This window comes from Triturus cristatus, chromosome 4_2, assembly GCF_964204655.1.
Source record: "Triturus cristatus chromosome 4_2, aTriCri1.1, whole genome shotgun sequence".
NCBI lineage: Eukaryota > Metazoa > Chordata > Amphibia > Caudata > Salamandridae > Triturus > Triturus cristatus.
Window position 1 is genome coordinate 3,894,424 of NC_140586.1, and position 69,583 is coordinate 3,964,006.

A 69,583-nucleotide genomic window follows, 5' to 3' on the forward strand; every position below is an offset into this window, starting at 1 on the left:
ATTAGGCCAGAGTAAGAGTTAAGACAGTAGCTATGAGGCCAGAGTAAGAGTTAAGACAGTAGCTATGAGGCCAGAATAAGAGTTAAGACAGTAGCTATGAGGCCAGAGTAAGAGTCCAAGACCTTAACCATTAGGCCAGAGTAAGAGTTAAGACAGTAGCTATGAGGCCAGAGTAAGAGTTAAGACAGTAGCTATTAGGCCAGAGTAAGAGTTAAGACAGTAGCTATTAGGCCAGAGTAAGAGTCCAAGACCTTAACCATTAGGCCAGAGTAAGAGTTAAGACAGTAGCTATGAGGCCAGAGTAAGAGTTAAGACAGTAGCTATTAGGCCAGAGTAAGAGTTAAGACAGTAGCTATTAGGCCAGAGTAAGAGTCCAAGACCTTAACCATTAGGTCAGAGTACAGAGTAAGAGTTAAGACAGTAGCTATGAGGCCAGTGTAAGAGTTAAGACAGTAGCTATGAGGCCAGAGTAAGAGTCCAAGACCTTAACCATTAGGCCAGAGTGAGAGTTAAGACAGTAGCTATGAGGCCAGAGTAAGAGTTAAGACAGTAGCTATCAGGCCACAGTAAGAGTTAAGACAGTAGCTATGAGGCCAGAGTAAGAGTTAAGACAGTAGCTACGAGGCCAGAGTAAGAGTTAAGACAGTAGCTATGAGGCCAGAGTAAGAGTCCAAGACCTTAACCATTAGGTCAGAGTAAGAGTTAAGACAGTAGCTATGAGGCCAGAGTAAGAGTTAAGACAGTAGCTATTAGGCCACAATAAGAGTTAAGACAGTAGCTATGAGGCCAGAGTAAGAGTCCAAGACCTTAACCATTAGGCCAGAGTAAGAGTTAAGACAGTAGCTATTAGGCCAGAGTAAGAGTCCAAGACCTTAACTATTAGGCCAGAGTAAGAGTTAAGACAGTAGCTATGAGGCCAGAGTAAGAATTAAGACAGTAGCTATGAGGCCAGAGTAAGAATTAAGACAGTAGCTATGAGGCCAGAGTAAGAGTTAAGACAGTAGCTATTAGGCCAGAGTAAGAGTTAAGACAGTAGCTATTAGGCCAGAGTAAGAGTTAAGACAGTAGCTATTAGGCCAGAGTAAGAGTCCAAGACCTTAACCATTAGGCCAGAGTAAGAGTTAAGACAGTAGCTATGAGGCCAGAGTAAGAGTTAAGACAGTAGCTATTAGGCCAGAGTAAGAGTTAAGACAGTAGCTATTAGGCCAGAGTAAGAGTCCAAGACCTTAACCATTAGGTCAGAGTACAGAGTAAGAGTTAAGACAGTAGCTATGAGGCCAGTGTAAGAGTTAAGACAGTAGCTATGAGGCCAGAGTAAGAGTCCAAGACCTTAACCATTAGGCCAGAGTGAGAGTTAAGACAGTAGCTATGAGGCCAGAGTAAGAGTTAAGACAGTAGCTATGAGGCCACAGTAAGAGTTAAGACAGTAGCTATGAGGCCAGAGTAAGAGTTAAGACAGTAGCTACGAGGCCAGAGTAAGAGTTAAGACAGTAGCTATTAGGCCAGAGTAAGAGTTAAGACAGTAGCTATGAGGCCAGAGTAAGAGTTAAGAGAGTAGCTATGAGGCCAGAGTAGGAGTTAAGATAGTAGCTATGAGGCCAGAGTAAGAGTCCAAGACCTTAACCATTAGGCCAGAGTAAGAGTTAAGACAGTAGCTATGAGGCCAGAGTAAGAGTTAAGACAGTAGCTATTAGGCCAGAGTAAGAGTTAAGACCGTAGCTATTAGGCCAGAGGAAGAGTCCAAGACCTTAACCATTAGGCCAGAGTAAGATTTAAGACAGTAGCTATGAGGCCAGAGTAAGAGTCCAAGACCTTAACCATTAGGCCAGAGTAAGAGTTAAGACAGTAGCTATGAGGCCAGAGTAAGAGTTAAGACAGTAGCTATTAGGCCAGAGTAAGAGTTAAGACAGCAGCTATTAGGCCAGAGTAAGAGTTAAGACAGTAGCTATGAGGCCAGAGTAAGAGTTAAGACAGTAGCTATTAGGCCAGAGTAAGAGTTAAGACAGTAGCTATGAGGCCAGAGTAAGAGGTAAGACAGTAGCTATAAGGCCGAGTAAGAGTTAAGACAGTAGCTATGAGGCCAGAGTAAGAGTTAAGACAGTAGCTATGAGTCCAGAGTAAGAGTCCAAGACCTTAACCATTAGGCCAGAGTGAGAGTTAAGACATTAGCTATGAGGCCAGAGTAAGAGTTAAGACAGTAGCTATTAGGCCAGAGTAAGAGTTAAGACAGTAGCTATTAGGCCAGAGTAAGAGTCCAAGACCTTAACCATTAGGCCAGAGTAAGAGTTAAGACAGTAGCTATGAGGCCAGAGTAAGAGTTAATACAGTAGCTATGAGGCCAGAGTAAGAGTTAAGACAGTAGCTATTAGGCCAGAGTAAGAGTTAAGACAGTAGCTATGAGGCCAGAATAAGAGTTAAGACAGTAGCTATGAGGCCAGAGTAAGAGTCCAAGACCTTAACCATTAGGCCAGAGTAAGATTTAAGACAGTAGCTATGAGGCCAGAGTAAGAGTCCAAGACCTTAACCATTAGGCCAGAGTAAGAGTTAAGACAGTAGCTATGAGGCCAGAGTAAGAGTTAATACAGTAGCTATTAGGCCAGAGTAAGAGTTAAGACAGCAGCTATTAGTCCAGAGTAAGAGTTAAGACAGTAGCTATGAGGCCAGAGTAAGAGTTAAGACAGTAGCTATTAGGCCAGAGTAAGAGTTAAGACAGTAGCTATGAGGCCAGAGTAAGAGGTAAGACAGTAGCTATAAGGCCGAGTAAGAGTTAAGACAGTAGCTATGAGGCCAGAGTAAGAGTTAATACAGTAGCTATGAGGCCAGAGTAAGAGTCCAAGACCTTAACCATTAGGCCAGAGTAAGAGTTAAGACAGTAGCTATGAGGCCTGAGTAAGAGTAAAGACAGAAGCTATTAGGCCAGAGTAAGAGTTAAGACAGTAGCTATGAGGCCAGAGTAAGAGTTAAGACAGTAGCTATTAGGCCAGAGTAAGAGTTAAGACAGCAGCTATTAGGCCAGAGTAAGAGTTAAGACAGTAGCTATGAGGCCAGAGTAAGAGTTAAGACAGTAGCTATTAGGCCAGAGTAAGAGTTAAGACAGTAGCTATGAGGCCAGAGTAAGAGGTAAGACAGTAGCTATAAGGCCGAGTAAGAGTTAAGACAGTAGCTATGAGGCCAGAGTAAGAGTTAAGACAGAAGCTATGAGGCCAGAGTAAGAGTCCAAGACCTTAACCATTAGGCCAGAGTGAGAGTTAAGACAGTAGCTATGAGGCCAGAGTAAGAGTTAAGACAGTAGCTATTAGGCCAGAGTAAGAGTTAAGACAGTAGCTATTAGGCCAGAGTAAGAGTCCAAGACCTTAACCATTAGGCCAGAGTAAGAGTTAAGACAGTAGCTATGAGGCCACAGTAAGAGTTAAGACAGTAGCTTTGAGGCCAGAGTAAAAGTTAAGACAGTAGCTATTAGGCCAGAGTAAGAGTTAAGACAGTAGCTACTAGGCCAGAGTAAGAGTTAAGACAGTAGCTATGAGGCCAGAGTAAGAGTTAAGACAGTAGCTATGAGGCCAGAGTAAGAGTCCAAGACCTTAACCATTAGGCCAGAGTAAGAGTTAAGACAGTAGCTATTAGGCCAGAGTAAGAGTTAAGACAGTAGCTATTAGGCCAGAGTAAGAGTTAAGGCAGTAGCTATGAGGCCAGAGTAAGAGTCCAAGACCTTAACCATTAGGCCAGAGTAAGAGTTAAGACAGTAGCTATGAGGCCAGAGTAAGAGTCCAAGACCTTAACCATTAGGCCAGAGTAAGAGTTAAGACAGTAGCTATGAGGCCAGAGTAAGAGTTAAGACAGTAGCTATTAGGCCAGAATAAGAGTTAAGACAGTAGCTATGAGGCCAGAGTAAGAGTCCAAGACCTTAACCATTAGGCCAGAGTAAGAGTTAAGACAGTAGCTATTAGGCCAGAGTAAGAGTCCAAGACCTTAACTATTAGGCCAGAGTAAGAGTTAAGACAGTAGCTATGAGGCCAGAGTAAGAATTAAGACAGTAGCTATGAGGCCAGAGTAAGAGTTAAGACAGTAGCTATTAGGCCAGAGTAAGAGTTAAGACAGTAGCTATTAGGCCAGAGTAAGAGTTAAGACAGTAGCCATTAGGCCAGAGTAAGAGTCCAAGTCCTTAACCATTAGGCCAGAGTAAGAGTTAAGACAGTAGCTATGAGGCCAGAGTAAGAGTTAAGACGGTAGCTATGAGGCCAGAGTAAGAGTTAAGACAGTAGCTATTAGGCCAGAGTAAGAGTTAAGACAGTAGCTATTAGGCCAGAGTAAGAGTCCAAGACCTTAACCATTAGGCCAGAGTAAGAGTTAAGACAGTAGCTATGAGGCCAGTGTAAGAGTTAAGACAGTAGCTATGAGGCCAGAGTAAGAGTCCAAGACCTTAACCATTAGGCCAGATTGAGAGTTAAGACAGTAGCTATGAGGCCAGAGTAAGAGTTAAGACAGTAGCTATTAGGCCATAGTAAGAGTTAAGTCAGTAGCTATTAGGCCAGAGTAAGAGTCCAAGACCTTAACCATTAGGCCAGAGTAAGAGTTAAGACAGTAGCTATGAGGCCAGAGTAAGAGTTAAGACAGTAGCTATGAGGCCAGAGTAAAAGTCCAAGACCTTAACCATTAGGTCAGAGTAAGAGTTAGGACAGTAGCTATAAGGCCAGAGTAAGAGTTAAGACAGTAGCTATGAGGCCACAGTAAGAGTTAAGACAGTAGCTATGAGGCCAGAGTAATAGTTAAGACAGTAGCTATTAGGCCAGAGTAAGAGTTAAGACAGTAGCTATGAGGCCAGAGTAAGAGTCCAAGACCTTAACCATTAGGCCAGAGTAAGAGTTAAGACAGTAGCTATGAGGCCAGAGTAAGAGTTAAGACAGTAGCTATGAGGCCAGAGTAGGAGTCCAAGACCTTAACCATTAGGCCAGAGTAAGAGTTAAGACAGTAGCTATGAGGCCAGAGTAAGAGTCCAAGACCTTAACTATTAGGCCAGAGTAAGAGGTAAGACAGTAGCTATGAGGCCAGAGTAAGAGTCCAAGACCTTAACCATTAGGCCAGAGTAAGAGTTAAGACAGTAGCTATGAGGCCAGAGTAAGAGTTAAGACAGTAGCCATTAGGCCAGAATAAGAGTTAAGACAGTAGCTATGAGGCCAGAGTAAGAGTCCAATATCTTAACCATTAGGCCAGAGTAAGAGTTAAGACAGTAGCTATTAGGCCAGAGTAAGAGTCCAAGACCTTAACTATTAGGCCAGAGTAAGAGTTAAGACAGTAGCTATGAGGCCAGAGTAAGAATTAAGACAGTAGCTATGAGGCCAGAGTAAGAGTTAAGACAGTAGCTATTAGGCCAGAGTAAGAGTTAAGACAGTAGCTATTAGGCCAGAGTAAGAGTTAAGACAGTAGCCATTAGGCCAGAGTAAGAGTCCAAGTCCTTAACCATTAGGCCAGAGTAAGAGTTAAGACAGTAGCTATGAGGCCAGAGTAAGAGTTAAGACGGTAGCTATGAGGCCAGAGTAAGAGTTAAGACAGTAGCTATTAGGCCAGAGTAAGAGTTAAGACAGTAGCTATTAGGCCAGAGTAAGAGTCCAAGACCTTAACCATTAGGCCAGAGTAAGAGTTAAGACAGTAGCTATGAGGCCAGTGTAAGAGTTAAGACAGTAGCTATGAGGCCAGAGTAAGAGTCCAAGACCTTAACCATTAGGCCAGATTGAGAGTTAAGACAGTAGCTATGAGGCCAGAGTAAGAGTTAAGACAGTAGCTATTAGGCCAGAGTAAGAGTTAAGTCAGTAGCTATTAGGCCAGAGTAAGAGTCCAAGACCTTAACCATTAGGCCAGAGTAAGAGTTAAGACAGTAGCTATGAGGCCAGAGTAAGAGTTAAGACAGTAGCTATGAGGCCAGAGTAAAAGTCCAAGACCTTAACCATTAGGTCAGAGTAAGAGTTAAGACAGTAGCTATAAGGCCAGAGTAAGAGTTAAGACAGTAGCTATGAGGCCACAGTAAGAGTTAAGACAGTAGCTATGAGGCCAGAGTAATAGTTAAGACAGTAGCTATTAGGCCAGAGTAAGAGTTAAGACAGTAGCTATGAGGCCAGAGTAAGAGTCCAAGACCTTAACCATTAGGCCAGAGTAAGAGTTAAGACAGTAGCTATGAGGCCAGAGTAAGAGTTAAGACAGTAGCTATGAGGCCAGAGTAAGAGTCCAAGACCTTAACCATTAGGCCAGAGTAAGAGTTAAGACAGTAGCTATGAGGCCAGAGTAAGAGTCCAAGACCTTAACTATTAGGCCAGAGTAAGAGGTAAGACAGTAGCTATGAGGCCAGAGTAAGAGTCCAAGACCTTAACCATTAGGCCAGAGTAAGAGTTAAGACAGTAGCTATGAGGCCAGAGTAAGAGTTAAGACAGTAGCCATTAGGCCAGAATAAGAGTTAAGACAGTAGCTATGAGGCCAGAGTAAGAGTCCAATATCTTAACCATTAGGCCAGAGTAAGAGTTAAGACAGTAGCTATTAGGCCAGAGTAAGAGTCCAAGACCTTAACTATTAGGCCAGAGTAAGAGTTAAGACAGTAGATATGAGGCCAGAGTAAGAATTAAGACTGTAGCTACGAGGCCAGAGTAAGAATTAAGACAGTAGCTATGAGGCCAGAGTAAGAGTTAAGACAGTAGCTATTAGGCCAGAGTAAGAGTTAAGACAGCAGCTATTAGGCCAGAGTAAGAGTTAAGACAGTAGCTATGAGGCCAGAGTAGGAGTTAAGTCAGTAGCTATTAGGCCAGAGTAAGAGTTAAGACAGTAGCTATGAGGCCAGAGTAAGAGGTAAGACAGTAGCTATAAGGCCGAGTAAGAGTTAAGACAGTAGCTATGAGGCCAGAGTAAGAGTTAAGACAGTAGCTATGAGGCCAGAGTAAGAGTCCAAGACCTTAACCATTACGCCAGAGTGAGAGTTAAGACAGTAGCTATGAGGCCAGAGTAAGAGTTAAGACAGTAGCTATTAGGCCAGAGTAAGAGTTAAGACAGTAGCTATTAGGCCAGAGTAAGAGTCCAATACCTTAACCATTAGGCCAGAGTAAGAGTTAAGACAGTATCTATGAGGCCAGAGTAAGAGTTAAGACAGTAGCTATGAGGCCAGAGTAAGAGTTAAGACAGTAGCTATTAGGCCAGAGTAAGAGTTAAGACAGTAGCTATTAGGCCAGAGTAAGAGTTAAGACAGTAGCTATTAGGCCAGAGTAAGAGTCCAAGACCTTAACCATTAGGCCAGAGTAAGAGTTAAGACAGTAGCTATGAGGCCAGAGTAAGAGTTAAGACAGTAGCTATTAGGCCAGAGTAAGAGTTAAGACAGTAGCTATTAGGCCAGAGTAAGAGTCCAAGACCTTAACCATTAGGCCAGAGTAAGAGTTAAGACAGTAGCTATGAGGCCAGTGTAAGAGTTAAGACAGTAGCTATGAGGCCAGAGTAAGAGTCCAAGACCTTAAACATTAGGCCAGATTGAGAGTTAAGACAGTAGCTATGAGGCCAGAGTAAGAGTTAAGACAGTAGCTATTAGGCCAGAGTAAGAGTTAAGTCAGTAGCTATTAGGCCAGAGTAAGAGTCCAAGACCTTAACCATTAGGCCAGAGTAAGAGTTAAGACAGTAGCTATGAGGCCAGAGTAAGAGTTAAGACAGTAGCTATGAGGCCAGAGTAAAAGTCCAAGACCTTAACCATTAGGTCAGAGTAAGAGTTAAGACAGTAGCTATAAGGCCAGAGTAAGAGTTAAGACAGTAGCTATGAGGCCACAGTAAGAGTTAAGACAGTAGCTATGAGGCCAGAGTAATAGTTAAGACAGTAGCTATTAGGCCAGAGTAAGAGTTAAGACAGTAGCTATGAGGCCAGAGTAAGAGTCCAAGACCTTAACCATTAGGCCAGAGTAAGAGTTAAGACAGTAGCTATGAGGCCAGAGTAAGAGTTAAGACAGTAGCTATGAGGCCAGAGTAAGAGTCCAAGACCTTAACCATTAGGCCAGAGTAAGAGTTAAGACAGTAGCTATGAGGCCAGAGTAAGAGTTAAGACAGTAGCTATTAGGCCAGAGTAAGAGTTAAGACAGCAGCTATTAGGCCAGAGTAAGAGTTAAGACAGTAGCTATGAGGCCAGAGTAAGAGTTAAGTCAGTAGCTATTAGGCCAGAGTAAGAGTTAAGACAGTAGCTATGAGGCCAGAGTAAGAGGTAAGACAGTAGCTATAAGGCCGAGTAAGAGTTAAGACAGTAGCTATGAGGCCAGAGTAAGAGTTAAGACAGTAGCTATGAGGCCAGAGTAAGAGTCCAAGACCTTAACCATTAGGCCAGAGTGAGAGTTAAGACAGTAGCTATGAGGCCAGAGTAAGAGTTAAGACAGTAGCTATTAGGCCAGAGTAAGAGTTAAGACAGTAGCTATTAGGCCAGAGTAAGAGTCCAATACCTTAACCATTAGGCCAGAGTAAGAGTTAAGACAGTATCTATGAGGCCAGAGTAAGAGTTAAGACAGTAGCTATGAGGCCAGAGTAAGAGTTAAGACAGTAGCTATTAGGCCAGAGTAAGAGTTAAGACAGTAGCTATGAGGCCAGAGTAAGAGTTAAGACAGTAGCTATGAGGCCAGAATAAGAGTTAAGACAGTAGCTATGAGGCCAGAGTAAGAGTCCAAGACCTTAACCATTAGGCCAGAGTAAGAGTTAAGACAGTAGCTATGAGGCCAGAGTAAGAGTTAAGACAGTAGCTATTAGGCCAGAGTAAGAGTTAAGACAGTAGCTATTAGGCCAGAGTAAGAGTTAAGACAGTAGCTATTAGGCCAGAGTAAGAGTCCAAGACCTTAACCATTAGGCCAGAGTAAGAGTTAAGACAGTAGCTATGAGGCCAGAGTAAGAGTTAAGACAGTAGCTATTAGGCCAGAGTAAGAGTTAAGACAGTAGCTATTAGGCCAGAGTAAGAGTCCAAGACCTTAACCATTAGGTCAGAGTACAGAGTAAGAGTTAAGACAGTAGCTATGAGGCCAGTGTAAGAGTTAAGACAGTAGCTATGAGGCCAGAGTAAGAGTCCAAGACCTTAACCATTAGGCCAGAGTGAGAGTTAAGACAGTAGCTATGAGGCCAGAGTAAGAGTTAAGACAGTAGCTATCAGGCCACAGTAAGAGTTAAGACAGTAGCTATGAGGCCAGAGTAAGAGTTAAGACAGTAGCTACGAGGCCAGAGTAAGAGTTAAGACAGTAGCTATGAGGCCAGAGTAAGAGTCCAAGACCTTAACCATTAGGTCAGAGTAAGAGTTAAGACAGTAGCTATGAGGCCAGAGTAAGAGTTAAGACAGTAGCTATTAGGCCACAATAAGAGTTAAGACAGTAGCTATGAGGCCAGAGTAAGAGTCCAAGACCTTAACCATTAGGCCAGAGTAAGAGTTAAGACAGTAGCTATTAGGCCAGAGTAAGAGTCCAAGACCTTAACTATTAGGCCAGAGTAAGAGTTAAGACAGTAGCTATGAGGCCAGAGTAAGAATTAAGACAGTAGCTATGAGGCCAGAGTAAGAATTAAGACAGTAGCTATGAGGCCAGTGTAAGAGTTAAGACAGTAGCTATTAGGCCAGAGTAAGAGTTAAGACAGTAGCTATTAGGCCAGAGTAAGAGTTAAGACAGTAGCTATTAGGCCAGAGTAAGAGTCCAAGACCTTAACCATTAGGCCAGAGTAAGAGTTAAGACAGTAGCTATGAGGCCAGAGTAAGAGTTAAGACAGTAGCTATTAGGCCAGAGTAAGAGTTAAGACAGTAGCTATTAGGCCAGAGTAAGAGTCCAAGACCTTAACCATTAGGTCAGAGTACAGAGTAAGAGTTAAGACAGTAGCTATGAGGCCAGTGTAAGAGTTAAGACAGTAGCTATGAGGCCAGAGTAAGAGTCCAAGACCTTAACCATTAGGCCAGAGTGAGAGTTAAGACAGTAGCTATGAGGCCAGAGTAAGAGTTAAGACAGTAGCTATGAGGCCACAGTAAGAGTTAAGACAGTAGCTATGAGGCCAGAGTAAGAGTTAAGACAGTAGCTACGAGGCCAGAGTAAGAGTTAAGACAGTAGCTATTAGGCCAGAGTAAGAGTTAAGACAGTAGCTATGAGGCCAGAGTAAGAGTTAAGAGAGTAGCTATGAGGCCAGAGTAGGAGTTAAGATAGTAGCTATGAGGCCAGAGTAAGAGTCCAAGACCTTAACCATTAGGCCAGAGTAAGAGTTAAGACAGTAGCTATGAGGCCAGAGTAAGAGTTAAGACAGTAGCTATTAGGCCAGAGTAAGAGTTAAGACCGTAGCTATTAGGCCAGAGGAAGAGTCCAAGACCTTAACCATTAGGCCAGAGTAAGATTTAAGACAGTAGCTATGAGGCCAGAGTAAGAGTCCAAGACCTTAACCATTAGGCCAGAGTAAGAGTTAAGACAGTAGCTATGAGGCCAGAGTAAGAGTTAAGACAGTAGCTATTAGGCCAGAGTAAGAGTTAAGACAGCAGCTATTAGGCCAGAGTAAGAGTTAAGACAGTAGCTATGAGGCCAGAGTAAGAGTTAAGACAGTAGCTATTAGGCCAGAGTAAGAGTTAAGACAGTAGCTATGAGGCCAGAGTAAGAGGTAAGACAGTAGCTATAAGGCCGAGTAAGAGTTAAGACAGTAGCTATGAGGCCAGAGTAAGAGTTAAGACAGTAGCTATGAGTCCAGAGTAAGAGTCCAAGACCTTAACCATTAGGCCAGAGTGAGAGTTAAGACATTAGCTATGAGGCCAGAGTAAGAGTTAAGACAGTAGCTATTAGGCCAGAGTAAGAGTTAAGACAGTAGCTATTAGGCCAGAGTAAGAGTCCAAGACCTTAACCATTAGGCCAGAGTAAGAGTTAAGACAGTAGCTATGAGGCCAGAGTAAGAGTTAATACAGTAGCTATGAGGCCAGAGTAAGAGTTAAGACAGTAGCTATTAGGCCAGAGTAAGAGTTAAGACAGTAGCTATGAGGCCAGAATAAGAGTTAAGACAGTAGCTATGAGGCCAGAGTAAGAGTCCAAGACCTTAACCATTAGGCCAGAGTAAGATTTAAGACAGTAGCTATGAGGCCAGAGTAAGAGTCCAAGACCTTAACCATTAGGCCAGAGTAAGAGTTAAGACAGTAGCTATGAGGCCAGAGTAAGAGTTAATACAGTAGCTATTAGGCCAGAGTAAGAGTTAAGACAGCAGCTATTAGTCCAGAGTAAGAGTTAAGACAGTAGCTATGAGGCCAGAGTAAGAGTTAAGACAGTAGCTATTAGGCCAGAGTAAGAGTTAAGACAGTAGCTATGAGGCCAGAGTAAGAGGTAAGACAGTAGCTATAAGGCCGAGTAAGAGTTAAGACAGTAGCTATGAGGCCAGAGTAAGAGTTAATACAGTAGCTATGAGGCCAGAGTAAGAGTCCAAGACCTTAACCATTAGGCCAGAGTAAGAGTTAAGACAGTAGCTATGAGGCCTGAGTAAGAGTAAAGACAGAAGCTATTAGGCCAGAGTAAGAGTTAAGACAGTAGCTATGAGGCCAGAGTAAGAGTTAAGACAGTAGCTATTAGGCCAGAGTAAGAGTTAAGACAGCAGCTATTAGGCCAGAGTAAGAGTTAAGACAGTAGCTATGAGGCCAGAGTAAGAGTTAAGACAGTAGCTATTAGGCCAGAGTAAGAGTTAAGACAGTAGCTATGAGGCCAGAGTAAGAGGTAAGACAGTAGCTATAAGGCCGAGTAAGAGTTAAGACAGTAGCTATGAGGCCAGAGTAAGAGTTAAGACAGAAGCTATGAGGCCAGAGTAAGAGTCCAAGACCTTAACCATTAGGCCAGAGTGAGAGTTAAGACAGTAGCTATGAGGCCAGAGTAAGAGTTAAGACAGTAGCTATTAGGCCAGAGTAAGAGTTAAGACAGTAGCTATTAGGCCAGAGTAAGAGTCCAAGACCTTAACCATTAGGCCAGAGTAAGAGTTAAGACAGTAGCTATGAGGCCACAGTAAGAGTTAAGACAGTAGCTTTGAGGCCAGAGTAAAAGTTAAGACAGTAGCTATTAGGCCAGAGTAAGAGTTAAGACAGTAGCTACTAGGCCAGAGTAAGAGTTAAGACAGTAGCTATGAGGCCAGAGTAAGAGTTAAGACAGTAGCTATGAGGCCAGAGTAAGAGTTAAGACAGTAGCTATGAGGCCAGAGTAAGAGTCCAAGACCTTAACCATTAGGCCAGAGTAAGAGTTAAGACAGTAGCTATTAGGCCAGAGTAAGAGTTAAGACAGTAGCTATTAGGCCAGAGTAAGAGTTAAGGCAGTAGCTATGAGGCCAGAGTAAGAGTCCAAGACCTTAACCATTAGGCCAGAGTAAGAGTTAAGACAGTAGCTATGAGGCCAGAGTAAGAGTCCAAGACCTTAACCATTAGGCCAGAGTAAGAGTTAAGACAGTAGCTATGAGGCCAGAGTAAGAGTTAAGACAGTAGCTATTAGGCCAGAATAAGAGTTAAGACAGTAGCTATGAGGCCAGAGTAAGAGTCCAAGACCTTAACCATTAGGCCAGAGTAAGAGTTAAGACAGTAGCTATTAGGCCAGAGTAAGAGTCCAAGACCTTAACTATTAGGCCAGAGTAAGAGTTAAGACAGTAGCTATGAGGCCAGAGTAAGAATTAAGACAGTAGCTATGAGGCCAGAGTAAGAGTTAAGACAGTAGCTATTAGGCCAGTGTAAGAGTTAAGACAGTAGCTATGAGGCCAGAGTAAGAGTCCAAGACCTTAACCATTAGGCCAGATTGAGAGTTAAGACAGTAGCTATGAGGCCAGAGTAAGAGTTAAGACAGTAGCTATGAGGCCACAGTAAGAGTTAAGACAGTAGCTATGAGGCCAGTGTAAGAGTTAAGACAGTAGCTATGAGGCCAGAGTAAGAGTCCAAGACCTTAACCATTAGGCCAGAGTGAGAGTTAAGACAGTAGCTATGAGGCCAGAGTAAGAGTTAAGACAGTAGCTATGAGGCCACAGTAAGAGTTAAGACAGTAGCTATGAGGCCAGAGTAAGAGTTAAGACAGTAGCTACGAGGCCAGAGTAAGAGTTAAGACAGTAGCTATTAGGCCAGAGTAAGAGTTAAGACAGTAGCTATGAGGCCAGAGTAAGAGTTAAGAGAGTAGCTATGAGGCCAGAGTAGGAGTTAAGATAGTAGCTATGAGGCCAGAGTAAGAGTCCAAGACCTTAACCATTAGGCCAGAGTAAGAGTTAAGACAGTAGCTATGAGGCCAGAGTAAGAGTTAAGACAGTAGCTATTAGGCCAGAGTAAGAGTTAAGACCGTAGCTATTAGGCCAGAGGAAGAGTCCAAGACCTTAACCATTAGGCCAGAGTAAGATTTAAGACAGTAGCTATGAGGCCAGAGTAAGAGTCCAAGACCTTAACCATTAGGCCAGAGTAAGAGTTAAGACAGTAGCTATGAGGCCAGAGTAAGAGTTAAGACAGTAGCTATTAGGCCAGAGTAAGAGTTAAGACAGCAGCTATTAGGCCAGAGTAAGAGTTAAGACAGTAGCTATGAGGCCAGAGTAAGAGTTAAGACAGTAGCTATTAGGCCAGAGTAAGAGTTAAGACAGTAGCTATGAGGCCAGAGTAAGAGGTAAGACAGTAGCTATAAGGCCGAGTAAGAGTTAAGACAGTAGCTATGAGGCCAGAGTAAGAGTTAAGACAGTAGCTATGAGTCCAGAGTAAGAGTCCAAGACCTTAACCATTAGGCCAGAGTGAGAGTTAAGACATTAGCTATGAGGCCAGAGTAAGAGTTAAGACAGTAGCTATTAGGCCAGAGTAAGAGTTAAGACAGTAGCTATTAGGCCAGAGTAAGAGTCCAAGACCTTAACCATTAGGCCAGAGTAAGAGTTAAGACAGTAGCTATGAGGCCAGAGTAAGAGTTAATACAGTAGCTATGAGGCCAGAGTAAGAGTTAAGACAGTAGCTATTAGGCCAGAGTAAGAGTTAAGACAGTAGCTATGAGGCCAGAATAAGAGTTAAGACAGTAGCTATGAGGCCAGAGTAAGAGTCCAAGACCTTAACCATTAGGCCAGAGTAAGATTTAAGACAGTAGCTATGAGGCCAGAGTAAGAGTCCAAGACCTTAACCATTAGGCCAGAGTAAGAGTTAAGACAGTAGCTATGAGGCCAGAGTAAGAGTTAATACAGTAGCTATTAGGCCAGAGTAAGAGTTAAGACAGCAGCTATTAGTCCAGAGTAAGAGTTAAGACAGTAGCTATGAGGCCAGAGTAAGAGTTAAGACAGTAGCTATTAGGCCAGAGTAAGAGTTAAGACAGTAGCTATGAGGCCAGAGTAAGAGGTAAGACAGTAGCTATAAGGCCGAGTAAGAGTTAAGACAGTAGCTATGAGGCCAGAGTAAGAGTTAATACAGTAGCTATGAGGCCAGAGTAAGAGTCCAAGACCTTAACCATTAGGCCAGAGTAAGAGTTAAGACAGTAGCTATGAGGCCTGAGTAAGAGTAAAGACAGAAGCTATTAGGCCAGAGTAAGAGTTAAGACAGTAGCTATGAGGCCAGAGTAAGAGTTAAGACAGTAGCTATTAGGCCAGAGTAAGAGTTAAGACAGCAGCTATTAGGCCAGAGTAAGAGTTAAGACAGTAGCTATGAGGCCAGAGTAAGAGTTAAGACAGTAGCTATTAGGCCAGAGTAAGAGTTAAGACAGTAGCTATGAGGCCAGAGTAAGAGGTAAGACAGTAGCTATAAGGCCGAGTAAGAGTTAAGACAGTAGCTATGAGGCCAGAGTAAGAGTTAAGACAGAAGCTATGAGGCCAGAGTAAGAGTCCAAGACCTTAACCATTAGGCCAGAGTGAGAGTTAAGACAGTAGCTATGAGGCCAGAGTAAGAGTTAAGACAGTAGCTATTAGGCCAGAGTAAGAGTTAAGACAGTAGCTATTAGGCCAGAGTAAGAGTCCAAGACCTTAACCATTAGGCCAGAGTAAGAGTTAAGACAGTAGCTATGAGGCCACAGTAAGAGTTAAGACAGTAGCTTTGAGGCCAGAGTAAAAGTTAAGACAGTAGCTATTAGGCCAGAGTAAGAGTTAAGACAGTAGCTACTAGGCCAGAGTAAGAGTTAAGACAGTAGCTATGAGGCCAGAGTAAGAGTTAAGACAGTAGCTATGAGGCCAGAGTAAGAGTTAAGACAGTAGCTATGAGGCCAGAGTAAGAGTCCAAGACCTTAACCATTAGGCCAGAGTAAGAGTTAAGACAGTAGCTATTAGGCCAGAGTAAGAGTTAAGACAGTAGCTATTAGGCCAGAGTAAGAGTTAAGGCAGTAGCTATGAGGCCAGAGTAAGAGTCCAAGACCTTAACCATTAGGCCAGAGTAAGAGTTAAGACAGTAGCTATGAGGCCAGAGTAAGAGTCCAAGACCTTAACCATTAGGCCAGAGTAAGAGTTAAGACAGTAGCTATGAGGCCAGAGTAAGAGTTAAGACAGTAGCTATTAGGCCAGAATAAGAGTTAAGACAGTAGCTATGAGGCCAGAGTAAGAGTCCAAGACCTTAACCATTAGGCCAGAGTAAGAGTTAAGACAGTAGCTATTAGGCCAGAGTAAGAGTCCAAGACCTTAACTATTAGGCCAGAGTAAGAGTTAAGACAGTAGCTATGAGGCCAGAGTAAGAATTAAGACAGTAGCTATGAGGCCAGAGTAAGAGTTAAGACAGTAGCTATTAGGCCAGAGTAAGAGTTAAGACAGTAGCTATTAGGCCAGAGTAAGAGTTAAGACAGTAGCCATTAGGCCAGAGTAAGAGTCCAAGTCCTTAACCATTAGGCCAGAGTAAGAGTTAAGACAGTAGCTATGAGGCCAGAGTAAGAGTTAAGACGGTAGCTATGAGGCCAGAGTAAGAGTTAAGACAGTAGCTATTAGGCCAGAGTAAGAGTTAAGACAGTAGCTATTAGGCCAGAGTAAGAGTCCAAGACCTTAACCATTAGGCCAGAGTAAGAGTTAAGACAGTAGCTATGAGGCCAGTGTAAGAGTTAAGACAGTAGCTATGAGGCCAGAGTAAGAGTCCAAGACCTTAACCATTAGGCCAGATTGAGAGTTAAGACAGTAGCTATGAGGCCAGAGTAAGAGTTAAGACAGTAGCTATTAGGCCATAGTAAGAGTTAAGTCAGTAGCTATTAGGCCAGAGTAAGAGTCCAAGACCTTAACCATTAGGCCAGAGTAAGAGTTAAGACAGTAGCTATGAGGCCAGTGTAAGAGTTAAGACAGTAGCTATGAGGCCAGAGTAAAAGTCCAAGACCTTAACCATTAGGTCAGAGTAAGAGTTAGGACAGTAGCTATAAGGCCAGAGTAAGAGTTAAGACAGTAGCTATGAGGCCACAGTAAGAGTTAAGACAGTAGCTATGAGGCCAGAGTAATAGTTAAGACAGTAGCTATTAGGCCAGAGTAAGAGTTAAGACAGTAGCTATGAGGCCAGAGTAAGAGTCCAAGACCTTAACCATTAGGCCAGAGTAAGAGTTAAGACAGTAGCTATGAGGCCAGAGTAAGAGTTAAGACAGTAGCTATGAGGCCAGAGTAGGAGTCCAAGACCTTAACCATTAGGCCAGAGTAAGAGTTAAGACAGTAGCTATGAGGCCAGAGTAAGAGTCCAAGACCTTAACTATTAGGCCAGAGTAAGAGGTAAGACAGTAGCTATGAGGCCAGAGTAAGAGTCCAAGACCTTAACCATTAGGCCAGAGTAAGAGTTAAGACAGTAGCTATGAGGCCAGAGTAAGAGTTAAGACAGTAGCCATTAGGCCAGAATAAGAGTTAAGACAGTAGCTATGAGGCCAGAGTAAGAGTCCAATATCTTAACCATTAGGCCAGAGTAAGAGTTAAGACAGTAGCTATTAGGCCAGAGTAAGAGTCCAAGACCTTAACTATTAGGCCAGAGTAAGAGTTAAGACAGTAGCTATGAGGCCAGAGTAAGAATTAAGACAGTAGCTATGAGGCCAGAGTAAGAGTTAAGACAGTAGCTATTAGGCCAGAGTAAGAGTTAAGACAGTAGCTATTAGGCCAGAGTAAGAGTTAAGACAGTAGCCATTAGGCCAGAGTAAGAGTCCAAGTCCTTAACCATTAGGCCAGAGTAAGAGTTAAGACAGTAGCTATGAGGCCAGAGTAAGAGTTAAGACGGTAGCTATGAGGCCAGAGTAAGAGTTAAGACAGTAGCTATTAGGCCAGAGTAAGAGTTAAGACAGTAGCTATTAGGCCAGAGTAAGAGTCCAAGACCTTAACCATTAGGCCAGAGTAAGAGTTAAGACAGTAGCTATGAGGCCAGTGTAAGAGTTAAGACAGTAGCTATGAGGCCAGAGTAAGAGTCCAAGACCTTAACCATTAGGCCAGATTGAGAGTTAAGACAGTAGCTATGAGGCCAGAGTAAGAGTTAAGACAGTAGCTATTAGGCCAGAGTAAGAGTTAAGTCAGTAGCTATTAGGCCAGAGTAAGAGTCCAAGACCTTAACCATTAGGCCAGAGTAAGAGTTAAGACAGTAGCTATGAGGCCAGAGTAAGAGTTAAGACAGTAGCTATGAGGCCAGAGTAAAAGTCCAAGACCTTAACCATTAGGTCAGAGTAAGAGTTAAGACAGTAGCTATAAGGCCAGAGTAAGAGTTAAGACAGTAGCTATGAGGCCACAGTAAGAGTTAAGACAGTAGCTATGAGGCCAGAGTAATAGTTAAGACAGTAGCTATTAGGCCAGAGTAAGAGTTAAGACAGTAGCTATGAGGCCAGAGTAAGAGTCCAAGACCTTAACCATTAGGCCAGAGTAAGAGTTAAGACAGTAGCTATGAGGCCAGAGTAAGAGTTAAGACAGTAGCTATGAGGCCAGAGTAAGAGTCCAAGACCTTAACCATTAGGCCAGAGTAAGAGTTAAGACAGTAGCTATGAGGCCAGAGTAAGAGTCCAAGACCTTAACTATTAGGCCAGAGTAAGAGGTAAGACAGTAGCTATGAGGCCAGAGTAAGAGTCCAAGACCTTAACCATTAGGCCAGAGTAAGAGTTAAGACAGTAGCTATGAGGCCAGAGTAAGAGTTAAGACAGTAGCCATTAGGCCAGAATAAGAGTTAAGACAGTAGCTATGAGGCCAGAGTAAGAGTCCAATATCTTAACCATTAGGCCAGAGTAAGAGTTAAGACAGTAGCTATTAGGCCAGAGTAAGAGTCCAAGACCTTAACTATTAGGCCAGAGTAAGAGTTAAGACAGTAGATATGAGGCCAGAGTAAGAATTAAGACTGTAGCTACGAGGCCAGAGTAAGAATTAAGACAGTAGCTATGAGGCCAGAGTAAGAGTTAAGACAGTAGCTATTAGGCCAGAGTAAGAGTTAAGACAGCAGCTATTAGGCCAGAGTAAGAGTTAAGACAGTAGCTATGAGGCCAGAGTAGGAGTTAAGTCAGTAGCTATTAGGCCAGAGTAAGAGTTAAGACAGTAGCTATGAGGCCAGAGTAAGAGGTAAGACAGTAGCTATAAGGCCGAGTAAGAGTTAAGACAGTAGCTATGAGGCCAGAGTAAGAGTTAAGACAGTAGCTATGAGGCCAGAGTAAGAGTCCAAGACCTTAACCATTAGGCCAGAGTGAGAGTTAAGACAGTAGCTATGAGGCCAGAGTAAGAGTTAAGACAGTAGCTATTAGGCCAGAGTAAGAGTTAAGACAGTAGCTATTAGGCCAGAGTAAGAGTCCAATACCTTAACCATTAGGCCAGAGTAAGAGTTAAGACAGTATCTATGAGGCCAGAGTAAGAGTTAAGACAGTAGCTATGAGGCCAGAGTAAGAGTTAAGACAGTAGCTATTAGGCCAGAGTAAGAGTTAAGACAGTAGCTATGAGGCCAGAGTAAGAGTTAAGACAGTAGCTATGAGGCCAGAGTAAGAGTTAAGACAGTAGCTATGAGGCCGCAGTAAGAGTTAAGACAGTAGCTATGAGGCCAGAGTAAGAGTTAAGACAGTAGCTACGAGGCCAGAGTAAGAGTTAAGACAGTAGCTATTAGGCCAGAGTGAGAGTTAAGACAGTAGCTATGAGGCCAGAGTAAGAGTTAAGAGAGTAGCTATGAGGCCAGAGTAGGAGTTAAGATAGTAGCTATGAGGCCAGAGTAAGAGTCCAAGACCTTAACCATTAGGCCAGAGTAAGAGTTAAGACAGTAGCTATGAGGCCAGAGTAAGAGTTAAGACAGTAGCTATTAGGCCAGAGTAAGAGTTAAGACAGTAGCTATGAGGCCAGAGTAAGAGTCCAAGACCTTAACCATTAGGCCAGAGTAAGAGTTAAGACAGTAGCTATTAGGCCAGAGTAATAGTTAAGACAGTAGCTATGAGGCCAGAGTAAGAGTTAAGACAGTTGCTATTAGGCCAGAGTAAGAGTTAAGACAGTAGCTATTAGGCCAGAGTAAGAGTCCAAGACCTTAACCATTAGGCCAGAGTAAGAGTTAAGACAGTAGCTATGAGGCCAGAGTAAGAGTTAAGACAGTAGCTATGAGGCCAGAGTAAGAGTTAAGACAGTAGCTATGAGGCCAGAGTAAGAGTCCAAGACCTTAACCATTAGGCCAGAGTAAGAGTTAAGACAGTAGCTATGAGGCCAGAGTAAGAGTTAAGACAGTAGCTATTAGGCCAGAGTAAGAGTTAAGACAGTAGCTATTCGGCCAGAGTAAGAGTTAAGACAGTAGCTATTAAGCCAGAGTAAGAGTCCAAGACCTTAACCATTAGGCCAGAGTAAGAGTTAAGACAGTAGCTATGAGGCCAGAGTAAGAGTTAAGACAGTAGCTATGAGGCCAGAGTAAGAGTCCAAGACCTTAACCATTAGGCCAGAGTAAGAGTTAAGACAGTAGCTATGAGGCCAGAGTGAGAGTTAAGACAGTAGCTATGAGGCCACAGTAACAGTTAAGACAGTAGCTATGAGGCCAGAGTAAGAGTTCAGACAGTAGCTATGAGGCCAGAGTAAGAGTTAAGACAGTAGCTATGAGGCCAGGGTAAGAGTTAAGACAGTAGCTATTAGGCCAGAGTAAGAGTTAAGACAGTAGCTAGTAGGCCAGAGTAAGAGTTAAGACAGTAGCTATAAGGCCTGAGTAAGAGTCCAAGACCTTAACCATTAGGCCAGAGTAAGAGTTAAGACAGCAGCTATTAGGCCAGAGTAAGAGTTAAGACAGTAGCTATGAGGCCAGAGTAAGAGTTAAGACAGTAGCTATTAGGCCAGAGTAAGAGTTAAGACAGTAGCTATGAGGCCAGAGTAAGAGTCCAAGACCTTAACCATTCGGCCAGAGTAAGAGTTAAGACAGTAGCTATGAGGCCAGAGTAAGAGTCCAATACCTTAACTATTAGGCCAGAGTAAGAGTTAAGACAGTAGCTATGAGGCCAGAGTAAGATTTAAGACAGTAGCTATTAGGCCAGAATAAGAGTTAAGACAGTAGCTATGAGGCCAGAGTATGAGTCCAAGACCTTAACCATTAGGCCAGAGTAAGAGTTTAGACAGTAGCTATTAGGCCAGAGTAAGAGTCCAAGACCTTAACTATTAGGCCAGAGTAAGAGTTAAGACAGTAGCTATGAGGCCAGAGTAAGAATTAAGACAGTAGCTATGAGGCCAGAGTAAGAATTAAGACAGTAGCTATTAGCCCAGAGTAAGAGTTAAGACAGTAGCTATTAGGCCAGAGTAAGAGTTAAGACAGTAGCTATTAGGCCAGAGTAAGAGTCCAAGACCTTAACCATTAGGCCAGAGTAAGAGTTAAGACAGTAGCTATGAGGCCAGAGTGAGAGTTAAGACAGTAGCTATGAGGCCACAGTAACAGTTAAGACAGTAGCTATGAGGCCAGAGTAAGAGTTAAGACAGTAGCTATGAGGCCAGAGTAAGAGTTAAGACAGTAGCTATGAGGCCAGAGTAAGAGTTAAGACAGTAGCTAGTAGGCCAGAGTAAGAGTTAAGACAGTAGCTATAAGGCCTGAGTAAGAGTCCAAGACCTTAACCATTAGGCCAGAGTAAGAGTTAAGACAGCAGCTATTAGGCCAGAGTAAGAGTTAAGACAGTAGCTATGAGGCCAGAGTAAGAGTTAAGACAGTAGCTATTAGGCCAGAGTAAGAGTTAAGACAGTAGCTATGAGGCCAGAGTAAGAGTCCAAGACCTTAACCATTCGGCCAGAGTAAGAGTTAAGACAGTAGCTATGAGGCCAGAGTAAGAGTCCAATACCTTAACTATTAGGCCAGAGTAAGAGTTAAGACAGTAGCTATGAGGCCAGAGTAAGATTTAAGACAGTAGCTATTAGGCCAGAATAAGAGTTAAGACAGTAGATATGAGGCCAGAGTAAGAGTCCAAGACCTTAACCATTATGCCAGAGTAAGAGTTTAGACAGTAGCTATTAGGCCAGAGTAAGAGTCCAAGACCTTAACTATTAGGCCAGAGTAAGAGTTAAGACAGTAGCTATGAGGCCAGAGTAAGAATTAAGACAGTAGCTATGAGGCCAGAGTAAGAGTTAAGACAGTAGCTATTAGCCCAGAGTAAGAGTTAAGACAGTAGCTATTAGGCCAGAGTAAGAGTTAAGACAGTAGCTATTAGGCCAGAGTAAGAGTTAAGACAGTAGCTATTAGGCCAGAGTAAGAGTTAAGACAGTAGCTATGAGGCCAGAGTAAGAGTTAAGACAGTAGCTATGAGGCCAGAGTAAGAGTTAAGAGAGTAGCTATTAGGCCAGAGTAAGGGTTAATACAGTAGCTATTAGGCCAGAGTAAGAGTTAAGACAGTAGCTATTAGGCCAGAGTAAGAGTCCAAGACCTTAACCATTAGGCCAGAGTAAGAGTTAAGACAGTAGCTATGAGGCCAGTGTAAGAGTTAAGACAGTAGCTATGAGGCCAGAGTAAGAGTCCAAGACCTTAACCATTAGGCCAGAGTAAGAGTTTAGACAGTAGCTATTAGGCCAGAGTAAGAGTCCAAGACCTTAACTATTAGGCCAGAGTAAGAGTTAAGACAGTAGCTATGAGGCCAGAGTAAGAATTAAGACAGTAGCTATGAGGCCAGAGTAAGAGTTAAAACAGTAGCTATTAGCCCAGAGTAAGAGTTAAGACAGAAGCTATTAGGCCAGAGTAAGAGTCCAAGACCTTAACCATTAGGCCAGAGTACGAGTTAAGACAGTAGCTATGAGGCCAGAGTGAGAGTTAAGACAGTAGCTATGAGGCCACAGTAACAGTTAAGACAGTAGCTATGAGGCCAGAGTAAGAGTTAAGACAGTAGCTATTAGGCCAGAGTAAGAGTTAAGACAGTAGCTATGAGGCCAGAGTAAGAGTCCAAGACCTTAACCATTCGGCCAGAGTAAGAGTTAAGACAGTAGCTATGAGGCCAGAGTAAGAGTCCAATACCTTAACTATTAGGCCAGTGTAAGAGTTAAGACAGTAGCTATGAGGCCAGAGTAAGATTTAAGACAGTAGCTATTAGGCCAGAATAAGTGTTAAGACGGTAGCTATGAGGCCAGAGTATGAGTCCAAGACCTTAACCATTAGGCCAGAGTAAGAGTTTAGACAGTAGCTATTAGGCCAGAGTAAGAGTCCAAGACCTTAACTATTAGGCCAGAGTAAGAGTTAAGACAGTAGCTATGAGGCCAGAGTAAGAATTAAGACAGTAGCTATGAGGCCAGAGTAAGAGTTAAGTAAGAGTTAAGACAGTAGCTATTAGCCCAGAGTAAGAGTTAAGACAGTAGCTATTAGGCCAGAGTAAGAGTCCAAGACCTTAACCATTAGGCCAGAGTAAGAGTTAAGACAGTAGCTATGAGGCCAGAGTGAGAGTTAAGACAGTAGCTATGAGGCCACAGTAACAGTTAAGACAGTAGCTATGAGGCCAGAGTAAGAGTTAAGACAGTAGCTATGAGGCCAGAGTAAGAGTTAAGACAGTAGCTATGAGGCCAGAGTAAGAGTTAAGACAGTAGCTAGTAGGCCAGAGTAAGAGTTAAGACAGTAGCTATAAGGCCTGAGTAAGAGTCCAAGACCTTAACCATTAGGCCAGAGTAAGAGTTAAGACAGCAGCTATTAGGCCAGACTAAGAGTTAAGACAGTAGCTATGAGGCCAGAGTAAGAGTTAAGACAGTAGCTATTAGGCCAGAGTAAGAGTTAAGACAGTAGCTATGAGGCCAGAGTAAGAGTCCAAGACCTTAACCATTTGGCCAGAGTAAGAGTTAAGACAGTAGCTATGAGGCCAGAGTAAGAGTCCAATACCTTAACTATTAGGCCAGAGTAAGAGTTAAGACAGTAGCTATGAGGCCAGAGTAAGATTTAAGACAGTAGCTATTAGGCCAGAATAAGAGTTAAGACAGTAGCTATTAGGCCAGAGTAAGAGTTAAGACAGTAGCTATGAGGCCAGTGTAAGAGTTAAGACAGTAGCTATGAGGCCGCAGTAAGAGTTAAGACAGTAGCTATGAGGCCAGAGTAAGAGTTAAGACAGTAGCTACGAGGCCAGAGTAAGAGTTAAGACAGTAGCTATTAGGCCAGAGTGAGAGTTAAGACAGTAGCTATGAGGCCAGAGTAAGAGTTAAGAGAGTAGCTATGAGGCCAGAGTAGGAGTTAAGATAGTAGCTATGAGGCCAGAGTAAGAGTCCAAGACCTTAACCATTAGGCCAGAGTAAGAGTTAAGACAGTAGCTATGAGGCCAGAGTAAGAGTTAAGACAGTAGCTATTAGGCCAGAGTAAGAGTTAAGACAGTAGCTATGAGGCCAGAGTAAGAGTCCAAGACCTTAACCATTAGGCCAGAGTAAGAGTTAAGACAGTAGCTATTAGGCCAGAGTAATAGTTAAGACAGTAGCTATGAGGCCAGAGTAAGAGTTAAGACAGTTGCTATTAGGCCAGAGTAAGAGTTAAGACAGTAGCTATTAGGCCAGAGTAAGAGTCCAAGACCTTAACCATTAGGCCAGAGTAAGAGTTAAGACAGTAGCTATGAGGCCAGAGTAAGAGTTAAGACAGTAGCTATGAGGCCAGAGTAAGAGTTAAGACAGTAGCTATGAGGCCAGAGTAAGAGTCCAAGACCTTAACCATTAGGCCAGAGTAAGAGTTAAGACAGTAGCTATGAGGCCAGAGTAAGAGTTAAGACAGTAGCTATTAGGCCAGAGTAAGAGTTAAGACAGTAGCTATTCGGCCAGAGTAAGAGTTAAGACAGTAGCTATTAAGCCAGAGTAAGAGTCCAAGACCTTAACCATTAGGCCAGAGTAAGAGTTAAGACAGTAGCTATGAGGCCAGAGTAAGAGTTAAGACAGTAGCTATGAGGCCAGAGTAAGAGTCCAAGACCTTAACCATTAGGCCAGAGTAAGAGTTAAGACAGTAGCTATGAGGCCAGAGTGAGAGTTAAGACAGTAGCTATGAGGCCACAGTAACAGTTAAGACAGTAGCTATGAGGCCAGAGTAAGAGTTCAGACAGTAGCTATGAGGCCAGAGTAAGAGTTAAGACAGTAGCTATGAGGCCAGGGTAAGAGTTAAGACAGTAGCTATTAGGCCAGAGTAAGAGTTAAGACAGTAGCTAGTAGGCCAGAGTAAGAGTTAAGACAGTAGCTATAAGGCCTGAGTAAGAGTCCAAGACCTTAACCATTAGGCCAGAGTAAGAGTTAAGACAGCAGCTATTAGGCCAGAGTAAGAGTTAAGACAGTAGCTATGAGGCCAGAGTAAGAGTTAAGACAGTAGCTATTAGGCCAGAGTAAGAGTTAAGACAGTAGCTATGAGGCCAGAGTAAGAGTCCAAGACCTTAACCATTCGGCCAGAGTAAGAGTTAAGACAGTAGCTATGAGGCCAGAGTAAGAGTCCAATACCTTAACTATTAGGCCAGAGTAAGAGTTAAGACAGTAGCTATGAGGCCAGAGTAAGATTTAAGACAGTAGCTATTAGGCCAGAATAAGAGTTAAGACAGTAGCTATGAGGCCAGAGTATGAGTCCAAGACCTTAACCATTAGGCCAGAGTAAGAGTTTAGACAGTAGCTATTAGGCCAGAGTAAGAGTCCAAGACCTTAACTATTAGGCCAGAGTAAGAGTTAAGACAGTAGCTATGAGGCCAGAGTAAGAATTAAGACAGTAGCTATGAGGCCAGAGTAAGAATTAAGACAGTAGCTATTAGCCCAGAGTAAGAGTTAAGACAGTAGCTATTAGGCCAGAGTAAGAGTTAAGACAGTAGCTATTAGGCCAGAGTAAGAGTCCAAGACCTTAACCATTAGGCCAGAGTAAGAGTTAAGACAGTAGCTATGAGGCCAGAGTGAGAGTTAAGACAGTAGCTATGAGGCCACAGTAACAGTTAAGACAGTAGCTATGAGGCCAGAGTAAGAGTTAAGACAGTAGCTATGAGGCCAGAGTAAGAGTTAAGACAGTAGCTATGAGGCCAGAGTAAGAGTTAAGACAGTAGCTAGTAGGCCAGAGTAAGAGTTAAGACAGTAGCTATAAGGCCTGAGTAAGAGTCCAAGACCTTAACCATTAGGCCAGAGTAAGAGTTAAGACAGCAGCTATTAGGCCAGAGTAAGAGTTAAGACAGTAGCTATGAGGCCAGAGTAAGAGTTAAGACAGTAGCTATTAGGCCAGAGTAAGAGTTAAGACAGTAGCTATGAGGCCAGAGTAAGAGTCCAAGACCTTAACCATTCGGCCAGAGTAAGAGTTAAGACAGTAGCTATGAGGCCAGAGTAAGAGTCCAATACCTTAACTATTAGGCCAGAGTAAGAGTTAAGACAGTAGCTATGAGGCCAGAGTAAGATTTAAGACAGTAGCTATTAGGCCAGAATAAGAGTTAAGACAGTAGATATGAGGCCAGAGTAAGAGTCCAAGACCTTAACCATTATGCCAGAGTAAGAGTTTAGACAGTAGCTATTAGGCCAGAGTAAGAGTCCAAGACCTTAACTATTAGGCCAGAGTAAGAGTTAAGACAGTAGCTATGAGGCCAGAGTAAGAATTAAGACAGTAGCTATGAGGCCAGAGTAAGAGTTAAGACAGTAGCTATTAGCCCAGAGTAAGAGTTAAGACAGTAGCTATTAGGCCAGAGTAAGAGTTAAGACAGTAGCTATTAGGCCAGAGTAAGAGTTAAGACAGTAGCTATTAGGCCAGAGTAAGAGTTAAGACAGTAGCTATGAGGCCAGAGTAAGAGTTAAGACAGTAGCTATGAGGCCAGAGTAAGAGTTAAGAGAGTAGCTATTAGGCCAGAGTAAGGGTTAATACAGTAGCTATTAGGCCAGAGTAAGAGTTAAGACAGTAGCTATTAGGCCAGAGTAAGAGTCCAAGACCTTAACCATTAGGCCAGAGTAAGAGTTAAGACAGTAGCTATGAGGCCAGTGTAAGAGTTAAGACAGTAGCTATGAGGCCAGAGTAAGAGTCCAAGACCTTAACCATTAGGCCAGAGTAAGAGTTTAGACAGTAGCTATTAGGCCAGAGTAAGAGTCCAAGACCTTAACTATTAGGCCAGAGTAAGAGTTAAGACAGTAGCTATGAGGCCAGAGTAAGAATTAAGACAGTAGCTATGAGGCCAGAGTAAGAGTTAAAACAGTAGCTATTAGCCCAGAGTAAGAGTTAAGACAGTAGCTATTAGGCCAGAGTAAGAGTCCAAGACCTTAACCATTAGGCCAGAGTAAGAGTTAAGACAGTAGCTATGAGGCCAGAGTGAGAGTTAAGACAGTAGCTATGAGGCCACAGTAACAGTTAAGACAGTAGCTATGAGGCCAGAGTAAGAGTTAAGACAGTAGCTATTAGGCCAGAGTAAGAGTTAAGACAGTAGCTATGAGGCCAGAGTAAGAGTCCAAGACCTTAACCATTCGGCCAGAGTAAGAGTTAAGACAGTAGCTATGAGGCCAGAGTAAGAGTCCAATACCTTAACTATTAGGCCAGTGTAAGAGTTAAGACAGTAGCTATGAGGCCAGAGTAAGATTTAAGACAGTAGCTATTAGGCCAGAATAAGTGTTAAGACGGTAGCTATGAGGCCAGAGTATGAGTCCAAGACCTTAACCATTAGGCCAGAGTAAGAGTTTAGACAGTAGCTATTAGGCCAGAGTAAGAGTCCAAGACCTTAACTATTAGGCCAGAGTAAGAGTTAAGACAGTAGCTATGAGGCCAGAGTAAGAATTAAGACAGTAGCTATGAGGCCAGAGTAAGAGTTAAGTAAGAGTTAAGACAGTAGCTATTAGCCCAGAGTAAGAGTTAAGACAGTAGCTATTAGGCCAGAGTAAGAGTCCAAGACCTTAACCATTAGGCCAGAGTAAGAGTTAAGACAGTAGCTATGAGGCCAGAGTGAGAGTTAAGACAGTAGCTATGAGGCCACAGTAACAGTTAAGACAGTAGCTATGAGGCCAGAGTAAGAGTTAAGACAGTAGCTATGAGGCCAGAGTAAGAGTTAAGACAGTAGCTATGAGGCCAGAGTAAGAGTTAAGACAGTAGCTAGTAGGCCAGAGTAAGAGTTAAGACAGTAGCTATAAGGCCTGAGTAAGAGTCCAAGACCTTAACCATTAGGCCAGAGTAAGAGTTAAGACAGCAGCTATTAGGCCAGACTAAGAGTTAAGACAGTAGCTATGAGGCCAGAGTAAGAGTTAAGACAGTAGCTATTAGGCCAGAGTAAGAGTTAAGACAGTAGCTATGAGGCCAGAGTAAGAGTCCAAGACCTTAACCATTTGGCCAGAGTAAGAGTTAAGACAGTAGCTATGAGGCCAGAGTAAGAGTCCAATACCTTAACTATTAGGCCAGAGTAAGAGTTAAGACAGTAGCTATGAGGCCAGAGTAAGATTTAAGACAGTAGCTATTAGGCCAGAATAAGAGTTAAGACAGTAGCTATTAGGCCAGAGTAAGAGTTAAGACAGTAGCTATGAGGCCAGTGTAAGAGTTAAGACAGTAGCTATGAGGCCAGAGTAAGAGTCCAACACCTTAACCATTAGGCCAGAGTGAGAGTTAAGACAGTAGCTATGAGGCCAGAGTAAGAGTTAAGACAGTAGCTATGAGGCCACAGTAAGAGTTAAGACAGTAGCTATGAGGCCAGAGTAAGAGTTAAGACAGTAGCTACGAGGCCAGAGTAAGAGTTAAGACAGTAGCTATGAGGCCAGAGTAAGAGTCCAAGACCTTAACCATTAGGTCAGAGTAAGAGTTAAGACAGTAGCTATGAGGCCAGAGTAAGAGTTAAGACAGTAGCTATTAGGCCAGAATAAGAGTTAAGACAGTAGCTATGAGGCCAGAGTAAGAGTCCAAGACCTTAACCATTAGGCCAGAGTAAGAGTTAAGACAGTAGCTATTAGGCCAGAGTAAGAGTCCAAGACCTTAACTATTAGGCCAGAGTAAGAGTTAAGACAGTAGCTATGAGGCCAGAGTAAGAATTAAGACAGTAGCTATGAGGCCAGAGTAAGAATTAAGACAGTAGCTATGAGGCCAGAGTAAGAGTTAAGACAGTAGCTATTAGGCCAGAGTAAGAGTTAAGACAGTAGCTATTAGGCCAGAGTAAGAGTTAAGACAGTAGCTATTAGGCCAGAGTAAGAGTTCAAGACCTTAACCATTAGGCCAGAGTAAGAGTTAAGACAGTAGCTATGAGGCCAGAGTAAGAGTTAAGACAGTAGCTATTAGGCCAGAGTAAGAGTTAAGACAGTAGCTATTAGGCCAGAGTAAGAGTCCAAGACCTTAACCATTAGGTCAGAGTACAGAGTAAGAGTTAAGACAGTAGCTATGAGGCCAGTGTAAGAGTTAAGACAGTAGCTATGAGGCCAGAGTAAGAGTCCAAGACCTTAACCATTAGGCCAGAGTGAGAGTTAAGACAGTAGCTATGAGGCCAGAGTAAGAGTTAAGACAGTAGCTATGAGGCCGCAGTAAGAGTTAAGACAGTAGCTATGAGGCCAGAGTAAGAGTTAAGACAGTAGCTACGAGGCCAGAGTAAGAGTTAAGACAGTAGCTATTAGGCCAGAGTGAGAGTTAAGACAGTAGCTATGAGGCCAGAGTAAGAGTTAAGAGAGTAGCTATGAGGCCAGAGTAGGAGTTAAGATAGTAGCTATGAGGCCAGAGTAAGAGTCCAAGACCTTAACCATTAGGCCAGAGTAAGAGTTAAGACAGTAGCTATGAGGCCAGAGTAAGAGTTAAGACAGTAGCTATTAGGCCAGAGTAAGAGTTAAGACAGTAGCTATGAGGCCAGAGTAAGAGTCCAAGACCTTAACCATTAGGCCAGAGTAAGAGTTAAGACAGTAGCTATTAGGCCAGAGTAATAGTTAAGACAGTAGCTATGAGGCCAGAGTAAGAGTTAAGACAGTTGCTATTAGGCCAGAGTAAGAGTTAAGACAGTAGCTATTAGGCCAGAGTAAGAGTCCAAGACCTTAACCATTAGGCCAGAGTAAGAGTTAAGACAGTAGCTATGAGGCCAGAGTAAGAGTTAAGACAGTAGCTATGAGGCCAGAGTAAGAGTTAAGACAGTAGCTATGAGGCCAGAGTAAGAGTCCAAGACCTTAACCATTAGGCCAGAGTAAGAGTTAAGACAGTAGCTATGAGGCCAGAGTAAGAGTTAAGACAGTAGCTATTAGGCCAGAGTAAGAGTTAAGACAGTAGCTATTCGGCCAGAGTAAGAGTTAAGACAGTAGCTATTAAGCCAGAGTAAGAGTCCAAGACCTTAACCATTAGGCCAGAGTAAGAGTTAAGACAGTAGCTATGAGGCCAGAGTAAGAGTTAAGACAGTAGCTATGAGGCCAGAGTAATAGTCCAAGACCTTAACCATTAGGCCAGAGTAAGAGTTAAGACAGTAGCTATGAGGCCAGAGTGAGAGTTAAGACAGTAGCTATGAGGCCACAGTAACAGTTAAGACAGTAGCTATGAGGCCAGAGTAAGAGTTCAGACAGTAGCTATGAGGCCAGAGTAAGAGTTAAGACAGTAGCTATGAGGCCAGGGTAAGAGTTAAGACAGTAGCTATTAGGCCAGAGTAAGAGTTAAGACAGTAGCTAGTAGGCCAGAGTAAGAGTTAAGACAGTAGCTATAAGGCCTGAGTAAGAGTCCAAGACCTTAACCATTAGGCCAGAGTAAGAGTTAAGACAGCAGCTATTAGGCCAGAGTAAGAGTTAAGACAGTAGCTATGAGGCCAGAGTAAGAGTTAAGACAGTAGCTATTAGGCCAGAGTAAGAGTTAAGACAGTAGCTATGAGGCCAGAGTAAGAGTCCAAGACCTTAACCATTCGGCCAGAGTAAGAGTTAAGACAGTAGCTATGAGGCCAGAGTAAGAGTCCAATACCTTAACTATTAGGCCAGAGTAAGAGTTAAGACAGTAGCTATGAGGCCAGAGTAAGATTTAAGACAGTAGCTATTAGGCCAGAATAAGAGTTAAGACAGTAGCTATGAGGCCAGAGTATGAGTCCAAGACCTTAACCATTAGGCCAGAGTAAGAGTTTAGACAGTAGCTATTAGGCCAGAGTAAGAGTCCAAGACCTTAACTATTAGGCCAGAGTAAGAGTTAAGACAGTAGCTATGAGGCCAGAGTAAGAATTAAGACAGTAGCTATGAGGCCAGAGTAAGAATTAAGACAGTAGCTATTAGCCCAGAGTAAGAGTTAAGACAGTAGCTATTAGGCCAGAGTAAGAGTTAAGACAGTAGCTATTAGGCCAGAGTAAGAGTCCAAGACCTTAACCATTAGGCCAGAGTAAGAGTTAAGACAGTAGCTATGAGGCCAGAGTGAGAGTTAAGACAGTAGCTATGAGGCCACAGTAACAGTTAAGACAGTAGCTATGAGGCCAGAGTAAGAGTTAAGACAGTAGCTATGAGGCCAGAGTAAGAGTTAAGACAGTAGCTATGAGGCCAGAGTAAGAGTTAAGACAGTAGCTAGTAGGCCAGAGTAAGAGTTAAGACAGTAGCTATAAGGCCTGAGTAAGAGTCCAAGACCTTAACCATTAGGCCAGAGTAAGAGTTAAGACAGCAGCTATTAGGCCAGAGTAAGAGTTAAGACAGTAGCTATGAAGCCAGAGTAAGAGTTAAGACAGTAGCTATTAGGCCAGAGTAAGAGTTAAGACAGTAGCTATGAAGCCAGAGTAAGAGTTAAGACAGTAGCTATTAGGCCAGAATAAGAGTTAAGACAGTAGATATGAGGCCAGAGTAAGAGTCCAAGACCTTAACCATTATGCCAGAGTAAGAGTTTAGACAGTAGCTATTAGGCCAGAGTAAGAGTTCAAGACCTTAACTATTAGGCCAGAGTAAGAGTTAAGACAGTAGCTATGAGGCCAGAGTAAGAATTAAGACAGTAGCTATGAGGCCAGAGTAAGAGTTAAGACAGTAGCTATTAGCCCAGAGTAAGAGTTAAGACAGTAGCTATTAGGCCAGAGTAAGAGTTAAGACAGTAGCTATTAGGCCAGAGTAAGAGTTAAGACAGTAGCTATTAGGCCAGAGTAAGAGTTAAGACAGTAGCTATGAGGCCAGAGTAAGAGTTAAGACAGTAGCTATGAGGCCAGAGTAAGAGTTAAGAGAGTAGCTATTAGGCCAGAGTAAGGGTTAATACAGTAGCTATTAGGCCAGAGTAAGAGTTAAGACAGTAGCTATTAGGCCAGAGTAAGAGTCCAAGACCTTAACCATTAGGCCAGAGTAAGAGTTAAGACAGTAGCTATGAGGCCAGTGTAAGAGTTAAGACAGTAGCTATGAGGCCAGAGTAAGAGTCCAAGACCTTAACCATTAGGCCAGAGTAAGAGTTTAGACAGTAGCTATTAGGCCAGAGTAAGAGTCCAAGACCTTAACTATTAGGCCAGAGTAAGAGTTAAGACAGTAGCTATGAGGCCAGAGTAAGAAGTAAGACAGTAGCTATGAGGCCAGAGTAAGAGTTAAAACAGTAGCTATTAGCCCAGAGTAAGAGTTAAGACAGTAGCTATTAGGCCAGAGTAAGAGTCCAAGACCTTAACCATTAGGCCAGAGTAAGAGTTAAGACAGTAGCTATGAGGCCAGAGTGAGAGTTAAGACAGTAGCTATGAGGCCACAGTAACAGTTAAGACAGTAGCTATGAGGCCAGAGTAAGAGTTAAGACAGTAGCTATTAGGCCAGAGTAAGAGTTAAGACAGTAGCTATGAGGCCAGAGTAAGAGTCCAAGACCTTAACCATTCGGCCAGAGTAAGAGTTAAGACAGTAGCTATGAGGCCAGAGTAAGAGTCCAATACCTTAACTATTAGGCCAGTGTAAGAGTTAAGACAGTAGCTATGAGGCCAGAGTAAGATTTAAGACAGTAGCTATTAGGCCAGAATAAGTGTTAAGACGGTAGCTATGAGGCCAGAGTATGAGTCCAAGACCTTAACCATTAGGCCAGAGTAAGAGTTTAGACAGTAGCTATTAGGCCAGAGTAAGAGTCCAAGACCTTAACTATTAGGCCAGAGTAAGAGTTAAGACAGTAGCTATGAGGCCAGAGTAAGAATTAAGACAGTAGCTATGAGGCCAGAGTAAGAGTTAAGTAAGAGTTAAGACAGTAGCTATTAGCCCAGAGTAAGAGTTAAGACAGTAGCTATTAGGCCAGAGTAAGAGTTAAGACAGTAGCTATTAGGCCAGAGTAAGAGTCCAAGACCTTAACCATTAGGCCAGAGTAAGAGTTAAGACAGTAGCTATGAGGCCAGAGTGAGAGTTAAGACAGTAGCTATGAGGCCACAGTAACAGTTAAGACAGTAGCTATGAGGCCAGAGTAAGAGTTAAGACAGTAGCTATGAGGCCAGAGTAAGAGTTAAGACAGTAGCTATGAGGCCAGAGTAAGAGTTAAGACAGTAGCTAGTAGGCCAGAGTAAGAGTTAAGACAGTAGCTATAAGGCCTGAGTAAGAGTCCAAGACCTTAACCATTAGGCCAGAGTAAGAGTTAAGACAGCAGCTATTAGGCCAGACTAAGAGTTAAGACAGTAGCTATGAGGCCAGAGTAAGAGTTAAGACAGTAGCTATTAGGCCAGAGTAAGAGTTAAGACAGTAGCTATGAGGCCAGAGTAAGAGTCCAAGACCTTAACCATTTGGCCAGAGTAAGAGTTAAGACAGTAGCTATGAGGCCAGAGTAAGAGTCCAATACCTTAACTATTAGGCCAGAGTAAGAGTTAAGACAGTAGCTATGAGGCCAGAGTAAGATTTAAGACAGTAGCTATTAGGCCAGAATAAGAGTTAAGACAGTAGATATGAGGCCAGAGTAAGAGTCCAAGACCTTAACCATTAGGCCAGAGTAAGAGTTTAGACAGTAGCTATTAGGCCAGAGTAAGAGTCCAAGACCTTAACTATTAGGCCAGAGTAAGAGTTAAGACAGTAGCTCTGAGGCCAGAGTAAGAGTTAAGACAGTAGCTATTAGCCCAGAGTAAGAGTTAAGACAGTAGCTATTAGGCCAGAGTAAGAGTTAAGACAGTAGCTATTAGGCCAGAGTAAGAGTCCAAGACCTTAACCATTAGGCCAGAGTAAGAGTTAAGAACAGTAGCTATGAGGCCAGAGTAAGAGTTAAGACAGTAGCTATGAGGCCAGAGTAAGAGTTAAGACAGTAGCTATTAGGCCAGAGTAAGGGTTAATACAGTAGCTATTAGGCCAGAGTAAGAGTTAAGACAGTAGCTATTAGGCCAGAGTAAGAGTCCAAGACCTTAACCATTAGGCCAGAGTAAGAGTTAAGACAGTAGCTATGAGGCCAGTGTAAGAGTTAAGACAGTAGCTATGAGGCCAGAGTAAGAGTCCAAGACCTTAACCATTAGGCCAGAGTAAGAGTTTAGACAGTAGCTATTAGGCCAGAGTAAGAGTCCAAGACCTTAACTATTAGGCCAGATTAAGAGTTAAGACAGTAGCTATGAGGCCAGAGTAAGAATTAAGACAGTAGCTATGAGGCCAGAGTAAGAGTTAAGACAGTAGCTATTAGCCCAGAGTAAGAGTTAAGACAGTAGCTATTAGGCCAGAGTAAGAGTTAAGACAGTAGCTATTAGGCCAGAGTAAGAGTCCAAGACCTTAACCATTAGGCCAGAGTAAGAGTTAAGACAGTAGCTATGAGGCCAGAGTGAGAGTTAAGACAGTAGCTATGAGGCCACAGTAACAGTTAAGACAGTAGCTATGAGGCCAGAGTAAGAGTTAAGACAGTAGCTATGAGGCCAGAGTAAGAGTTAAGACAGTAGCTAGTAGGCCAGAGTAAGAGTTAAGACAGTAGCTATTAGGCCAGAGTAAGAGTTAAGACAGTAGCTATGAGGCCAGAGTAAGAGTTAAGACAGTAGCTATGAGGCCAGAGTAAGAGTCCAAGACCTTAACCATTAGGCTAGAGTAAGAGTTAAGACAGTAGCTATGAGGCCAGAGTAAGAGTTAAGACAGTAGCTATGAGGCCAGAGTAAGAGTTAAGACAGTAGCTATGAGGCCAGAGTAAGAGTCCAAGACCTTAACCAATAGGCCAGAGTACGAGTTAAGACAGTAGCTATGAGGCCAGAGTAAGAGTTAATAAAGTAGCTATTAGGCCAGAGTAAGAGTTAAGACAGTAGCTATTAGGCCAGAGTAAGAGTCCAAGACCTTAACCATTAGGCCAGAGTAAGAGTTAAGACAGTAGCTATGAGGCCAGAGTGAGAGTTAAGACAGTAGCTATGAGGCCACAGTAACAGTTAAGACAGTAGCTATGAGGCCAGAGTAAGAGTTAAGACAGTAGCTATTAGGCCAGAGTAAGAGTTAAGACAGTAGCTATGAGGCCAGAGTAAGAGTCCAAGACCTTAACCATTCGGCCAGAGTAAGAGTTAAGACAGTAGCTATGAGGCCAGAGTAAGAGTCCAATACCTTAACTATTAGGCCAGAGTAAGAGTTAAGACAGTAGCTATGAGGCCAGAGTAAGATTTAAGACAGTAGCTATTAGGCCAGAATAAGTGTTAAGACAGTAGCTATGAGGCCAGAGTATGAGTCCAAGACCTTAACCATTAGGCCAGAGTAAGAGTTTAGACAGTAGCTATTAGGCCAGAGTAAGAGTCCAAGACCTTAACTATTAGGCCAGAGTAAGAGTTAAGACAGTAGCTATGAGGCCAGAGTAAGAATTAAGACAGTAGCTATGAGGCCAGAGTAAGAGTTAAGACAGTAGCTATTAGGCCAGAGTAAGAGTTAAGACAGTAGCTATTAGGCCAGAGTAAGAGTCCAAGACCTTAACCATTAGGCCAGAGTAAGAGTTAAGACAGTAGCTATGAGGCCAGAGTGAGAGTTAAGACAGTAGCTATGAGGCCACAGTAACAGTTAAGACAGTAGCTATGAGGCCAGAGTAAGAGTTAAGACAGTAGCTATGAGGCCAGAGTAAGAGTTAAGACAGTAGCTAGTAGGCCAGAGTAAGAGTTAAGACAGTAGCTATAAGGCCTGAGTAAGAGTCCAAGACATTAACCATTAGGCCAGAGTAAGAGTTAAGACAGCAGCTATTAGGCCAGAGTAAGAGTTAAGACAGTAGCTATGAGGCCAGAGTAAGAGTTAAGACAGTAGCTATTAGGCCAGAGTAAGAGTTAAGACAGTAGCTATGAGGCCAGAGTAAGAGTCCAAGACCTTAACCATTCGGCCAGAGTAAGAGTTAAGACAGTAGCTATGAGGCCAGAGTAAGAGTCCAATACCTTAACTATTAGGCCAGAGTAAGAGTTAAGACAGTAGCTATGAGGCCAGAGTAAGATTTAAGACAGTAGCTATTAGGCCAGAATAAGAGTTAAGACAGTAGATATGAGGCCAGATTAAGAGTCCAAGACCTTAACCATTAGGCCAGAGTAAGAGTTTAGACAGTAGCTATTAGGCCAGAGTAAGAGTCCAAGACCTTAACTATTAGGCCAGAGTAAGAGTTAAGACAGTAGCTATGAGGCCAGAGTAAGAATTAAGACAGTAGCTATGAGGCCAGAGTAAGAGTTAAGACAGTAGCTATTAGCCCAGAGTAAGAGTTAAGACAGTAGCTATTAGGCCAGAGTAAGAGTTAAGACAGTAGCTATTAGGCCAGAGTAAGAGTCCAAGACCTTAACCATTAGGCCAGAGTAAGAGTTAAGACAGTAGCTATGAGGCCAGAGTGAGAGTTAAGACAGTAGCTATGAGGCCACAGTAACAGTTAAGACAGTAGCTATGAGGCCAGAGTAAGAGTTAAGACAGTAGCTATGAGGCCAGAGTAAGAGTTAAGACAGTAGCTATGAGGCCAGAGTAAGAGTTAAGACAGTAGCTAGTAGGCCAGAGTAAGAGTTAAGACAGTAGCTATAAGGCCTGAGTAAGAGTCTAAGACCTTAACCATTAGGCCAGAGTAAGAGTTAAGACAGCAGCTATTAGGCCAGACTAAGAGTTAAGACAGTAGCTATGAGGCCAGAGTAAGAGTTAAGACAGTAGCTATTAGGCCAGAGTAAGAGTTAAGACAGTAGCTATGAGGCCAGAGTAAGAGTCCAAGACCTTAACCATTTGGCCAGAGTAAGAGTTAAGACAGTAGCTATGAGGCCAGAGTAAGAGTCCAATACCTTAACTATTAGGCCAGAGTAAGAGTTAAGACAGTAGCTATGAGGCCAGAGTAAGATTTAAGACAGTAGCTATTAGGCCAGAATAAGAGTTAAGACAGTAGATATGAGGCCAGAGTAAGAGTCCAAGACCTTAACCATTAGGCCAGAGTAAGAGTTTAGACAGTAGCTATTAGGCCAGAGTAAGAGTCCAAGACCTTAACTATTAGGCCAGAGTAAGAGTTAAGACAGTAGCTATGAGGCCAGAGTAAGAATTAAGACAGTAGCTCTGAGGCCAGAGTAAGAGTTAAGACAGTAGCTATTAGCCCAGAGTAAGAGTTAAGACAGTAGCTATTAGGCCAGAGTAAGAGTTAAGACAGTAGCTATTAGGCCAGAGTAAGAGTCCAAGACCTTAACCATTAGGCCAGAGTAAGAGTTAAGACAGTAGCTATGAGGCCAGTGTAAGAGTTAAGACAGTAGCTATGAGGCCAGAGTAAGAGTCCAAGACCTTAACCATTAGGCCAGAGTAAGAGTTTAGACAGTAGCTATTAGGCCAGAGTAAGAGTCCAAGACCTTAACTATTAGGCCAGATTAAGAGTTAAGACAGTAGCTATGAGGCCAGAGTAAGAATTAAGACAGTAGCTATGAGGCCAGAGTAAGAGTTAAGACAGTAGCTATTAGCCCAGAGTAAGAGTTAAGACAGTAGCTATTAGGCCAGAGTAAGAGTTAAGACAGTAGCTATTAGGCCAGAGTAAGAGTCCAAGACCTTAACCATTAGGCCAGAGTAAGAGTTAAGACAGTAGCTATGAGGCCAGAGTGAGAGTTAAGACAGTAGCTATGAGGCCACAGTAACAGTTAAGACAGTAGCTATGAGGCCAGAGTAAGAGTTAAGACAGTAGCTATGAGGCCAGAGTAAGAGTTAAGACAGTAGCTAGTAGGCCAGAGTAAGAGTTAAGACAGTAGCTATTAGGCCAGAGTAAGAGTTAAGACAGTAGCTATGAGGCCAGAGTAAGAGTTAAGACAGTAGCTATGAGGCCAGAGTAAGAGTCCAAGACCTTAACCATTAGGCTAGAGTAAGAGTTAAGACAGTAGCTATGAGGCCAGAGTAAGAGTTAAGACAGTAGCTATGAGGCCAGAGTAAGAGTTAAGACAGTAGCTATGAGGCCAGAGTAAGAGTCCAAGACCTTAACCAATAGGCCAGAGTACGAGTTAAGACAGTAGCTATGAGGCCAGAGTAAGAGTTAAGAAAGTAGCTATTAGGCCAGAGTAAGAGTTAAGACAGTAGCTATTAGGCCAGAGTAAGAGTTAAGACAGTAGCTATTAGGCCAGAGTAAGAGTCCAAGACCTTAACCATTAGGCCAGAGTAAGAGTTAAGACAGTAGCTATGAGGCCAGAGTGAGAGTTAAGACAGTAGCTATGAGGCCACAGTAACAGTTAAGACAGTAGCTATGAGGCCAGAGTAAGAGTTAAGACAGTAGCTATTAGGCCAGAGTAAGAGTTAAGACAGTAGCTATGAGGCCAGAGTAAGAGTCCAAGACCTTAACCATTCTGCCAGAGTAAGAGTTAAGACAGTAGCTATGAGGCCAGAGTAAGAGTCCAATACCTTAACTATTAGGCCAGAGTAAGAGTTAAGACAGTAGCTATGAGGCCAGAGTAAGATTTAAGACAGTAGCTATTAGGCCAGAATAAGTGTTAAGACAGTAGCTATGAGGCCAGAGTATGAGTCCAAGACCTTAACCATTAGGCCAGAGTAAGAGTTTAGACAGTAGCTATTAGGCCAGAGTAAGAGTCCAAGACCTTAACTATTAGGCCAGAGTAAGAGTTAAGACAGTAGCTATGAGGCCAGAGTAAGAATTAAGACAGTAGCTATGAGGCCAGAGTAAGAGTTAAGACAGTAGCTATTAGCCCAGAGTAAGAGTTAAGACAGTAGCTATTAGGCCAGAGTAAGAGTTAAGACAGTAGCTATTAGGCCAGAGTAAGAGTCCAAGACCTTAACCATTAGGCCAGAGTAAGAGTTAAGACAGTAGCTATGAGGCCAGAGTGAGAGTTAAGACAGTAGCTATGAGGCCACAGTAACAGTTAAGACAGTAGCTATGAGGCCAGAGTAAGAGTTAAGACAGTAGCTATGAGGCCAGAGTAAGAGTTAAGACAGTAGCTAGTAGGCCAGAGTAAGAGTTAAGACAGTAGCTATAAGGCCTGAGTAAGAGTCCAAGACCTTAACCATTAGGCCAGAGTAAGAGTTAAGACAGCAGCTATTAGGCCAGAGTAAGAGTTAAGACAGTAGCTATGAGGCCAGAGTAAGAGTTAAGACAGTAGCTATTAGGCCAGAGTAAGAGTTAAGACAGTAGCTATGAGGCCAGAGTAAGAGTCCAAGACCTTAACCATTCGGCCAGAGTAAGAGTTAAGACAGTAGCTATGAGGCCAGAGTAAGAGTCCAATACCTTAACTATTAGGCCAGAGTAAGAGTTAAGACAGTAGCTATGAGGCCAGAGTAAGATTTAAGACAGTAGCTATTAGGCCAGAATAAGAGTTAAGACAGTAGATATGAGGCCAGAGTAAGAGTCCAAGACCTTAACCATTAGGCCAGAGTAAGAGTTTAGACAGTAGCTATTAGGCCAGAGTAAGAGTCCAAGACCTTAACTATTAGGCCAGAGAAAGAGTTAAGACAGTAGCTATGAGGCCAGAGTAAGAATTAGGACAGTAGCTATGAGGCCAGAGTAAGAGTTAAGACAGTAGCTATTAGCCCAGAGTAAGAGTTAAGACAGTAGCTATTAGGCCAGAGTAAGAGTTAAGACAGTAGCTATTAGGCCAGAGTAAGAGTCCAAGACCTTAACCATTAGGCCAGAGTAAGAGTTAAGACAGTAGCTATGAGGCCAGAGTAAGAGTTAAGACAGTAGCTATGAGGCCAGAGTAAGAGTTAAGACAGTAGCTATTAGGCCAGAGTAAGGGTTAATACAGTAGCTATTAGGCCAGAGTAAGAGTTAAGACAGTAGCTATTAGGCCAGAGTAAGAGTCCAAGACCTTAACCATTAGGCCAGAGTAAGAGTTAAGACAGTAGCTATGAGGCCAGTGTAAGAGTTAAGACAGTAGCTATGAGGCCAGAGTAAGAGTCCAAGACCTTAACCATTAGGCCAGAGTAAGAGTTTAGACAGTAGCTATTAGGCCAGAGTAAGAGTCCAAGACCTTAACTATTAGGCCAGAGTAAGAGTTAAGACAGTAGCTATGAGGCCAGAGTAAGAATTAAGACAGTAGCTATGACGCCAGAGTAAGAGTTAAGACAGTAGCTATTAGCCCAGAGTAAGAGTTAAGACAGTAGCTATTAGGCCAGAGTAAGAGTTAAGACAGTAGCTATTAGGCCAGAGTAAGAGTCCAAGACCTTAACCATTAGGCCAGAGTAAGAGTTAAGACAGTAGCTATGAGGCCAGAGTGAGAGTTAAGACAGTAGCTATGAGGCCACAGTAACAGTTAAGACAGTAGCTATGAGGCCAGAGTAAGAGTTAAGACAGTAGCTATGAGGCCAGAGTAAGAGTTAAGACAGTAGCTCTGAGGCCAGAGTAAGAGTTAAGACAGTAGCTAGTGGGCCAGAGTAAGAGTTAAGACAGTAGCTATTAGGCCAGAGTAAGAGTCAAAGACCTTAACCATTAGGCCAGAGTAAGAGTTAAGACAGTAGCTATGAGGCCAGAGTAAGAGTTAAGACAGTAGCTATGAGGCCAGAGTAAGAGTCCAAGACCTTAACCATTAGGCTAGAGTAAGAGTTAAGACAGTAGCTATGAGGCCAGAGTAAGAGTTAAGACAGTAGCTATGAGGCCAGAGTAAGAGTTAAGACAGTAGCTATGAGGCCAGAGTAAGAGTCCAAGACCTTAACCAATAGGCCAGAGTACGAGTTAAGACAGTAGCTATGAGGCCAGAGTAAGAGTTAAGACAGTAGCTATTAGGCCAGAGTAAGAGTTAAGACAGTAGCTATTAGGCCAGAGTAAGAGTCAAAGACCTTAACCATTAGGCCAGAGTAAGAGTTAAGACAGTAGCTATGAGGCCAGAGTAAGAGTTAAGACAGTAGCTATGAGGCCAGAGTAAGAGTCCAAGACCTTAACCATTAGGCTAGAGTAAGAGTTAAGACAGTAGCTATGAGGCCAGAGTAAGAGTTAAGACAGTAGCTATGAGGCCACAGTAAGGGTTAAGACAGTAGCTATGAGGCCAGAGTAAGAGTCCAAGACCTTAACCATTAGGCCAGAGTAAGAGTTAAGACAGTAGCTATGAGGCCAGAGTAAGAGTTAAGACAGTAGCTATTAGGCCAGAGTAAGAGTTAAGAAAGTAGCTATTATGCCAGAGTAAGAGTTAAGACAGTAGCTATGAGGCCAGAGTAAGAGTTAAGACAGTAGCTATTAGGCCAGAGTAAGAGTTAAGACAGTAGCTATGAGGCCAGAGTAAGAGTTAAGACAGTAGCTATTAGGCCAGAGTAAGAGTTAAGACAGTAGCTATGAGGCCAGTGTAAGAGTCCAAGACCTTAACCATTAGGCCAGAGTAAGAGTTAAGACAGTAGCTATGAGGCCAGAGTAAGAGTCCAAGACCTTAACTATTAGGCCAGAGTAAGAGGTAAGACAGTAGCTATGAGGCCAGAGTAAGAGTCCAAGACCTTAACCATTAGGCCAGAGTAAGAGTTAAGACAGTAGCTATGAGGCCAGAGTAAGAGTTAAGACAGTAGCTATTAGGCCAGAATAAGAGTTAAGACAGTAGCTATGAGGCCAGAGTAAGAGTCCAAGACCTTAACCATTAGGCCAGAGTAAGAGTTAAGACAGTAGCTATTAGGCCAGAGTAAGAGTCCAAGACCTTAACTGTTAGGCCAGAGTAAGAGTTAAGACAGTAGCTATGAGGCCAGAGTAAGAATTAAGACAGTAGCTATGAGGCCAGAGTAGGAGTTAACACAGTAGCTATTAGGCCAGAGTAAGAGTTAAGACAGTAGCTATTAGGCCAGAGTAAGAGTTAAGACAGTAGCTATTAGGCCAGAGTAAGAGTCCAAGACCTTAACCATTAGGCCAGAGTAAGAGTTAAGACAGTAGCTATGAGGCCAGAGTAAGAGATAAGACAGTAGCAATGAGGCCAGAGTAAGAGTTAAGACAGTAGCTATAGGCCAGAGTAAGAGTTAAGACAGTAGCTATTAGGCCAGAGTAAGAGTCCAAGACCTTAACCATTAGGCCAGAGTAAGAGTTAAGACAGTAGCTATGAGGCCAGTGTAAGAGTTAAGACAGTAGCTATGAGGCCAGAGTAAGAGTCCAAGACCTTAACCATTAGGCCAGAGTGAGAGTTAAGACAGTAGCTATGAGGCCAGTGTAAGAGTTAAGACAGTAGCTATGAGGCCACAGTAAGAGTTAAGACAGTAGCTATGAGGCCAGAGTAAGAGTTAAGACAGTAGCTATTAGGCCAGAGTAAGAGTTAAGACAGTAGCTATGAGGCCAGAGTAAGAGTTAAGACAGTAGCTATGAGGCCAGAGTAAGAGTTAAGATAGTAGCTATGAGGCCAGAGTAAGAGTCCAAGACCTTAACCATTATTCCAGAGTAAGATTTAAGACAGTAGCTATGAGGCCAGAGTAAGAGTTAAGACAGTAGCTATTAGGCCAGAGTAGGAGTTAAGACAGTAGCTATGAGGCCAGAGTAAGAGTCCAAGACCTTAACCATTAGGCCAGAGTAAGTGTTAAGACAGTAGCTATTAGGCCAGAGTTAAGACAGTAGCTATTAGGCCAGAGTAAGAGTTAAGACAGTAGCTATGAGGCCAGAGTAAGAGTCCAAGACCTTAACCATTAGGCCACAGTAAGAATTAAGACAGTAGCTATTAGGCCAGAGTAAGAGTTAAGACAGTAGCTATGAGGCCAGAGTAAGAGTTAAGACAGTAGCTATTAGGCCAGAGTAAGAGTTAAGACAGTAGCTATGAGGCCAGAGTAAGAGTCCAAGACCTTAACAATTAGGCCAGAGTAAGAGTTAAGACAGTAGCTATGAGGCCAGAGTAAGAGTCCAAGACCTTAACCATTAGGCCAGAGTAAGAGTTAGGACAGTAGCTATGAGGCCAGAGTAAGAGTTAAGACAGTAGCTATTAGGCCAGAATAAGAGTTAAGACAGTAGCTATGAGGCCAGAGTAAGAGTCCAAGACCTTAACTGTTAGGCCAGAGTAAGAGTTAAGACAGTAGCTATGAGGCCAGAGTAAGAATTAAGACAGTAGCTATGAGGCCAGAGTAGGAGTTAAGACAGTAGCTATTAGGCCAGAGTAAGAGTTAAGACAGTAGCTATTAGGCCAGAGTAAGAGTTAAGACAGTAGCTATTAGGCCAGAGTAAGAGTCCAAGACCTTAACCATTAGGCCAGAGTAAGAGTTAAGACAGTAGTTATGAGGCCAGAGTAAGAGTTAAGACAGTAGCAATGAGGCCAGAATAAGAGTTAAGACAGTAGCTATGAGGCCAGAGTAAGAGTCCAAGACCTTAACTGTTAGGCCAGAGTAAGAGTTAAGACAGTAGCTATGAGGCCAGAGTAAGAATTAAGACAGTAGCTATGAGGCCAGAGTAGGAGTTAAGACAGTAGCTATTAGGCCAGAGTAAGAGTTAAGACAGTAGCTATTAGGCCAGAGTAAGAGTCCAAGACCTTAACCATTAGGCCAGAGTAAGAGTTAAGACAGTAGCTATGAGGCCAGAGTAAGAGTTAAGACAGTAGCAATGAGGCCAGAGTAAGAGTTAAGACAGTAGCTATTAGGCCAGAGTAAGAGTTAAGACAGTAGCTATTAGGCCAGAGTAAGAGTCCAAGACCTTAACCATTAGGCCAGAGTAAGAGTTAAGACAGTAGCTATGAGGCCAGTGTAAGAGTTAAGACAGTAGCTATGAGGCCAGAGTAAGAGTCCAAGACCTTAACCATTAGGCCAGAGTGAGAGTTAAGACAGTAGGTATGAGGCCAGAGTAAGAGTTAAGACAGTAGCTATGAGGCCACAGTAAGAGTTAAGACAGTGGCTATGAGGCCAGAGTAAGAGTTAAGACAGTAGCTATGAGGCCAGAGTAAGAGTTAAGACAGTAGCTATTAGGCCAGAGTAAGAGTTAAGACAGTAGCTATGAGGCCAGAGTAAGAGTCCAAGACCTTAACCATTAGGCCAGAGTAAGAGTTAAGACAGTAGCTATTAGGCCAGAGTAATAGTTAAGACAGTAGCTATGAGGCCAGAGTAAGAGTTAAGACAGTTGCTATTAGGCCAGAGTAAGAGTTAAGACAGTAGCTATTAGGCCAGAGTAAGAGTCCAAGACCTTAACCATTAGGCCAGAGTAAGAGTTAAGACAGTAGCTATGAGGCCAGAGTAAGAGTTAAGACAGTAGCTATGAGGCCATTGTAAGAGTTAAGACAGTAGCTATTAGGCCAGAGTAAGAGTTAAGACAGTAGCTATTCGGCCAGAGTAAGAGTTAAGACAGTAGCTATTAAGCCAGAGTAAGAGTCCAAGACCTTAACCATTAGGCCAGAGTAAGAGTTAAGACAGTAGCTATGAGGCCAGAGTAAGAGTTAAGACAGTAGCTATGAGGCCAGAGTAAGAGTCCAAGACCTTAACCATTAGGCCAGAGTAAGAGTTAAGACAGTAGCTATGAGGCCAGAGTGAGAGTTAAGACAGTAGCTATGAGGCCACAGTAACAGTTAAGACAGTAGCTATGAGGCCAGAGTAAGAGTTCAGACAGTAGCTATGAGGCCAGAGTAAGAGTTAAGACAGTAGCTATGAGGCCAGGGTAAGAGTTAAGACAGTAGCTATTAGGCCAGAGTAAGAGTTAAGACAGTAGCTAGTAGGCCAGAGTAAGAGTTAAGACAGTAGCTATAAGGCCTGAGTAAGAGTCCAAGACCTTAACCATTAGGCCAGAGTAAGAGTTAAGACAGCAGCTATTAGGCCAGAGTAAGAGTTAAGACAGTAGCTATGAGGCCAGAGTAAGAGTTAAGACAGTAGCTATTAGGCCAGAGTAAGAGTTAAGACAGTAGCTATGAGGCCAGAGTAAGAGTCCAAGACCTTAACCATTCGGCCAGAGTAAGAGTTAAGACAGTAGCTATGAGGCCAGAGTAAGAGTCCAATACCTTAACTATTAGGCCAGAGTAAGAGTTAAGACAGTAGCTATGAGGCCAGAGTAAGATTTAAGACAGTAGCTATTAGGCCAGAATAAGAGTTAAGACAGTAGCTATGAGGCCAGAGTATGAGTCCAAGACCTTAACCATTAGGCCAGAGTAAGAGTTTAGACAGTAGCTATTAGGCCAGAGTAAGAGTCCAAGACCTTAACTATTAGGCCAGAGTAAGAGTTAAGACAGTAGCTATGAGGCCAGAGTAAGAATTAAGACAGTAGCTATGAGGCCAGAGTAAGAATTAAGACAGTAGCTATTAGCCCAGAGTAAGAGTTAAGACAGTAGCTATTAGGCCAGAGTAAGAGTTAAGACAGTAGCTATTAGGCCAGAGTAAGAGTCCAAGACCTTAACCATTAGGCCAGAGTAAGAGTTAAGACAGTAGCTATGAGGCCAGAGTGAGAGTTAAGACAGTAGCTATGAGGCCACAGTAACAGTTAAGACAGTAGCTATGAGGCCAGAGTAAGAGTTAAGACAGTAGCTATGAGGCCAGAGTAAGAGTTAAGACAGTAGCTATGAGGCCAGAGTAAGAGTTAAGACAGTAGCTATAAGGCCTGAGTAAGAGTCCAAGACCTTAACCATTAGGCCAGAGTAAGAGTTAAGACAGCAGCTATTAGGCCAGAGTAAGAGTTAAGACAGTAGCTATGAGGCCAGAGTAAGAGTTAAGACAGTAGCTATTAGGCCAGAGTAAGAGTTAAGACAGTAGCTATGAGGCCAGAGTAAGAGTCCAAGACCTTAACCATTCGGCCAGAGTAAGAGTTAAGACAGTAGCTATGAGGCCAGAGTAAGAGTCCAATACCTTAACTATTAGGCCAGAGTAAGAGTTAAGACAGTAGCTATGAGGCCAGAGTAAGATTTAAGACAGTAGCTATTAGGCCAGAATAAGAGTTAAGACAGTAGATATGAGGCCAGAGTAAGAGTCCAAGACCTTAACCATTATGCCAGAGTAAGAGTTTAGACAGTAGCTATTAGGCCAGAGTAAGAGTCCAAGCCCTTAACTATTAGGCCAGAGTAAGAGTTAAGACAGTAGCTATGAGGCCAGAGTAAGAATTAAGACAGTAGCTATGAGGCCAGAGTAAGAGTTAAGACAGTAGCTATTAGCCCAGAGTAAGAGTTAAGACAGTAGCTATTAGGCCAGAGTAAGAGTTAAGACAGTAGCTATTAGGCCAGAGTAAGAGTCCAAGACCTTAACCATTAGGCCAGAGTAAGAGTTAAGACAATAGCTATGAGGCCAGAGTAAGAGTTAAGACAGTAGCTATGAGGCCAGAGTAAGAGTTAAGAGAGTAGCTATTAGGCCAGAGTAAGGGTTAATACAGTAGCTAATAGGCCAGAGTAAGAGTTAAGACAGTAGCTATTAGGCCAGAGTAAGAGTCCAAGACCTTAACCATTAGGCCAGAGTAAGAGTTAAGACAGTAGCTATGAGGCCAGTGTAAGAGTTAAGACAGTAGCTATGAGGCCAGAGTAAGAGTCCAAGACCTTAACCATTAGGCCAGAGTAAGAGTTTAGACAGTAGCTATTAGGCCAGAGTAAGAGTCCAAGACCTTAACTATTAGGCCAGAGTAAGAGTTAAGACAGTAGCTATGAGGCCAGAGTAAGAATTAAGACAGTAGCTATGAGGCCAGAGTAAGAGTTAAAACAGTAGCTATTAGCCCAGAGTAAGAGTTAAGACAGTAGCTATTAGGCCAGAGTAAGAGTCCAAGACCTTAACCATTAGGCCAGAGTAAGAGTTAAGACAGTAGCTATGAGGCCAGAGTGAGAGTTAAGACAGTAGCTATGAGGCCACAGTAACAGTTAAGACAGTAGCTATGAGGCCAGAGTAAGAGTTAAGACAGTAGCTATTAGGCCAGAGTAAGAGTTAAGACAGTAGCTATGAGGCCAGAGTAAGAGTCCAAGACCTTAACCATTCGGCCAGAGTAAGAGTTAAGACAGTAGCTATGAGGCCAGAGTAAGAGTCCAATACCTTAACTATTAGGCCAGTGTAAGAGTTAAGACAGTAGCTATGAGGCCAGAGTAAGATTTAAGACAGTAGCTATTAGGCCAGAATAAGTGTTAAGACAGTAGCTATGAGGCCAGAGTATGAGTCCAAGACCTTAACCATTAGGCCAGAGTAAGAGTTTAGACAGTAGCTATTAGGCCAGAGTAAGAGTCCAAGACCTTAACTATTAGGCCAGAGTAAGAGTTAAGACAGTAGCTATGAGGCCAGAGTAAGAATTAAGACAGTAGCTATGAGGCCAGAGTAAGAGTTAAGTAAGAGTTAAGACAGTAGCTATTAGCCCAGAGTAAGAGTTAAGACAGTAGCTATTAGGCCAGAGTAAGAGTTAAGACAGTAGCTATTAGGCCAGAGTAAGAGTCCAAGACCTTAACCATTAGGCCAGAGTAAGAGTTAAGACAGTAGCTATGAGGCCAGAGTGAGTGTTAAGACAGTAGCTATGAGGCCACAGTAACAGTTAAGACAGTAGCTATGAGGCCAGAGTAAGAGTTAAGACAGTAGCTATGAGGCCAGAGTAAGAGTTAAGACAGTAGCTATGAGGCCAGAGTAAGAGTTAAGACAGTAGCTAGTAGGCCAGAGTAAGAGTTAAGACAGTAGCTATAAGGCCTGAGTAAGAGTCCAAGACCTTAACCATTAGGCCAGAGTAAGAGTTAAGACAGCAGCTATTAGGCCAGACTAGGAGTTAAGACAGTAGCTATGAGGCCAGAGTAAGAGTTAAGACAGTAGCTATTAGGCCAGAGTAAGAGTTAAGACAGTAGCTATGAGGCCAGAGTAAGAGTCCAAGACCTTAACCATTTGGCCAGAGTAAGAGTTAAGACAGTAGCTATGAGGCCAGAGTAAGAGTCCAATACCTTAACTATTAGGCCAGAGTAAGAGTTAAGACAGTAGCTATGAGGCCAGAGTAAGATTTAAGACAGTAGCTATTAGGCCAGAATAAGAGTTAAGACAGTAGATATGAGGCCAGAGTAAGAGTCCAAGACCTTAACCATTAGGCCAGAGTAAGAGTTTAGACAGTAGCTATTAGGCCAGAGTAAGAGTCCAAGACCTTAACTATTAGGCCAGAGTAAGAGTTAAGACAGTAGCTATGAGGCCAGAGTAAGAATTAAGACAGTAGCTCTGAGGCCAGAGTAAGAGTTAAGACAGTAGCTATTAGCCCAGAGTAAGAGTTAAGACAGTAGCTATTAGGCCAGAGTAAGAGTTAAGACAGTAGCTATTAGGCCAGAGTAAGAGTCCAAGACCTTAACCATTAGGCCAGAGTAAGAGTTAAGACAGTAGCTATGAGGCCAGAGTAAGAGTTGAGACAGTAGCTATGAGGCCAGAGTAAGAGTTAAGACAGTAGCTATTAGGCCAGAGTAAGGGTTAATACAGTAGCTATTAGGCCAGAGTAAGAGTTAAGACAGTAGCTATTAGGCCAGAGTAAGAGTCCAAGACCTTAACCATTAGGCCAGAGTAAGAGTTAAGACAGTAGCTATGAGGCCAGTGTAAGAGTTAAGACAGTAGCTATGAGGCCAGAGTAAGAGTCCAAGACCTTAACCATTAGGCCAGAGTAAGAGTTTAGACAGTAGCTATTAGGCCAGAGTAAGAGTCCAAGACCTTAACTATTAGGCCAGATTAAGAGTTAAGACAGTAGCTATGAGGCCAGAGTAAGAATTAAGACAGTAGCTATGAGGCCAGAGTAAGAGTTAAGACAGTAGCTATTAGCCCAGAGTAAGAGTTAAGACAGTAGCTATTAGGCCAGAGTAAGAGTTAAGACAGTAGCTATTAGGCCAGAGTAAGAGTCCAAGACCTTAACCATTAGGCCAGAGTAAGAGTTAAGACAGTAGCTATGAGGCCAGAGTGAGAGTTAAGACAGTAGCTATGAGGCCACAGTAACAGTTAAGACAGTAGCTATGAGGCCAGAGTAAGAGTTAAGACAGTAGCTATTAGGCCAGAGTAAGAGTTAAGACAGTAGCTATGAGGCCAGAGTAAGAGTTAAGACAGTAGCTATGAGGCCAGAGTAAGAGTCCAAGACCTTAACCATTAGGCTAGAGTAAGAGTTAAGACAGTAGCTATGAGGCCAGAGTAAGAGTTAAGACAGTAGCTATGAGGCCAGAGTAAGAGTTAAGACAGTAGCTATGAGGCCAGAGTAAGAGTCCAAGACCTTAACCAATAGGCCAGAGTACGAGTTAAGACAGTAGCTATGAGGCCAGAGTAAGAGTTAATAAAGGAGCTATTAGGCCAGAGTAAGAGTTAAGACAGTAGCTATTAGGCCAGAGTAAGAGTTAAGACAGTAGCTATTAGGCCAGAGTAAGAGTCCAAGACCTTAACCATTAGGCCAGAGTAAGAGTTAAGACAGTAGCTATGAGGCCAGAGTGAGAGTTAAGACAGTAGCTATGAGGCCACAGTAACAGTTAAGACAGTAGCTATGAGGCCAGAGTAAGAGTTAAGACAGTAGCTATTAGGCCAGAGTAAGAGTTAAGACAGTAGCTATGAGGCCAGAGTAAGAGTCCAAGACCTTAACCATTCGGCCAGAGTAAGAGTTAAGACAGTAGCTATGAGGCCAGAGTAAGAGTCCAATACCTTAACTATTAGGCCAGAGTAAGAGTTAAGACAGTAGCTATGAGGCCAGAGTAAGATTTAAGACAGTAGCTATTAGGCCAGAATAAGTGTTAAGACAGTAGCTATGAGGCCAGAGTATGAGTCCAAGACCTTAACCATTAGGCCAGAGTAAGAGTTTAGACAGTAGCTATTAGGCCAGAGTAAGAGTCCAAGACCTTAACTATTAGGCCAGAGTAAGAGTTAAGGCAGTAGCTATGAGGCCAGAGTAAGAATTAAGACAGTAGCTATGAGGCCAGAGTAAGAGTTAAGACAGTAGCTATTAGGCCAGAGTAAGAGTTAAGACAGTAGCTATTAGGCCAGAGTAAGAGTCCAAGACCTTAACCATTAGGCCAGAGTAAGAGTTAAGACAGTAGCTATGAGGCCAGAGTGAGAGTTAAGACAGTAGCTATGAGGCCACAGTAACAGTTAAGACAGTAGCTATGAGGCCAGAGTAAGAGTTAAGACAGTAGCTATGAGGCCAGAGTAAGAGTTAAGACAGTAGCTAGTAGGCCAGAGTAAGAGTTAAGACAGTAGCTATAAGGCCTGAGTAAGAGTCCAAGACCTTAACCATTAGGCCAGAGTAAGAGTTAAGACAGCAGCTATTAGGCCAGAGTAAGAGTTAAGACAGTAGCTATGAGGCCAGAGTAAGAGTTAAGACAGTAGCTATTAGGCCAGAGTAAGAGTTAAGACAGTAGCTATGAGGCCAGAGTAAGAGTCCAAGACCTTAACCATTCGGCCAGAGTAAGAGTTAAGACAGTAGCTATGAGGCCAGAGTAAGAGTCCAATACCTTAACTATTAGGCCAGAGTAAGAGTTAAGACAGTAGCTATGAGGCCAGAGTAAGATTTAAGACAGTAGCTATTAGGCCAGAATAAGAGTTAAGACAGTAGATATGAGGCCAGATTAAGAGTCCAAGACCTTAACCATTAGGCCAGAGTAAGAGTTTAGACAGTAGCTATTAGGCCAGAGTAAGAGTCCAAGACCTTAACTATTAGGCCAGAGTAAGAGTTAAGACAGTAGCTATGAGGCCAGAGTAAGAATTAAGACAGTAGCTATGAGGCCAGAGTAAGAGTTAAGACAGTAGCTATTAGCCCAGAGTAAGAGTTAAGACAGTAGCTATTAGGCCAGAGTAAGAGTTAAGACAGTAGCTATTAGGCCAGAGTAAGAGTCCAAGACCTTAACCATTAGGCCAGAGTAAGAGTTAAGACAGTAGCTATGAGGCCAGAGTGAGAGTTAAGACAGTAGCTATGAGGCCACAGTAACAGTTAAGACAGTAGCTATGAGGCCAGAGTAAGAGTTAAGACAGTAGCTATGAGGCCAGAGTAAGAGTTAAGACAGTAGCTATGAGGCCAGAGTAAGAGTTAAGACAGTAGCTAGTAGGCCAGAGTAAGAGTTAAGACAGTAGCTATAAGGCCTGAGTAAGAGTCTAAGACCTTAACCATTAGGCCAGAGTAAGAGTTAAGACAGCAGCTATTAGGCCAGACTAAGAGTTAAGACAGTAGCTATGAGGCCAGAGTAAGAGTTAAGACAGTAGCTATTAGGCCAGAGTAAGAGTTAAGACAGTAGCTATGAGGCCAGAGTAAGAGTCCAAGACCTTAACCATTTGGCCAGAGTAAGAGTTAAGACAGTAGCTATGAGGCCAGAGTAAGAGTCCAATACCTTAACTATTAGGCCAGAGTAAGAGTTAAGACAGTAGCTATGAGGCCAGAGTAAGATTTAAGACAGTAGCTATTAGGCCAGAATAAGAGTTAAGACAGTAGATATGAGGCCAGAGTAAGAGTCCAAGACCTTAACCATTAGGCCAGAGTAAGAGTTTAGACAGTAGCTATTAGGCCAGAGTAAGAGTCCAAGACCTTAACTATTAGGCCAGAGTAAGAGTTAAGACAGTAGCTATGAGGCCAGAGTAAGAATTAAGACAGTAGCTCTGAGGCCAGAGTAAGAGTTAAGACAGTAGCTATTAGCCCAGAGTAAGAGTTAAGACAGTAGCTATTAGGCCAGAGTAAGAGTTAAGACAGTAGCTATTAGGCCAGAGTAAGAGTCCAAGACCTTAACCATTAGGCCAGAGTAAGAGTTAAGACAGTAGCTATGAGGCCAGAGTAAGAGTTAAGACAGTAGCTATGAGGCCAGAGTAAGAGTTAAGACAGTAGCTATTAGGCCAGAGTAAGGGTTAATACAGTAGCTATTAGGCCAGAGTAAGAGTTAAGACAGTAGCTATTAGGCCAGAGTAAGAGTCCAAGACCTTAACCATTAGGCCAGAGTAAGAGTTAAGACAGTAGCTATGAGGCCAGTGTAAGAGTTAAGACAGTAGCTATGAGGCCAGAGTAAGAGTCCAAGACCTTAACCATTAGGCCAGAGTAAGAGTTTAGACAGTAGCTATTAGGCCAGAGTAAGAGTCCAAGACCTTAACTATTAGGCCAGATTAAGAGTTAAGACAGTAGCTATGAGGCCAGAGTAAGAATTAAGACAGTAGCTATGAGGCCAGAGTAAGAGTTAAGACAGTAGCTATTAGCCCAGAGTAAGAGTTCAGACAGTAGCTATTAGGCCAGAGTAAGAGTTAAGACAGTAGCTATTAGGCCAGAGTAAGAGTCCAAGACCTTAACCATTAGGCCAGAGTAAGAGTTAAGACAGTAGCTATGAGGCCAGAGTGAGAGTTAAGACAGTAGCTATGAGGCCACAGTAACAGTTAAGACAGTAGCTATGAGGCCAGAGTAAGAGTTAAGACAGTAGCTATGAGGCCAGAGTAAGAGTTAAGACAGTAGCTATTAGGCCAGAGTAAGAGTTAAGACAGTAGCTATGAGGCCAGAGTAAGAGTTAAGACAGTAGCTATGAGGCCAGAGTAAGAGTCCAAGACCTTAACCATTAGGCTAGAGTAAGAGTTAAGACAGTAGCTATGAGGCCAGAGTAAGAGTTAAGACAGTAGCTATGAGGCCAGAGTAAGAGTTAAGACAGTAGCTATGAGGCCAGAGTAAGAGTCCAAGACCTTAACCAATAGGCCAGAGTACGAGTTAAGACAGTAGCTATGAGGCCAGAGTAAGAGTTAAGAAAGTAGCTATTAGGCCAGAGTAAGAGTTAAGACAGTAGCTATTAGGCCAGAGTAAGAGTTAAGACAGTAGCTATTAGGCCAGAGTAAGAGTCCAAGACCTTAACCATTAGGCCAGAGTAAGAGTTAAGACAGTAGCTATGAGGCCAGAGTGAGAGTTAAGACAGTAGCTATGAGGCCACAGTAACAGTTAAGACAGTAGCTATGAGGCCAGAGTAAGAGTTAAGACAGTAGCTATTAGGCCAGAGTAAGAGTTAAGACAGTAGCTATGAGGCCAGAGTAAGAGTCCAAGACCTTAACCATTCGGCCAGAGTAAGAGTTAAGACAGTAGCTATGAGGCCAGAGTAAGAGTCCAATACCTTAACTATTAGGCCAGAGTAAGAGTTAAGACAGTAGCTATGAGGCCAGAGTAAGATTTAAGACAGTAGCTATTAGGCCAGAATAAGTGTTAAGACAGTAGCTATGAGGCCAGAGTATGAGTCCAAGACCTTAACCATTAGGCCAGAGTAAGAGTTTAGACAGTAGCTATTAGGCCAGAGTAAGAGTCCAAGACCTTAACTATTAGGCCAGAGTAAGAGTTAAGACAGTAGCTATGAGGCCAGAGTAAGAATTAAGACAGTAGCTATGAGGCCAGAGTAAGAGTTAAGACAGTAGCTATTAGCCCAGAGTAAGAGTTAAGACAGTAGCTATTAGGCCAGAGTAAGAGTTAAGACAGTAGCTATTAGGCCAGAGTAAGAGTCCAAGACCTTAACCATTAGGCCAGAGTAAGAGTTAAGACAGTAGCTATGAGGCCAGAGTGAGAGTTAAGACAGTAGCTATGAGGCCACAGTAACAGTTAAGACAGTAGCTATGAGGCCAGAGTAAGAGTTAAGACAGTAGCTATGAGGCCAGAGTAAGAGTTAAGACAGTAGCTAGTAGGCCAGAGTAAGAGTTAAGACAGTAGCTATAAGGCCTGAGTAAGAGTCCAAGACCTTAACCATTAGGCCAGAGTAAGAGTTAAGACAGCAGCTATTAGGCCAGAGTAAGAGTTAAGACAGTAGCTATGAGGCCAGAGTAAGAGTTAAGACAGTAGCTATTAGGCCAGAGTAAGAGTTAAGACAGTAGCTATGAGGCCAGAGTAAGAGTCCAAGACCTTAACCATTCGGCCAGAGTAAGAGTTAAGACAGTAGCTATGAGGCCAGAGTAAGAGTCCAATACCTTAACTATTAGGCCAGAGTAAGAGTTAAGACAGTAGCTATGAGGCCAGAGTAAGATTTAAGACAGTAGCTATTAGGCCAAAATAAGAGTTAAGACAGTAGATATGAGGCCAGAGTAAGAGTCCAAGACCTTAACCATTAGGCCAGAGTAAGAGTTTAGACAGTAGCTATTAGGCCAGAGTAAGAGTCCAAGACCTTAACTATTAGGCCAGAGTAAGAGTTAAGACAGTAGCTATGAGGCCAGAGTAAGAATTAGGACAGTAGCTATGAGGCCAGAGTAAGAGTTAAGACAGTAGCTATTAGCCCAGAGTAAGAGTTAAGACAGTAGCTATTAGGCCAGAGTAAGAGTTAAGACAGTAGCTATTAGGCCAGAGTAAGAGTCCAAGACCTTAACCATTAGGCCAGAGTAAGAGTTAAGACAGTAGCTATGAGGCCAGAGTAAGAGTTAAGACAGTAGCTATGAGGCCAGAGTAAGAGTTAAGACAGTAGCTATTAGGCCAGAGTAAGGGTTAATACAGTAGCTATTAGGCCAGAGTAAGAGTTAAGACAGTAGCTATTAGGCCAGAGTAAGAGTCCAAGACCTTAACCATTAGGCCAGAGTAAGAGTTAAGACAGTAGCTATGAGGCCAGTGTAAGAGTTAAGACAGTAGCTATGAGGCCAGAGTAAGAGTCCAAGACCTTAACCATTAGGCCAGAGTAAGAGTTTAGACAGTAGCTATTAGGCCAGAGTAAGAGTCCAAGACCTTAACTATTAGGCCAGAGTAAGAGTTAAGACAGTAGCTATGAGGCCAGAGTAAGAATTAAGACAGTAGCTATGACGCCAGAGTAAGAGTTAAGACAGTAGCTATTAGCCCAGAGTAAGAGTTAAGACAGTAGCTATTAGGCCAGAGTAAGAGTTAAGACAGTAGCTATTAGGCCAGAGTAAGAGTCCAAGACCTTAACCATTAGGCCAGAGTAAGAGTTAAGACAGTAGCTATGAGGCCAGAGTGAGAGTTAAGACAGTAGCTATGAGGCCACAGTAACAGTTAAGACAGTAGCTATGAGGCCAGAGTAAGAGTTAAGACAGTAGCTATGAGGCCAGAGTAAGAGTTAAGACAGTAGCTCTGAGGCCAGAGTAAGAGTTAAGACAGTAGCTAGTGGGCCAGAGTAAGAGTTAAGACAGTAGCTATTAGGCCAGAGTAAGAGTCAAAGACCTTAACCATTAGGCCAGAGTAAGAGTTAAGACAGTAGCTATGAGGCCAGAGTAAGAGTTAAGACAGTAGCTATGAGGCCAGAGTAAGAGTCCAAGACCTTAACCATTAGGCTAGAGTAAGAGTTAAGACAGTAGCTATGAGGCCAGAGTAAGAGTTAAGACAGTAGCTATGAGGCCAGAGTAAGAGTTAAGACAGTAGCTATGAGGCCAGAGTAAGAGTCCAAGACCTTAACCAATAGGCCAGAGTACGAGTTAAGACAGTAGCTATGAGGCCAGAGTAAGAGTTAAGACAGTAGCTATTAGGCCAGAGTAAGAGTTAAGACAGTAGCTATTAGGCCAGAGTAAGAGTCAAAGACCTTAACCATTAGGCCAGAGTAAGAGTTAAGACAGTAGCTATGAGGCCAGAGTAAGAGTTAAGACAGTAGCTATGAGGCCAGAGTAAGAGTCCAAGACCTTAACCATTAGGCTAGAGTAAGAGTTAAGACAGTAGCTATGAGGCCAGAGTAAGAGTTAAGACAGTAGCTATGAGGCCACAGTAAGGGTTAAGACAGTAGCTATGAGGCCAGAGTAAGAGTCCAAGACCTTAACCATTAGGCCAGAGTAAGAGTTAAGACAGTAGCTATGAGGCCAGAGTAAGAGTTAAGACAGTAGCTATTAGGCCAGAGTAAGAGTTAAGAAAGTAGCTATTATGCCAGAGTAAGAGTTAAGACAGTAGCTATGAGGCCAGAGTAAGAGTTAAGACAGTAGCTATTAGGCCAGAGTAAGAGTTAAGACAGTAGCTATGAGGCCAGAGTAAGAGTTAAGACAGTAGCTATTAGGCCAGAGTAAGAGTTAAGACAGTAGCTATGAGGCCAGTGTAAGAGTCCAAGACCGTAACCATTAGGCCAGAGTAAGAGTTAAGACAGTAGCTATGAGGCCAGAGTAAGAGTCCAAGACCTTAACTATTAGGCCAGAGTAAGAGGTAAGACAGTAGCTATGAGGCCAGAGTAAGAGTCCAAGACCTTAACCATTAGGCCAGAGTAAGAGTTAAGACAGTAGCTATGAGGCCAGAGTAAGAGTTAAGACAGTAGCTATTAGGCCAGAATAAGAGTTAAGACAGTAGCTATGAGGCCAGAGTAAGAGTCCAAGACCTTAACCATTAGGCCAGAGTAAGAGTTAAGACAGTAGCTATTAGGCCAGAGTAAGAGTCCAAGACCTTAACTGTTAGGCCAGAGTAAGAGTTAAGACAGTAGCTATGAGGCCAGAGTAAGAATTAAGACAGTAGCTATGAGGCCAGAGTAGGAGTTAACACAGTAGCTATTAGGCCAGAGTAAGAGTTAAGACAGTAGCTATTAGGCCAGAGTAAGAGTTAAGACAGTAGCTATTAGGCCAGAGTAAGAGTCCAAGACCTTAACCATTAGGCCAGAGTAAGAGTTAAGACAGTAGCTATGAGGCCAGAGTAAGAGATAAGACAGTAGCAATGAGGCCAGAGTAAGAGTTAAGACAGTAGCTATTAGGCCAGAGTAAGAGTTAAGACAGTAGCTATTAGGCCAGAGTAAGAGTCCAAGACCTTAACCATTAGGCCAGAGTAAGAGTTAAGACAGTAGCTATGAGGCCAGTGTAAGAGTTAAGACAGTAGCTATGAGGCCAGAGTAAGAGTCCAAGACCTTAACCATTAGGCCAGAGTGAGAGTTAAGACAGTAGCTATGAGGCCAGTGTAAGAGTTAAGACAGTAGCTATGAGGCCACAGTAAGAGTTAAGACAGTAGCTATGAGGCCAGAGTAAGAGTTAAGACAGTAGCTATTAGGCCAGAGTAAGAGTTAAGACAGTAGCTATGAGGCCAGAGTAAGAGTTAAGACAGTAGCTATGAGGCCAGAGTAAGAGTTAAGATAGTAGCTATGAGGCCAGAGTAAGAGTCCAAGACCTTAACCATTATTCCAGAGTAAGATTTAAGACAGTAGCTATGAGACCAGAGTAAGAGTTAAGACAGTAGCTATTAGGCCAGAGTAGGAGTTAAGACAGTAGCTATGAGGCCAGAGTAAGAGTCCAAGACCTTAACCATTAGGCCAGAGTAAGTGTTAAGACAGTAGCTATTAGGCCAGAGTTAAGACAGTAGCTATTAGGCCAGAGTAAGAGTTAAGACAGTAGCTATGAGGCCAGAGTAAGAGTCCAAGACCTTAACCATTAGGCCACAGTAAGAATTAAGACAGTAGCTATTAGGCCAGAGTAAGAGTTAAGACAGTAGCTATGAGGCCAGAGTAAGAGTTAAGACAGTAGCTATTAGGCCAGAGTAAGAGTTAAGACAGTAGCTATGAGGCCAGAGTAAGAGTCCAAGACCTTAACAATTAGGCCAGAGTAAGAGTTAAGACAGTAGCTATGAGGCCAGAGTAAGAGTCCAAGACCTTAACCATTAGGCCAGAGTAAGAGTTAGGACAGTAGCTATGAGGCCAGAGTAAGAGTTAAGACAGTAGCTATTAGGCCAGAATAAGAGTTAAGACAGTAGCTATGAGGCCAGAGTAAGAGTCCAAGACCTTAACTGTTAGGCCAGAGTAAGAGTTAAGACAGTAGCTATGAGGCCAGAGTAAGAATTAAGACAGTAGCTATGAGGCCAGAGTAGGAGTTAAGACAGTAGCTATTAGGCCAGAGTAAGAGTTAAGACAGTAGCTATTAGGCCAGAGTAAGAGTTAAGACAGTAGCTATTAGGCCAGAGTAAGAGTCCAAGACCTTAACCATTAGGCCAGAGTAAGAGTTAAGACAGTAGTTATGAGGCCAGAGTAAGAGTTAAGACAGTAGCAATGAGGCCAGAATAAGAGTTAAGACAGTAGCTATGAGGCCAGAGTAAGAGTCCAAGACCTTAACTGTTAGGCCAGAGTAAGAGTTAAGACAGTAGCTATGAGGCCAGAGTAAGAATTAAGACAGTAGCTATGAGGCCAGAGTAGGAGTTAAGACAGTAGCTATTAGGCCAGAGTAAGAGTTAAGACAGTAGCTATTAGGCCAGAGTAAGAGTTAAGACAGTAGCTATTAGGCCAGAGTAAGAGTCCAAGACCTTAACCATTAGGCCAGAGTAAGAGTTAAGACAGTAGCTATGAGGCCAGAGTAAGAGTTAAGACAGTAGCAATGAGGCCAGAGTAAGAGTTAAGACAGTAGCTATTAGGCCAGTGTAAGAGTTAAGACAGTAGCTATTAGGCCAGAGTAAGAGTCCAAGACCTTAACCATTAGGCCAGAGTAAGAGTTAAGACAGTAGCTATGAGGCCAGTGTAAGAGTTAAGACAGTAGCTATGAGGCCAGAGTAAGAGTCCAAGACCTTAACCATTAGGCCAGAGTGAGAGTTAAGACAGTAGGTATGAGGCCAGAGTAAGAGTTAAGACAGTAGCTATGAGGCCACAGTAAGAGTTAAGACAGTGGCTATGAGGCCAGAGTAAGAGTTAAGACAGTAGCTATGAGGCCAGAGTAAGAGTTAAGACAGTAGCTATTAGGCCAAAATAAGAGTTAAGACAGTAGCTATTAGGCCAGAGTAAGAGTTAAGACAGTAGCTATGAGGCCAGAGTAAGAGTTAAGACAGTAGCTATGAGGCCAGAGTGAGAGTTAAGACAGTAGCTATGAGGCCAGAGTAAGAGTTAAGACAGTAGCTATGAGAGTCCAAGACCTTAACCATTAGGCCAGAGTAAGATTTAAGACAGTAGCTATGAGGCCAGAGTAAGAGTTAAGACAGTAGCTATTAGGCCAGAGTAGGAGTTAAGACAGTAGCTATGAGGCCAGAGTAAGAGTCCAAGACCTTAACCATTAGGCCAGAGTAAGAGTTAAGACAGTAGCTATTAGGCCAGAGTAAGAGTTAAGACAGTAGCTATGAGGCCAGAGTAAGAGTTAAGACAGTTGCTATTAGGCCAGAGTAAGAGTTAAGACAGTAGCTATTAGGCCAGAGTAAGAGTCCAAGACCTTAACCATTAGGCCAGAGTAAGAGTTAAGACAGTATCTATGAGGCCAGAGTAAGAGTTAAGACAGTAGCTATGAGGCCAGAGTAAGAGTTAAGACAGTAGCTATGAGGCCAGAGTAAGAGTCCAAGACCTTAACCAATAGGCCAGAGTACGAGTTAAGACAGTAGCTATGAGGCCAGAGTAAGAGTTAAGACAGTAGCTATTAGGCCAGAGTAAGAGTTAAGACAGTAGCTATTAGGCCAGAGTAAGAGTCAAAGACCTTAACCATTAGGCCAGAGTAAGAGTTAAGACAGTAGCTATGAGGCCAGAGTAAGAGTTAAAACAGTAGCTATGAGGCCAGAGTAAGAGTCCAAGACCTTAACCATTAGGCTAGAGTAAGAGTTAAGACAGTAGCTATGAGGCCAGAGTAAGAGTTAAGACAGTAGCTATGAGGCCACAGTAAGAGTTAAGACAGTAGCTATGAGGACAGAGTAAGAGTCCAAGACCTTAACCATTAGGCCAGAGTAAGAGTTAAGACAGTAGCTATGAGGCCAGAGTAAGAGTTAAGACAGTAGCTATTAGGCCAGAGTAAGAGTTAAGAAAGTAGCTATTATGCCAGAGTAAGAGTTAAGACAGTAGCTATGAGGCCAGAGTAAGAGTTAAGACAGTAGCTATTAGGCCAGAGTAAGAGTTAAGACAGTAGCTATGAGGCCAGAGTAAGAGTTAAGACAGTAGCTATTAGGCCAGAGTAAGAGTTAAGACAGTAGCTATGAGGCCAGAGTAAGAGTCCAAGACCTTAACCATTAGGCAAGAGTAAGAGTTAAGACAGTAGCTATGAGGCCAGAGTAAGAGTCCAAGACCTTAACTATTAGGCCAGAGTAAGAGGTAAGACAGTAGCTATGAGGCCAGAGTAAGAGTCCAAGACCTTAACCATTAGGCCAGAGTAAGAGTTAAGACAGTAGCTATGAGGCCAGAGTAAGAGTTAAGACAGTAGCTATTAGGCCAGAATAAGAGTTAAGACAGTAGCTATGAGGCCAGAGTAAGAGTCCAAGACCTTAACCATTTGGCCAGAGTAAGAGTTAAGACAGTAGCTATGAGGCCAGAGTAAGAGTCCAATACCTTAACTATTAGGCCAGAGTAAGAGTTAAGACAGTAGCTATGAGGCCAGAGTAAGATTTAAGACAGTAGCTATTAGGCCAGAATAAGAGTTAAGACAGTAGATATGAGGCCAGAGTAAGAGTCCAAGACCTTAACCATTAGGCCAGAGTAAGAGTTTAGACAGTAGCTATTAGGCCAGAGTAAGAGTCCAAGACCTTAACTATTAGGCCAGAGTAAGAGTTAAGACAGTAGCTATGAGGCCAGAGTAAGAATTAAGACAGTAGCTCTGAGGCCAGAGTAAGAGTTAAGACAGTAGCTATTAGCCCAGAGTAAGAGTTAAGACAGTAGCTATTAGGCCAGAGTAAGAGTTAAGACAGTAGCTATTAGGCCAGAGTAAGAGTCCAAGACCTTAACCATTAGGCCAGAGTAAGAGTTAAGACAGTAGCTATGAGGCCAGAGTAAGAGTTAAGACAGTAGCTATGAGGCCAGAGTAAGAGTTAAGACAGTAGCTATTAGGCCAGAGTAAGGGTTAATACAGTAGCTATTAGGCCAGAGTAAGAGTTAAGACAGTAGCTATTAGGCCAGAGTAAGAGTCCAAGACCTTAACCATTAGGCCAGAGTAAGAGTTAAGACAGTAGCTATGAGGCCAGTGTAAGAGTTAAGACAGTAGCTATGAGGCCAGAGTAAGAGTCCAATACCTTAACCATTAGGCCAGAGTAAGAGTTTAGACAGTAGCTATTAGGCCAGAGTAAGAGTCCAAGACCTTAACTATTAGGCCAGATTAAGAGTTAAGACAGTAGCTATGAGGCCAGAGTAAGAATTAAGACAGTAGCTATGAGGCCAGAGTAAGAGTTAAGACAGTAGCTATTAGCCCAGAGTAAGAGTTAAGACAGTAGCTATTAGGCCAGAGTAAGAGTTAAGACAGTAGCTATTAGGCCAGAGTAAGAGTCCAAGACCTTAACCATTAGGCCAGAGTAAGAGTTAAGACAGTAGCTATGAGGCCAGAGTGAGAGTTAAGACAGTAGCTATGAGGCCACAGTAACAGTTAAGACAGTAGCTATGAGGCCAGAGTAAGAGTTAAGACAGTAGCTATGAGGCCAGAGTAAGAGTTAAGACAGTAGCTAGTAGGCCAGAGTAAGAGTTAAGACAGTAGCTATTAGGCCAGAGTAAGAGTTAAGACAGTAGCTATGAGGCCAGAGTAAGAGTTAAGACAGTAGCTATGAGGCCAGAGTAAGAGTCCAAGACCTTAACCATTAGGCTAGAGTAAGAGTTAAGACAGTAGCTATGAGGCCAGAGTAAGAGTTAAGACAGTAGCTATGAGGCCAGAGTAAGAGTTAAGAAAGTAGCTATTAGGCCAGAGTAAGAGTTAAGACAGTAGCTATTAGGCCAGAGTAAGAGTTAAGACAGTAGCTATTAGGCCAGAGTAAGAGTCCAAGACCTTAACCATTAGGCCAGAGTAAGAGTTAAGACAGTAGCTATGAGGCCAGAGTGAGAGTTAAGACAGTAGCTATGAGGCCACAGTAACAGTTAAGACAGTAGCTATGAGGCCAGAGTAAGAGTTAAGACAGTAGCTATTAGGCCAGAGTAAGAGTTAAGACAGTAGCTATGAGGCCAGAGTAAGAGTCCAAGACCTTAACCATTCGGCCAGAGTAAGAGTTAAGACAGTAGCTATGAGGCCAGAGTAAGAGTCCAATACCTTAACTATTAGGCCAGAGTAAGAGTTAAGACAGTAGCTATGAGGCCAGAGTAAGATTTAAGACAGTAGCTATTAGGCCAGAATAAGTGTTAAGACAGTAGCTATGAGGCCAGAGTATGAGTCCAAGACCTTAACCATTAGGCCAGAGTAAGAGTTTAGACAGTAGCTATTAGGCCAGAGTAAGAGTCCAAGACCTTAACTATTAGGCCAGAGTAAGAGTTAAGACAGTAGCTATGAGGCCAGAGTAAGAATTAAGACAGTAGCTATGAGGCCAGAGTAAGAGTTAAGACAGTAGCTATTAGCCCAGAGTAAGAGTTAAGACAGTAGCTATTAGGCCAGAGTAAGAGTTAAGACAGTAGCTATTAGGCCAGAGTAAGAGTCCAAGACCTTAACCATTAGGCCAGAGTAAGAGTTAAGACAGTAGCTATGAGGCCAGAGTGAGAGTTAAGACAGTAGCTATGAGGCCACAGTAACAGTTAAGACGGTAGCTATGAGGCCAGAGTAAGAGTTAAGACAGTAGCTATGAGGCCAGAGTAAGAGTTAAGACAGTAGCTAGTAGGCCAGAGTAAGAGTTAAGACAGTAGCTATAAGGCCTGAGTAAGAGTCCAAGACCTTAACCATTAGGCCAGAGTAAGAGTTAAGACAGCAGCTATTAGGCCAGAGTAAGAGTTAAGACAGTAGCTATGAGGCCAGAGTAAGAGTTAAGACAGTAGCTATTAGGCCAGAGTAAGAGTTAAGACAGTAGCTATGAGGCCAGAGTAAGAGTCCAAGACCTTAACCATTCGGCCAGAGTAAGAGTTAAGACAGTAGCTATGAGGCCAGAGTAAGAGTCCAATACCTTAACTATTAGGCCAGAGTAAGAGTTAAGACAGTAGCTATGAGGCCAGAGTAAGATTTAAGACAGTAGCTATTAGGCCAGAATAAGAGTTAAGACAGTAGATATGAGGCCAGAGTAAGAGTCCAAGACCTTAACCATTAGGCCAGAGTAAGAGTTTAGACAGTAGCTATTAGGCCAGAGTAAGAGTCCAAGACCTTAACTATTAGGCCAGAGTAAGAGTTAAGACAGTAGCTATGAGGCCAGAGTAAGAATTAGGACAGTAGCTATGAGGCCAGAGTAAGAGTTAAGACAGTAGCTATTAGCCCAGAGTAAGAGTTAAGACAGTAGCTATTAGGCCAGAGTAAGAGTTAAGACAGTAGCTATTAGGCCAGAGTAAGAGTCCAAGACCTTAACCATTAGGCCAGAGTAAGAGTTAAGACAGTAGCTATGAGGCCAGAGTAAGAGTTAAGACAGTAGCTATGAGGCCAGAGTAAGAGTTAAGACAGTAGCTATTAGGCCAGAGTAAGGGTTAATACAGTAGCTATTAGGCCAGAGTAAGAGTTAAGACAGTAGCTATTAGGCCAGAGTAAGAGTCCAAGACCTTAACCATTAGGCCAGAGTAAGAGTTAAGACAGTAGCTATGAGGCCAGTGTAAGAGTTAAGACAGTAGCTATGAGGCCAGAGTAAGAGTCCAAGACCTTAACCATTAGGCCAGAGTAAGAGTTTAGACAGTAGCTATTAGGCCAGAGTAAGAGTCCAAGACCTTAACTATTAGGCCAGAGTAAGAGTTAAGACAGTAGCTATGAGGCCAGAGTAAGAATTAAGACAGTAGCTATGACGCCAGAGTAAGAGTTAAGACAGTAGCTATTAGCCCAGAGTAAGAGTTAAGACAGTAGCTATTAGGCCAGAGTAAGAGTTAAGACAGTAGCTATTAGGCCAGAGTAAGAGTCCAAGACCTTAACCATTAGGCCAGAGTAAGAGTTAAGACAGTAGCTATGAGGCCAGAGTGAGAGTTAAGACAGTAGCTATGAGGCCACAGTAACAGTTAAGACAGTAGCTATGAGGCCAGAGTAAGAGTTAAGACAGTAGCTATGAGGCCAGAGTAAGAGTTAAGACAGTAGCTCTGAGGCCAGAGTAAGAGTTAAGACAGTAGCTAGTGGGCCAGAGTAAGAGTTAAGACAGTAGCTATTAGGCCAGAGTAAGAGTCAAAGACCTTAACCATTAGGCCAGAGTAAGAGTTAAGACAGTAGCTATGAGGCCAGAGTAAGAGTTAAGACAGTAGCTATGAGGCCAGAGTAAGAGTCCAAGACCTTAACCATTAGGCTAGAGTAAGAGTTAAGACAGTAGCTATGAGGCCAGAGTAAGAGTTAAGACAGTAGCTATGAGGCCAGAGTAAGAGTTAAGACAGTAGCTATGAGGCCAGAGTAAGAGTCCAAGACCTTAACCAATAGGCCAGAGTACGAGTTAAGACAGTAGCTATGAGGCCAGAGTAAGAGTTAAGACAGTAGCTATTAGGCCAGAGTAAGAGTCAAAGACCTTAACCATTAGGCCAGAGTAAGAGTTAAGACAGTAGCTATGAGGCCAGAGTAAGAGTTAAGACAGTAGCTATGAGGCCAGAGTAAGAGTCCAAGACCTTAACCATTAGGCTAGAGTAAGAGTTAAGACAGTAGCTATGAGGCCAGAGTAAGAGTTAAGACAGTAGCTATGAGGCCACAGTAAGGGTTAAGACAGTAGCTATGAGGCCAGAGTAAGAGTCCAAGACCTTAACCATTAGGCCAGAGTAAGAGTTAAGACAGTAGCTATGAGGCCAGAGTAAGAGTTAAGACAGTAGCTATTAGGCCAGAGTAAGAGTTAAGAAAGTAGCTATTATGCCAGAGTAAGAGTTAAGACAGTAGCTATGAGGCCAGAGTAAGAGTTAAGACAGTAGCTATTAGGCCAGAGTAAGAGTTAAGACAGTAGCTATGAGGCCAGAGTAAGAGTTAAGACAGTAGCTATTAGGCCAGAGTAAGAGTTAAGACAGTAGCTATGAGGCCAGTGTAAGAGTCCAAGACCGTAACCATTAGGCCAGAGTAAGAGTTAAGACAGTAGCTATGAGGCCAGAGTAAGAGTCCAAGACCTTAACTATTAGGCCAGAGTAAGAGGTAAGACAGTAGCTATGAGGCCAGAGTAAGAGTCCAAGACCTTAACCATTAGGCCAGAGTAAGAGTTAAGACAGTAGCTATGAGGCCAGAGTAAGAGTTAAGACAGTAGCTATTAGGCCAGAATAAGAGTTAAGACAGTAGCTATGAGGCCAGAGTAAGAGTCCAAGACCTTAACCATTAGGCCAGAGTAAGAGTTAAGACAGTAGCTATTAGGCCAGAGTAAGAGTCCAAGACCTTAACTGTTAGGCCAGAGTAAGAGTTAAGACAGTAGCTATGAGGCCAGAGTAAGAATTAAGACAGTAGCTATGAGGCCAGAGTAGGAGTTAACACAGTAGCTATTAGGCCAGAGTAAGAGTTAAGACAGTAGCTATTAGGCCAGAGTAAGAGTTAAGACAGTAGCTATTAGGCCAGAGTAAGAGTCCAAGACCTTAACCATTAGGCCAGAGTAAGAGTTAAGACAGTAGCTATGAGGCCAGAGTAAGAGATAAGACAGTAGCAATGAGGCCAGAGTAAGAGTTAAGACAGTAGCTATTAGGCCAGAGTAAGAGTTAAGACAGTAGCTATTAGGCCAGAGTAAGAGTCCAAGACCTTAACCATTAGGCCAGAGTAAGAGTTAAGACAGTAGCTATGAGGCCAGTGTAAGAGTTAAGACAGTAGCTATGAGGCCAGAGTAAGAGTCCAAGACCTTAACCATTAGGCCAGAGTGAGAGTTAAGACAGTAGCTATGAGGCCAGTGTAAGAGTTAAGACAGTAGCTATGAGGCCACAGTAAGAGTTAAGACAGTAGCTATGAGGCCAGAGTAAGAGTTAAGACAGTAGCTATTAGGCCAGAGTAAGAGTTAAGACAGTAGCTATGAGGCCAGAGTAAGAGTTAAGACAGTAGCTATGAGGCCAAAGTAAGAGTTAAGATAGTAGCTATGAGGCCAGAGTAAGAGTCCAAGACCTTAACCATTATTCCAGAGTAAGATTTAAGACAGTAGCTAAGAGGCCAGAGTAAGAGTTAAGACAGTAGCTATTAGGCCAGAGTAGGAGTTAAGACAGTAGCTATGAGGCCAGAGTAAGAGTCCAAGACCTTAACCATTAGGCCAGAGTAAGTGTTAAGACAGTAGCTATTAGGCCAGAGTTAAGACAGTAGCTATTAGGCCAGAGTAAGAGTTAAGACAGTAGCTATGAGGCCAGAGTAAGAGTCCAAGACCTTAACCATTAGGCCACAGTAAGAATTAAGACAGTAGCTATTAGGCCAGAGTAAGAGTTAAGACAGTAGCTATGAGGCCAGAGTAAGAGTTAAGACAGTAGCTATTAGGCCAGAGTAAGAGTTAAGACAGTAGCTATGAGGCCAGAGTAAGAGTCCAAGACCTTAACAATTAGGCCAGAGTAAGAGTTAAGACAGTAGCTATGAGGCCAGAGTAAGAGTCCAAGACCTTAACCATTAGGCCAGAGTAAGAGTTAGGACAGTAGCTATGAGGCCAGAGTAAGAGTTAAGACAGTAGCTATTAGGCCAGAATAAGAGTTAAGACAGTAGCTATGAGGCCAGAGTAAGAGTCCAAGACCTTAACTGTTAGGCCAGAGTAAGAGTTAAGACAGTAGCTATGAGGCCAGAGTAAGAATTAAGACAGTAGCTATGAGGCCAGAGTAGGAGTTAAGACAGTAGCTATTAGGCCAGAGTAAGAGTTAAGACAGTAGCTATTAGGCCAGAGTAAGAGTTAAGACAGTAGCTATTAGGCCAGAGTAAGAGTCCAAGACCTTAACCATTAGGCCAGAGTAAGAGTTAAGACAGTAGTTATGAGGCCAGAGTAAGAGTTAAGACAGTAGCAATGAGGCCAGAATAAGAGTTAAGACAGTAGCTATGAGGCCAGAGTAAGAGTCCAAGACCTTAACTGTTAGGCCAGAGTAAGAGTTAAGACAGTAGCTATGAGGCCAGAGTAAGAATTAAGACAGTAGCTATGAGGCCAGAGTAGGAGTTAAGGCAGTAGCTATTAGGCCAGAGTAAGACTTAAGACAGTAGCTATTAGGCCAGAGTAAGAGTTAAGACAGTAGCTATTAGGCCAGAGTAAGAGTCCAAGACCTTAACCATTAGGCCAGAGTAAGAGTTAAGACAGTAGCTATGAGGCCAGAGTAAGAGTTAAGACAGTAGCAATGAGGCCAGAGTAAGAGTTAAGACAGTAGCTATTAGGCCAGTGTAAGAGTTAAGACAGTAGCTATTAGGCCAGAGTAAGAGTCCAAGACCTTAACCATTAGGCCAGAGTAAGAGTTAAGACAGTAGCTATGAGGCCAGTGTAAGAGTTAAGACAGTAGCTATGAGGCCAGAGTAAGAGTCCAAGACCTTAACCATTAGGCCAGAGTGAGAGTTAAGACAGTAGGTATGAGGCCAGAGTAAGAGTTAAGACAGTAGCTATGAGGCCACAGTAAGAGTTAAGACAGTGGCTATGAGGCCAGAGTAAGAGTTAAGACAGTAGCTATGAGGCCAGAGTAAGAGTTAAGACAGTAGCTATTAGGCCAAAATAAGAGTTAAGACAGTAGCTATTAGGCCAGAGTAAGAGTTAAGACAGTAGCTATGAGGGCAGAGTAAGAGTTAAGACAGTAGCTATGAGGCCAGAGTGAGAGTTAAGACAGTAGCTATGAGGCCAGAGTAAGAGTTAAGACAGTAGCTATGAGAGTCCAAGACCTTAACCCTTAGGCCAGAGTAAGATTTAAGACAGTAGCTATGAGGCCAGAGTAAGAGTTAAGACAGTAGCTATTAGGCCAGAGTAGGAGTTAAGACAGTAGCTATGAGGCCAGAGTAAGAGTCCAAGACCTTAACCATTAGGCCAGAGTAAGAGTTAAGACAGTAGCTATTAGGCCAGAGTAAGAGTTAAGACAGTAGCTATGAGGCCAGAGTAAGAGTTAAGACAGTTGCTATTAGGCCAGAGTAAGAGTTAAGACAGTAGCTATTAGGCCAGAGTAAGAGTCCAAGACCTTAACCATTAGGCCAGAGTAAGAGTTAAGACAGTAGCTATGAGGCCAGAGTAAGAGTTAAGACAGTAGCTATGAGGCCAGAGTAAGAGTTAAGACAGTAGCTATGAGGCCAGAGTAAGAGTCCAAGACCTTAACCAATAGGCCAGAGTACGAGTTAAGACAGTAGCTATGAGGCCAGAGTAAGAGTTAAGACAGTAGCTATTAGGCCAGAGTAAGAGTTAAGACAGTAGCTATTAGGCCAGAGTAAGAGTCAAAGACCTTAACCATTAGGCCAGAGTAAGAGTTAAGACAGTAGCTATGAGGCCAGAGTAAGAGTTAAAACAGTAGCTATGAGGCCAGAGTAAGAGTCCAAGACCTTAACCATTAGGCTAGAGTAAGAGTTAAGACAGTAGCTATGAGGCCAGAGTAAGAGTTAAGACAGTAGCTATGAGGCCACAGTAAGAGTTAAGACAGTAGCTATGAGGACAGAGTAAGAGTCCAAGACCTTAACCATTAGGCCAGAGTAAGAGTTAAGACAGTAGCTATGAGGCCAGAGTAAGAGTTAAGACAGTAGCTATTAGGCCAGAGTAAGAGTTAAGAAAGTAGCTATTATGCCAGAGTAAGAGTTAAGACAGTAGCTATGAGGCCAGAGTAAGAGTTAAGACAGTAGCTATTAGGCCAGAGTAAGAGTTAAGACAGTAGCTATGAGGCCAGAGTAAGAGTTAAGACAGTAGCTATTAGGCCAGAGTAAGAGTTAAGACAGTAGCTATGAGGCCAGAGTAAGAGTCCAAGACCTTAACCATTAGGCAAGAGTAAGAGTTAAGACAGTAGCTATGAGGCCAGAGTAAGAGTCCAAGACCTTAACTATTAGGCCAGAGTAAGAGGTAAGACAGTAGCTATGAGGCCAGAGTAAGAGTCCAAGACCTTAACCATTAGGCCAGAGTAAGAGTTAAGACAGTAGCTATGAGGCCAGAGTAAGAGTTAAGACAGTAGCTATTAGGCCAGAATAAGAGTTAAGACAGTAGCTATGAGGCCAGAGTAAGAGTCCAAGACCTTAACCATTAGGCCAGAGTAAGAGTTAAGACAGTAGCTATTAGGCCAGAGTAAGAGTCCAAGACCTTAACTGTTAGGCCAGAGTAAGAGTTAAGACAGTAGCTATGAGGCCAGAGTAAGAATTAAGACAGTAGCAATGAGGCCAGAGTAAGAGTTAAGACAGTAGCTATTAGGCCAGAGTAAGAGTTAAGACAGTAGCTATTAGGCCAGAGTAAGAGTTAAGACAGTAGCTATTAGGCCAGAGTAAGAGTCCAAGACCTTAACCATTAGGCCAGAGTAAGAGTTACGACAGTAGCTAAGAGGCCAGTGTAAGAGTTAAGACAGTAGCTATGAGGCCAGAGTAAGAGTCCAAGACCTTAACCATTAGGCCAGAGTGAGAGTTAAGACAGTAGCTATGAGGCCAGAGTAAGAGTTAAGACAGTAGCTATGAGGCCACAGTAAGGGTTAAGACAGTAGCTATGAGGCCAGAGTAAGAGTCCAAGACCTTAACCATTAGGCCAGAGTAAGAGTTAAGACAGTAGCTATGAGGCCAGAGTAAGAGTTAAGACAGTAGCTATTAGGCCAGAGTAAGAGTTAAGAAAGTAGCTATTATGCCAGAGTAAGAGTTAAGACAGTAGCTATGAGGCCAGAGTAAGAGTTAAGACAGTAGCTATTAGGCCAGAGTAAGAGTTAAGACAGTAGCTATGAGGCCAGAGTAAGAGTTAAGACAGTAGCTATTAGGCCAGAGTAAGAGTTAAGACAGTAGCTATGAGGCCAGTGTAAGAGTCCAAGACCGTAACCATTAGGCCAGAGTAAGAGTTAAGACAGTAGCTATGAGGCCAGAGTAAGAGTCCAAGACCTTAACTATTAGGCCAGAGTAAGAGGTAAGACAGTAGCTATGAGGCCAGAGTAAGAGTCCAAGACCTTAACCATTAGGTCAGAGTAAGAGTTAAGACAGTAGCTATGAGGCCAGAGTAAGAGTTAAGACAGTAGCTATTAGGCCAGAATAAGAGTTAAGACAGTAGCTATGAGGCCAGAGTAAGAGTCCAAGACCTTAACCATTAGGCCAGAGTAAGAGTTAAGACAGTAGCTATTAGGCCAGAGTAAGAGTCCAAGACCTTAACTGTTAGGCCAGAGTAAGAGTTAAGACAGTAGCTATGAGGCCAGAGTAAGAATTAAGACAGTAGCTATGAGGCCAGAGTAGGAGTTAACACAGTAGCTATTAGGCCAGAGTAAGAGTTAAGACAGTAGCTATTAGGCCAGAGTAAGAGTTAAGACAGTAGCTATTAGGCCAGAGTAAGAGTCCAAGACCTTAACCATTAGGCCAGAGTAAGAGTTAAGACAGTAGCTATGAGGCCAGAGTAAGAGATAAGACAGTAGCAATGAGGCCAGAGTAAGAGTTAAGACAGTAGCTATTAGGCCAGAGTAAGAGTTAAGACAGTAGCTATTAGGCCAGAGTAAGAGTCCAAGACCTTAACCATTAGGCCAGAGTAAGAGTTAAGACAGTAGCTATGAGGCCAGTGTAAGAGTTAAGACAGTAGCTATGAGGCCAGAGTAAGAGTCCAAGACCTTAACCATTAGGCCAGAGTGAGAGTTAAGAC